Source organism: Squalius cephalus, assembly GCF_949319135.1.
Source record: "Squalius cephalus genome assembly, chromosome: 9".
In the NCBI taxonomy this organism is placed as follows: domain Eukaryota; kingdom Metazoa; phylum Chordata; class Actinopteri; order Cypriniformes; family Leuciscidae; genus Squalius; species Squalius cephalus.
In genome coordinates, this window is record NC_137130.1 from 21,637,735 (window position 1) to 21,699,218 (window position 61,484).

At 37.0% G+C, this 61,484-nt stretch overlaps 3 protein-coding genes and 1 long non-coding RNA gene across 5 annotated transcripts in view; 2 read left to right on the top strand and 2 right to left on the bottom strand.

Moving 5' to 3' along the window:
* Nucleotides 1–484, top strand: part of LOC307164728 — an 8,591-nt gene extending 8,107 nt beyond the window's left edge. Inside the window, exon 4 of the long non-coding RNA XR_013822328.1 lies at nucleotides 1–484. This exon is cut by the window's left edge and continues 985 nt beyond it. This is a non-coding gene — a long non-coding RNA (uncharacterized lncRNA).
* A 10,074-nt stretch (nucleotides 485–10,558) lies between these two features.
* wdr3 (WD repeat domain 3) lies at nucleotides 10,559–25,425 on the bottom strand. Its single transcript, XM_079881549.1, has 27 exons — nucleotides 25,333–25,425; nucleotides 24,087–24,273; nucleotides 23,784–23,993; nucleotides 23,586–23,704; nucleotides 19,893–19,971; nucleotides 19,578–19,673; nucleotides 19,342–19,437; nucleotides 19,113–19,214; nucleotides 17,753–17,850; nucleotides 17,540–17,644; nucleotides 17,225–17,455; nucleotides 17,047–17,140; nucleotides 16,243–16,344; nucleotides 16,030–16,115; nucleotides 15,801–15,939; nucleotides 14,576–14,632; nucleotides 14,374–14,474; nucleotides 13,992–14,103; nucleotides 13,578–13,712; nucleotides 12,472–12,522; nucleotides 12,329–12,394; nucleotides 12,150–12,242; nucleotides 11,935–11,985; nucleotides 11,523–11,566; nucleotides 11,192–11,320; nucleotides 10,958–11,051; nucleotides 10,559–10,868 (listed from the first exon to the last, which is right to left on the bottom strand). The coding sequence occupies exons 2-27, from the start codon at nucleotides 24,258–24,260 to the stop codon at nucleotides 10,713–10,715; spliced, it is 2,820 nt and encodes a 939-aa protein (XP_079737675.1). The 5' UTR covers nucleotides 24,261–24,273; nucleotides 25,333–25,425; the 3' UTR covers nucleotides 10,559–10,712.
* Nucleotides 25,426–25,814: 389 nt separating this feature from the next.
* Nucleotides 25,815–48,103, top strand: gdap2 (ganglioside induced differentiation associated protein 2). Its single transcript, XM_079882071.1, has 14 exons — nucleotides 25,815–26,047; nucleotides 26,947–27,171; nucleotides 28,571–28,710; nucleotides 28,891–29,044; nucleotides 29,567–29,655; nucleotides 29,774–29,850; nucleotides 30,129–30,288; nucleotides 34,292–34,442; nucleotides 34,990–35,066; nucleotides 37,122–37,198; nucleotides 37,945–38,084; nucleotides 39,573–39,627; nucleotides 40,730–40,873; nucleotides 46,861–48,103. Exons 2-14 carry the CDS (start codon nucleotides 26,975–26,977, stop codon nucleotides 46,900–46,902), a joined length of 1,503 nt encoding a protein of 500 aa, XP_079738197.1. The 5' UTR covers nucleotides 25,815–26,047; nucleotides 26,947–26,974; the 3' UTR covers nucleotides 46,903–48,103.
* A 6,853-nt stretch (nucleotides 48,104–54,956) lies between these two features.
* Nucleotides 54,957–60,642, bottom strand: tent5c (terminal nucleotidyltransferase 5C). Of its 2 annotated transcripts, none has more exons than XM_079882486.1 (3): nucleotides 60,601–60,642; nucleotides 60,290–60,417; nucleotides 54,957–58,809 (listed from the first exon to the last, which is right to left on the bottom strand). In XM_079882486.1, exon 3 carries the CDS (start codon nucleotides 58,795–58,797, stop codon nucleotides 57,628–57,630), a length of 1,170 nt encoding a protein of 389 aa, XP_079738612.1. In that variant the 5' UTR covers nucleotides 58,798–58,809; nucleotides 60,290–60,417; nucleotides 60,601–60,642; the 3' UTR covers nucleotides 54,957–57,627. The 2 variants fall into 2 exon arrangements, with proteins under 2 accessions (XP_079738612.1, XP_079738613.1); XM_079882487.1 differs by having other exon boundaries at nucleotides 60,286–60,417.
* Nucleotides 60,643–61,484: the final 842 nt, after the last annotated feature.

Below are 61,484 nucleotides of genomic sequence, written 5' to 3' on the forward strand. Positions count from 1 at the left end.
AATAAAATTGGCTCAAGTGTGATCCTGGCTATGGCATCTTAGTCTTAGCATCTCTGATCTGACAAGTTATCAGCAAGACTTTGCCTGCCAGGCTAATAAACATTACACTGGGATCTGTACATCGCATGCTAATACCAGCTGAAAGGGTTTTGCACTTGGAAATAAGTTTATCAGCAATTTGTAATAAAGTTGTTTGCTACTGCTTTACATTTTGCTAAATTAATTGGTTCAGTGGCATATTTCAGTGGCAAAAATGTCATAACAATATGAATTTGGAAAATGTTTAAATGCATTGATCATTTCATCTTAAAATTTCTTGTGGTATAAGATTAAAGTAAAAAGTCATTTAAAAAAGAAATCTGATATTTTTAGAGACTTAAATTTGTTTGCATGTTGGTTGGACCACATGACTTTGATCTGGCAGACAATTTTTTTTTCAAATATTAATAAGCAGTGAAACATCTTTTTAATAAAAGATAATTGTAATAAAAGATAAAAATCAAACTTAAGGTTTTCTTGTCAAGAAGTTTTTTTTGTTTTGTTATAATATCGGAACACTCCAACTCACCCTGACATGAATTGACCCAAGAAATATCTAAATTAATTTTAATTCTGAAATTACAAACATATCAATGCATGAACTGCGTATTTTTTAATATGATATAGGACAAAATAATAGATAGAACAAAAAACTGGTATAGTAAACAAAGTGTGACATATTAAGTTAAGAATAGAATGAAAGAGATGAAAATACATTAATGGCATGATCTTGATATCTAGAGTAGATCTTTTCTCACTAGTATCATATGACTGGACTCAGCTCCTTTGGTGTTTCTCTTTTTGGTTGGCATGGATGTGAGATTAGTTTCCAGCTGTCCTAGTGAACCTTATCGCACTTCAATATTCTGGTTTGTCAGAGAATGAAATAACTTTTCTGTCCCCGGAGGCAGAGTTAGAGCGGCTGGGACCACCTGACACTGGATCACCCCCATGGAATCCTGGGAATGGTGGTGTTCATTCTGTGGTGCCACACCACAGGAGATCTGGCATCCCTGAATTGTGTTTATTTGTTGGCACCCTGTCGTGAAAACCTTCCCATCAACTGCATATTAATCTTGTCAGCAAATCTCTAAAGGTCTTTTTTCCTTTGCATCCACACCTCTCCCAGCTCAAGCTTCTGATGAATTTATGGCCCTCTCCTCACCTCCTCACTCGCCTCAGCCTCGCTCCTGTTCTCCTCCAGTTTCTCTGCTCCTTTCTTTTCCGGTCCATATACATGTCCTCTACACACACGTGGATAAATATACAGGGATCTTTGGTGACATGTAGCCATCATAGAAGGTCACTAGGAGCTCCAGTGAAGAGAAACCTCTCAATCCCTCTGAGCACAGGCCCTTCTTTTGACTGAAGCAACGGCCACAACCATGATCTGACTGAATACTCCTACTAGAAAGTAATCACCACTGTAAACAGTTAAAAAAAATAATTGGTTTGAGTAGAGCAAACTTAAATTAAACATTAGTTCAGTCAAATGAACTTTTATGAGTATTTAGAACTTTCTTTTTCTTTTGAGTTCACAGAACTGACACATTTTAAGTAATCTGTATTGGTTCATTGTTTTGAGTTTTATGAACTTGTTTCTTTTAATTTAGACAAACTTTACTGAATTTTCTAAATTTAACTGAAGCTGGGCTGGGATTTGTATTTCCTAATGTGCTTTGCCACGACACTCATTCAGCAATTACTATGTTGATGCTATCAAACCATTGTGGTACCATTTAGCAAGTTAGCATTTATTGAATTAGTTAAAGCTAGCCAAGTTTCCACTACTAAAAATATTAAGTTGAGATGATCATTTTAAGTTAAATGTATGCATTATCTTATTAAAATATATTTCAAGTTGAGCAATTCAAATGTATGAGTTCAAAATAAAAAGCTGCAAGTTCTGCTTACTTAAACTTTGAATTTCTTAACTTAAAATGATGAAAAGTCTGCAGATTCATTTAAGATTTGATTTGATAATATTTGGTAATGGACATTTGGCCATTGTGTTTCCTTTTTTTTAAATAATACATTTAATATAATATAAATATATAAAATATGATATAATATAATATATATATAATATAATATATATATTATTATTATTATTATTATTATTATTATTTATTATTTATTTTTTTACTATTTTATTATTTTACTCTGTCAAAATCTGACCATAAGAGAACATAAAATTGAGGGCAAATTCTTGAATGTAAAGCATACCCATAAACCTCTTACAGTAGCTTCAAAACCTTTTGAAATCGGGTCAGTATATAAATTAGGACGTACACTAAAGGTGTCCAGTTCAACTCTGCACTTTTTCTGTTGCTTCCCATCCCATCAAATTATCAGGTGCTTAATATTTGTGTTTTACAGGCTTTAGGCTGAACATGTGTGTTGAGAATCAGGTTACAGGGGCAGTCTTGTGTTTTAGGGGTCCAGAGAGACCTTTAGTCAGAATGAGAGCCGAGCGTGTCCCCAGTACAGCGCAGTTACCACAAACACAAGACTGCCAGAGAAAACTCAAGTACAGCGCTGACATCATCATAACAACAGCTAATCCTTGTTTTATTTTCAGAAAAGAGATCTTTGAATGATAAGCTTGAGTATTTGGTGTGTTTCTCTATGATGATGCAGAATTGACAATGACCATATATATATATATATATATATATATTCATATTTTCAGTCATAGCTAAAACAAATGATACATAAACACCTGCGGTGTAACGCACACCCTTTGGAACACTATAGTAACAGTCTGGGGAGTTAGTGTGTCATACTGAAGCCCAAATGTCAGGCAGGGACCAGGGTTACAGAAGACCTTTAATGCCTGCTCACCCTAGATCCAAGCAGCTTAGATTTACTGAGATGTTGAAACATGGGAAGAAGATCTGGGCCTATCGGAATACAGCAGACTGAGCGAAAGAGAGAGGGAAGAAGGATCTGTCACAGTAATGAAGCAGTCTACACTTCTTAAAAAAAAGAGGGTCAGGGTGCTTCAAAATGTCTGAGGTCATAACTCACACCAGTCTCTGAAAATAATAAAACGCAAGACTGAATTTATAACAACTTATAGATCCTAGTGCCGTATGTTTACATTCTTTGCTCTAGAAAACAGACACTGACTTTCAAAAAACTTGCAATTTCACATGATCATCATTCTAATAAGCTGATTTGCTGCTCAATAAACATTTCTTATTATTATGAATGTTGAAAACAATTGTGCTGTTTAATACTTTTGTGGAAACTTTTTTTTTTTTTCAGAATTCTTTGATGAATATGAAGTTCAAAATATCAGCATTTATTTGAAATGGAAACCTTTTTAACATTATAATGCCTTTACTGAGACTTTTGATTAATTTAATGTGTCTTTGCTAAATATAAAAATATGAATTTCTTTCAAAAATAATAACAAATCTTACAGACCCCGAACTGTTGAACACCAGTCTGCATCACCATGAACACAAAGAAGAGCTTTTATAATAAATATCAACACTCTCAGGACACTGTTCGGCCAGTCAGAGGAGGACTGGAACTAACAACTGTATAAATTCCATACTGGCACTGTGTAAGGGACTCAAGGGAAACAAAGCCTCCCTATCAGCTATCAGGACCTCAGCGAAGTGTGATCTTACATCCCTATGAGCATGAAGCTTCATAAGAGAGTGTGAGCCCCTTCAGTGTGGATGTATAAATATGAAACTGTATGCTGGTGTAATAATACGATTCGAAATGCATTTGAAATTAAATAGGTGCCACAATAAATATAAGACTCCATACTGTAAAATGTTCAATGATAGATTTAAACCATTTTCTGTTTTGTGGGGCATTGTAATAACGGCCATGGTGATGTAACTGAAGCGCACATAATATTTTATTGCCTAGAGAGATTTATGGCCCTGTGGCACTTTGGCCAGATAAAATGTAACTCAAGACACCAAAAAAAAAAACTTTTTCAGACTTCGCTCGCTTTTGTCGAACCTAAAAGATTTTCTTCTTCTCAACCAATTCTGGAGAAGATCTCTGGAGATCAGGTCTGGCTCTGTTTAGCCCGCGCTAAAAAGGTTATCTGTAGCGTACGAAGGTGCTAAGCAGAGATCTTTCAGTGCGATCGCGCCTCGGGGAGCGTCTGTATGTGTGTGCGTTCCGCTTGTTTGTGCAGAACTTCAGATGGGGATCACTCTTAATGGTTTTATTGAATTAATCACATGAGTGGGAGACCAAGCTTGGCCAGAGGCTGCAGGAGGCCCGGCGTCCTGCCCGTCTCGGTGATGGCAGCCCATCGGAATGGCTTGTTGCTCCGCACACAGAGAGCGGGGGCCACTCTTTAACTTAATTAAACGCTAATATGAAGCAGTCAGTGCGTCTGCCTTTGTTGTACGGGGGTGTTGGGACGGATCTGGGCCTCTTAGTGTGTGCTGAAGCTGCTGAGATGTTATTAGTGCAGGATTACACCAAACCCCCAGGCTCTCAGAAGGGAGATGGTGGTGGAGGGGGTCCTGTGATGTGGGACCGGTTGAGGTGTGATCACTGGCCAAAAGATTAGAGCGAGATCTACGTCTCAATCCTGTTGTGCTGACAGATGGAAGGGAAGCGGTGTGGAACCTTGAAGGCTCTCTGGTATAGGATGGTGGCAACGCTCCTTGACTTATTTTTTGTGCTGTGGTGAATGAAATATGAGAAAAATGAAACATTTTAGGCGAGCCGATGTGTTTATATCTCTTGTTATACCTTCACATCAGAAATGTGGGATCTTTAGTGCTAATTTGAGAAGGTTTTATTGCTTAGTATATAAAAATGAAGGCATATGTTTGATGATTGACAGGTCACTCTGCGGTATGGGTGGTCTTTGCGGAGCTAGCGTGGGGGGAGGGATGGTTATGACAGCTTGCATGCCTTCAAGACATTTTTATTTTGTCCTCCTTTAAAAAAGAAAAACTTAAAAAGGGATTGACCATACCCATGTCAGGCATGAATATCGCATCCCCGAAGGCATTTCTGACATGTGGGGCTCCGAGTCCACATGTTCCCAGTAAAAAGAAAAACCATATAGTCTCTAATGAATACAACCTTTCACTGACTTTTTTTGGTGTATAATTCTCTTTTTACGGCTCATTTTTGACTTGGTTTACTTTCAATTCTTCACAGACTGCAGAAATATATCAAGTCTCAATGCCAGAGGAACTTCACAGACGTACTTTAAAAGGCTCTCAAAGTCCAACTGATGTGAGCCTCACAAATACAACAATCTAAATACAGATTCTTAGCTGTGATCGCTGTTGTCCTCGCACACACACCGTCTGGTGGTCTTAGACGTCCATCGCGCAGGGATGTTTACATACCAGACCCTGGTGACCTTTACAAACATCCATTAATTGGAGATAATCACATCTGTTTCCAAAAGAGAGAAACAGCATACAAAATCTAAGCAGAGCAGTGGACAAAACAAAGAGATCCCTAGGACAGGAGATCCCATCATCCCCACTGATCCTCTGCTCGAAATCACGGATGTTGGATTTTCCTACCCACACCTGTTGCCAGACAGCTGAACCCAATGATATGCAGAGAAGGCCGGGGCTAGTTGTCACATGTACTCCAGTAAGAGTTTCTCATGGTAGGTTTGTTTCTGAGGGGCAGTTTCTGTATAGACACAAAACTTAAAGGCTTGCCTATTAAGATTTACCTTTTGAATACTAAGAAAGTTGTCATAATTGTCAACCTAATAGAGGTTCTCAACCTTTTTGACTCCAAGGCCCTACATTGTCCACAACAATATTCGAAGGACCCATGACTTTTCCAGTTGTTCTTGATTTACTGGACAAGTATTAGGGATAATGATTTTCAAAAATATGTTTTACTCACATTTTTTCTGTTTTTTGAGGGGGAGAGTTAACATAAGAAAGATCATAAGATGTCAGATCCCTTTGAGATGATTGGGGCGACCCGAGATAGAATCCCGGATTGTGATCCTTTGTGATCCCACACCGCTCTCACTTTTGCACTGTAAAACGTGATCAGTTGACTTAACTTAAAAAAAGTGAGGAAACCTGTTATACTTAAATTATTAAGTAATAAACTTCATGCGTAATTGAACATAATTGTTGTGTAGAATTCTACATAACAATTATGTTCAATTACGCATGAAGTTTATTTATAATTTTAAGGCAATGGGTTTCCTCACTTTTTACAGCATGCCTATTTCGATAACAGCAAAAATGCCAAAAAAGGAGAAACATCTTGATTTTTAGTTGTCTAGTTTAGTTTGTCTTATTTTAACCACTTGTAAGTCATTATGATGACCCCTTGGAAGTTTGCTGAGGCCCCCTGGTTGAGAACCTCTGTAGGCTATTCATGAAACAACAAATAGAAGGGAAATACATTTTGGCCAATTAATAATATTAAAACAAATTTGATCAAAATGGTTTTGAAATAGAAACCGCCATATAAATCTCACTGCTAAAATAACTAAAAAATGTGTGACAACTAGCCCCAATCTCCTTTTTGTTATACTTCAAAAATGCAGTATGTAGACTATAAATTTTCTGTAGACATGTCTTAAAAACCAAAGCAAGCACAACGGGTGAATAACACATGGGTGTGACAGCCTCTGTTGCATTCAACCATTTTATATTAGTTGGAACGTGGGAAGAAAGTCGGGTCCTTTTTCACCATGTGTCGGTTTGCGCGTCCGCTGTGTGTGCATCTATGACTGAAGTTACATTGACATCTGAAACAACATTTACTCACATCCAGATCACTTCAGCTTCCTCTGACTAGCTCCAGCTACTCCTGAATATTTGGATAAGATTGACATTCATAGTGTGTGATACCTGACTTGAAGAGATTAAATAAGCTATTACCATGAGTAAGACCACTACTGTGCTTTTCAAAGTTAGTTAATCTGTATATTTTTCTTTTGAAAGCACATAATCACTATGAACCAATCGATTTTTTTAGCAAAGCAGTGATCATTGTCAATATGTATGGGACGGAAAACTTTTACCGTCAAACGGAAGGTCACTTTGCTTGTGTAATGCAGATTTATGGCTGGATATATTTAGATAATAATGTAGGCTAGATCAAACCTTTGACAAACATGTCAAGGACGTTTTTCATTCATCACCCCTACTATGCATCGTAAATCTGAAAGATGTGTGCCATTAAAAGTGTTTTGGGAACAAATCTTGACATTGTGTCCATAATTGATTTGTATTTATTTTCCTTGTTTAATTGGACAAATTAACTGCATTCCTCTGCCACAGTATAGGAGCATTATTGTTGGGGCAGGATAAACAGACGGTGGTCCAGAACGGATTGTAAAAGACTAGGATAAACAGTGAACACTGAGGAAAGGATTGAATGTCTGTTTATAGGGAGTATTATGAAGTGCATGACTCTGAAATGACTAATTACATCAGCTGTGTGGATTTCTGGGGAGAGCTCTTAAAACTGTCTCTCGCTCTGTGGGTTCATGGTTGTAATGGGGTTCACATAGCATAGCAATGGGGCGCTTTCAAAAGCTCAATCGGTCTCCACACCTTTGGCGAATCAATGTGTAGTGGCTCAGAAAGGAGAACAAACAGGACCATCTGACACAAACCATTCAGAAACTGGATCTTGGTTGTTTTATCTCAATTAAATACACTGGACCACAGGTCAACTGTTGTTGCTTGAAATCATTTTCATAGGAGTGAATTCAGTGGTGACTGTTTGAATTGACTTTCAACATTGAGATGTGCATGCCAGCTGGGACTGATAGAAGAAAAATGTGAGAGAATGAATAAAATATGAGTAAGGTAAACAGACAGAGAAATATGTGTAAGCAATTCACTGCACTGTTCTGTTTGCACCAGTTTGCTCTAGCAAAATGGAGGTTGATAATCAGATTTATGGTGATCTATCTACATATTTTTTTACTTTCACTAAAATGTTTGCAATTAATTACAAGTGATAAACCAGTTAATTTTGCTAACTATTTAACACGATTCTAAGAAGCCAAACAGAATTGAGCACAAACATTATAACACCAAGTATTGCTCAATGAGCAGTGATGTAACATACAATTTTTGTGTTGATGTAAAAAACAAACAAAAAAAAAACACTTCCATCTACCCACTCAGTAAAACAATATCTCTTATCTTGAGATTTGTGAGAAAACATTGAGATGGAAAGTCACTTTTTTTTCTTTTTTTTGTCAGAAAAACGTTTTTGGAAAAGCAATGCTGCCACCCAGTGGTCATTCAAGTTATAGTAATTAATAAAACACAAAACATTTTAATGCTAGCATTAGCCCAGTGGCTCCCAATCTTTTTTCCTTGAAGCACTGATTACTGGAAGGTTACCAGCCAAACACACGTACACGTCTCATACTTATTTTCCTTCTTTCCCCCTCTCTTCCCACTCAGCAATTACTGATCATACTGTGGATGTTTTTTCCCTAAACCATAAATCCCACTACTATGTTGCCCTGCTCTTTTGTCCAATATCAAATGTCATGGTTATCTCTAATGTTTTTGTACATTTACACTGTTATTGTTTATTTATGTTGTACTGTTTGTAATGTTTACATATAAAGAGATATACTGTATATCAAGAGATATAGCCAACCTGTACATCAGAATGACTCAAAACAGTCACCCACTCATTTAAAAAAACAAAAAAACTTTGAGTTACAATTACAGTCATTATTTTTTATTAAGGAGTGATACAATCACTGATCTCCAGTCAAAGTAATAAAGAGGAAAAATATGTTATGAGGTGAAAAGGGGGCAGTAGATGCTTTAAATCAGCCAGATGACTCAAGGATTGGGGAATTGTGGAGATGTCAGGAACATTTCATACACACTCTTTCCATGCTGTGGATGTTATGAGCGCTCTGTTATTGCTATGAAAAATATCAACCACAATATAAAATAAAATTATTTCTGGACTCAACTGTAGAAATTGGTTCAGGCCTAGACCACTATTATTCTGTTGTGCTTACAACTAAAGCAGGAGGTTGAAAGGTTATGAGTTCAGACATCTGAGAGAGGGCCTGATGTCTCCAACATGCTAAATATTGAGTCATTATCAGTGATGGCCATGTTTAAATTAATTTGCTTTTCCATAAAAACACGGCTGTGTTTGATTAGTATGTCCTCTTCGATGAGGATTAACACAGAACGTGTTCTCAGGCGTTTAACTTTAAACTTTTTCTGAGGAATTTTTAATATTGGTAGGTGTGACATTTATAGCTTTGAGACCCAGACCGGTCCCATAAAATGCTGCAAGCCTTTTTACGGCTTTATAAATATACACTTCATTTGCTTTTTTCATTACTGTTAGATTGAACAAGTCTGAAAAATTGTGCCTTGAGGGATTTGTTTCATTATTTCCAAGACACTGATGATTAGGATGTTAACACACAGCAGGAACGCGAGGTGTGAGAGGTGGGTGAAAATCGCTGTTAAGACCGAGGAGCACTAAATAAGAGTGAAATTTGTTGCTGAAACCAGCGCCATCAGTTTCCAGGTGGTGAATTATGAATCCCACATACATATGAGCGCTTGTAACTGTAAATTTAGGCCAGGTTATGAGCTCAGTAAAGTCAGTGTGGATCTCCCACCAGCTAAAAAAAACAAAACATCACAGCCTAGCCAATACAGAAAGATTGAACTAATTTAATTATTTCTTCACTATTGACAGCTCTTGTGTTTTTATAGGCTTGCAGTGATCAGTGAGTGAGAATCTATCTTGATGACTCACTTCCTTATCTTTTCCACCATATTAAGCATAACAGAAAACATATGGCCATTAATGTTGGGTGAATCAGATTATTAATCTGGGATAGTGGGTAATGTGGAGCACCTAAAACTATATACCCATCACGATACAAAATGTTTACCAAAAATGTCCCAGAATACCCTAATTTAATCTTGACCTCAACAAGTGCATTCATATAAGGAACTATCATGATTCATATGCGGTCCTTGCCTTTGAAACACGTCCTTTATGAAATGAACTGAATGCCAGTGCATTATATCATGTGCATGAAAGATTTCACAATAAAACAGCAGTGAAACGCCTCCTATTGTTCTGTAGCTTCTCCTTGCTGGCCTCCCAGTAAGAAACCTCTCTTTAGTCCGACTCCTTACATGGATTTTTATTTTTATTTTTTTTATTGAGCTTTTTTGGTTACACTTTATTTAAAGTGTCCATGTTACAGTGTAATTATATACTTAAGTAAAGTAATAATAATAATTAACTATGCTCATTTACTATAGTAACTACATATAACGTGCAATAGGGACACTGTAAAATAACTGTTACAGGTTAATCTTGTTTTTTGTTATTATCCTGTAAAAACATCTAAAATCCTTAAACCAGGTTACATTTACAATGCTGTTGTTACATTTACAAACATGTTTTCATAGAATGTGTTGTGTTTTTCTTGTTTTAAGCATTTCATAGCTAATGTAACAAAAATACGTTTTCTTAATTTGGATTTTTTAAAGAACACAACAGCCTCTGTGAATTAATTTGCGGAGAAATTCAACTTTATAGACTTTAGTTAGGCAGGTACAAATGACACATGAACTTATAAAAACATTAGCATGATGTTTCTTCAGGATTGTAAAAGCACAAAGCAATGGAGTCTGTTATAACAGTTGAAAAACGATGGTTTTGTTTCATGTGATTGTAAGAACGGCTCTTTCACGTTTCCTCCTCTTTCTCCTCTTCTCTATAAAACGCTCTGTGGCATCAGCAAAGAACATCACGTCCTCTTTGCTCTCCATCTCACGCTGCAGGAACTGAAGACCGGCGCTGTTGAAACCCAGGACATCCTGAAAACACGGACAAGCAAGAACACACATGCTAACACAATCTGAGAGGTGTCAGGGTACTGTTCACTGGCACTGAAAGCAGGACTCACCCTGATCTCTCGCACTCTAGAGATCGTGTTGGCCCGTAACTCGTCAATGACTGACAGCAGCATCTGATTACTGGTGATCTGACCAAAATTTACTCTAGGATAATGGTAAATGAGAGAACTGTTAGTCAGGAGCAAAATCACATGGGCCTAGGAAAAATGTTAATTGAGAGGACAAATCAACTTGAATAAATGTAAATGAAATTTAAATAAACAGTAATATCTACAGATGAGTACCTGAGCAGGAAGAAGAGGCAGCGGCACACTAGCTCCACCTCCAGGCCCTGCTGTACGTAACCGTTGAAGAGCTGCAGCAGGTCCGGGACATAGGGAAACGGCAGCACCAGCAGAGACAACTCCAGCTCACTATCAACACAGAGAGAGAGAGAGAGAGAGAGAGAGAGAGAGAGAGAGAGAGAGAGAGAGAGAGAGAGAGAGAGAGAGAGAGAGAGAGAGAGAGAGAGAGAATAACAGACTGACCCATAAAACATAACGGTACATAACAGATGGAAAAATGCATGTGTTTTGCGTTAGAGTGCTTTTGACTGGGCTGATGAAGACCTCTTACCTGGACCGAACCTTCTTCATCACTTCCAGAACATATCGAGAGGGCTGCAGATATAAACGGAAATCATGGAAAATATGAAATATGAGTGATGAATCTTGCATTTTAAGAACATTTTCAATTTAAAAATACATACTATGATGTATTATTAAAAAGAATCCACTGATATCAAAATCATGTTGTTAAAATGATGTTATGGTCAATAACCGATAAATTTATAATATTAAAATTAAAAAAGTAAAACATCTAATTTTATTTGCTGCAAGTGAATTCAGACATCACAACATCAAACAGTGTTATCCGAGATATATACCTTTAAAAACAATAATATCGACTATTATCAAAATGTATGCATATATATTTTGCACCTCTTATTATTAACCAAATATGACAACCAAACAAAACACACACTCACAGAGATATTTCCAAAAGCCACAAGGATGGGGTTCATTTTAGGGGGTGGTAACTGCAAAAAAGCAACAAAGTGCATCATTAGATTAACATCCATATTTTATGATACTTTCAAGTTCCAGTCTTAATTATGTGCAGAATAAAAGAGAACTTATATCCAATATTTAGTTTAATCTCTTAATGGAATCGGAGTGTGCTTTTCTCTAGAAAACATCATACCTCCCTCCCTGCTGCTTCACAAGCGTCTCTGTGCTCCTCCAGCTTTTTACTTTCCTCTCTATAGAGCTCAACGGCCTCCATTATTCGCTCAGCCTATAGAAACAGAACACGAGTGTCATTTCTCCATTACTGTATTTAAAGGAGAGCAGCTCTTTATATGTACAGTTCTGCAGACTCACAGCTTTCACTGTCTCGATGGTCTTCTTCCCAGCAGGCTCTGCTTCTCCTTTAGTCTCTCCAGGAACCTGCGAGATACACAAGGAAACACTGAGACCCGGCAGACACTTAGGAGACATAACTGATCTCTAGGAGAACCACTTACCACGGGTTCACCACCTTTAGCCAACGACTCCTCATATTCTGCTTCCCTCTCCTGAGGAGAAAAATAGTAGACAAGTCAGCTAATATATTCTAATGTTATGTACAGAGTTTATTTTTTTACAGATGTACTTTTAAATGCTGATATACTTGGGTTTTTGGGAGAATGAAAATACCAATAAAGTTTCTTCTGCTGTGCAGTAACCATACAATTGTTTTAGAAGAACCAGTCAGCATTTTACAGCATTATAGGTGCACCCCCTCTGTAAAAGCGGCTCCAAATTATATTTTAAATACTACATATATCTATAAATTAGCATGTAGCAATATCTATTTTTAAAAATCTAGTGATCTACACCAAGTTTGGGTCTTTAGTCTCTTATCCTCACCAAAGCTGCATTTATTTGATCAAAAAAAATTAAAATACAGTACAAACAGTAATAATATGAAATATTATTAGTTTAAAACAACTTTCTATTTTAATATATTTTAAAATGTAATTTATTCCTGTGATGCAAAGCTGAATTTTCAGTAGCAGTTACTCCAGTCTAATATGCTGATTTGGTGCTCAAGAGTCCTTTCTTATTATGTTGAAAACAATGCTTAATATTTTTGAAATTTTTGATGAATAGAAAGTTCAAAAGAACAAAGTTTATTTGAAATAGAAATCTTTTGTAACATTATAAACATCTTTACTGTAATTTTTTGAGCAATTTAATGCATCCTTGCTGATTTAACAAATCATCAATTTCTGTCCGAAAAATCTTACTGACTCATTTAAAAATGCTAATTCAATTTTTAGGTCTTGATGGACCCAAGTCAAAAGATAATATTATTCTTCACAAATGAATAATACATCTGGAATCAAATTATGTAACCCTAAAGTTATAAACAAGATTAAAATCAGTAAAACATAAAAAATATAACTTGCTTGAAGTTTTTGTAAAATAGCTGAAAATATTTTGCACACTTATGAAAAGCCACTGCATATCAGAAGCATTCTATATTAATGCACTTGAAGCTGACAGAAGTCTACCAGAGCTGTGAAGGTAGATCTTAAGATCATTATTTAATTCAGTGTGACATTTTGCTGAAAAACCAAGCACTTACCATTTCCTTCTCCTCCTCCAGGATGATGGGCTCCCTCGTTCTCTCCCACAGCCTGATGGACTTATCATGAGATGAGGAGACGATGTGGTCTCCATTGGGGCTGATGGCCAAGCACCAGACCTCACGATGATGACCCTGAGGAACATATACAGGGGGTCACGGGTATGAGAGGCTCCGTAATAATACAACAGTTCCAATACATCTTTGTCTGTGATTACATTGATTAGGGCTTAAGCAAAAGCAGACTGCGGCTTACGTAATGCAATCAGCCTCTGCTGCATATTGAGCGGACTCTTATTATAACTCTAATCCTTTCAATATAACAGCTACTTCCACCTCAGCGACCTTTGGAAAACTCATTTCGGCTATGGAAAAATGCCTATTGAACGCCGTCCAACTATCAGAGAAGGTCACCTCCAATGTCTGGATGTGCTCAAACTTGTCAGCGTCCCACTGCTTGATCCTTCTGTCCTTTCCCGCGGTGAAGAACAGATGGGTTTTAGGGACAAACTGAAGAAACATGACACTATAGAAGAAAAAAACAACAGGGAAAAAACAGTGGATGACAAATAATGACCATCTGGGCTGATGTCATCCTGAGACTACAGCTCACAATCGCTGGAGAGTCGTCAACAGCATAGGTAGGTGACACCTGACCGAACACTGAAATCACTGTACTTGTCATCAACCGGTATCATAACTTTCACTAATATAACTGAAAACCGTATAGGTAATGTGACAGGGAACAGACTGTGCCAGCAATGTGTCACTATACGAGCTGCAGAGTTTTTATTACCTGTCGTCATGTGCAAACATAGAGCGATGACAGTCTCCGAAATCCAAACCCCAGATCTTCACGTTTCTGTCTGCTGAGCCAGTGGCTATTAAAGCGCTGTCCTGCAAAACACGCACAGCAAGCCACAAACAACATTTGAGCACAATTACGCCATCCGTCAAAATGACTTGCGGGATGTGTAGTGTTAAGTCAGTCCACTCACATGAGAAATGTCCAGGCACAGAACGGGCAGCTTGTGTCCATACAGCGACAGGAAGAACTAGAAGAAGTTGAGACAGAGGGCAAATATCTTATTAAGCACAGCTCACATCCTTTCACTGTCTCGCTGTCCCGTTGTTTTGGTTAGAGTTGCTGAACAGTATGCATAATTACATCATATTACATTAGTGGCCTTTGGTTAGTTTATATTGTGCTGACATTTCTAAGACACTGTGGCCCCATTTAGCGGTTGGTATTATGAGTGTAGAATTGGAATTCAATTGCCTTTACTGAAAATAAAAGTTGAATTGAATTGACAGGAAGTGGAATTTACTGAATTGCAATTTCACAGGTAATGACAATGACATGTCCTGACTCTGAAATTAAAATCATTTTACTAAATATTTTATTTATGAGATATAAATTCAAATGAAAAGACATTTTCTGCCACGAGTATAAGCATAGATGAATGAGGTAGTGGGTATAAAGCAATCATTTACTTTGAAAAAACAATACAGAAAAGTTTTTAGAAAATAATTGCTATATTAATAATTATTTTATAGAAGAGTGTAATATAATAAATAAATAAATATTAAATAAAATTGTATCTATCCATCTGTTAATTTATCTATTCTTCCATCTATCCGTCCATCCATTTATCCATCAGGCCTATAAAAGCTTTTAAAATACGTTTTAAAACCATCAACATTCAGTGATGCATCATTGAGAGCACAAACACATGAACTGAGATCAGTTAATGCAGGTGCTTAAATAAAATTACAATCAAATGCCAAGCATTCGACTTGAAGCATCTCCTATTCTCGTGTTTTAGGAGATTGAAATTTAACTATATTTTGGAGGAATTTTTTTTTTCCACCACTTGATCAAAATGACATAGTGGGTGATGTAAGAGGCCATCAAATCAGAGACCCTTTCGTCCATGTAATCCAATCACAAGTAGCTCTGGAAATGCATTTGAGACATACAGTATGTTGTTACTAGGTGTAAATGGCAGTCTATCTCAGCTAACGTGGTGAGATCCCCCGAGGTGGATGTTAATATAGTGTCAGTATCTTTACTGGTGGTGAAATGTAATCCCACAGTAAATGTAATTCAAGTTTAACAGCAGTCTTTTGTTGGATACCATTCAATTGTACGAATTTAACACAAGAGATGCCACGTTTTGCTGTGAAGTATTGTAATGCTATACCGGTGTTCTTGTGGTTTACCTTTAGTGTGTCCGTGTAAAAGATCTTGACCGTACAGTCGAGAAGAGAGACAGCCAGCAGTCTCTGGTCAGGACTGTAGCGCACACACAGCACGTCCTCATCTAACTGCAGGGTGCGCGTATGCTTCACCGTCAGTTTCCTGTGGATTACACAAAGCAATAATATATTAAAGCCAAGAAGAGAAACTTGGACGAGAGCTGTGATTTGTGATCACAGATAATAAACTCACTTGCTCATTCCTGAGTCCTGATCCTTTATGAGCTCAAAGTCCCAGAATTTCACAGTCTTGTCAGCACCCCCAGTTACAATCCCTCTCTGTATAAACACACACAAACCAATTGAAAAAAGCAGAATATGTTCACATAAAGCTGAAATCCTCAGGAAGTCACTGTGGTGTTTAATAGGGATTAGAAGTTAGTCCATTGAGAGATCGATATTATACCTGGTCTGGAGAGAGACACATGGACCAAAGAGCTCCATCATGAGCGTCAGTCGTCTCTAGAAGGCTTCCTGAAGCCAGGTCGAAAATCTGAATCTTCCCGCTCTGACAGAAGACAAATAAGGAAGAAAAAAGGAATAAGCCACACAAGAAAAATTACAAATTACAAAAGAACTAGTTTTTGTAATAAAGGTCAGTATATACTGACTAAATGTTTTGCAGCAGAAAATTCAGGATCTTGTCTTAAAGGAATAGAAAATAACTAATTGTTTAAACTATAAAACATTGCTTCCGACCAACTGTCATGCGTGCGTTCGCTTGTCAGTGACAATGACTTCCAACCTGGCACAATGTTTTTACATACCAAGTTTGTTACTGATAAAATAAAATAACTACATTAAAATAATAAAATAAAATAAAAACATTAACTAATATTAAACAAACAAATAGAACAAAATATTAATATATATCAAAAATTGGCCAAAATAACGGTTGAATAAGTGTGTAAAGATATACAGTTAAAAACTAGTTTAATATCAGTGTTCCTCACAAAACAAAGCTAGGATACGGCTTCTGAAAACTTGTAATGTAGGGCACAAGTCGTATGAAATACTTTACAGGGTTTTTTTTGTGTGCTTTTTTTTTTGGAACTTTTTTGTAAGAAAAAGAGCAGCTCAGATAGTCTGCAAAACATCTCCTTTTGTGTTCCACAGAAGTTATGTCATGCAGGTTTGTAATGAAGTTTTAATGTAATGACAGAATTGTAACTTTCATTGATTGGCGTTAGTGAAGTAAATAGTTAAATACCTTCGTTCCTAAGATAATCTGTCTGTCTCCAGGAACAAATAACGAGCAGAGAGCATATTCACATCCCATGGTACGAATGACCTGTAAGGTGGACCTGACAGAAGAAGATACTTCTGGTTAAGATTTTTGTCAAAATCTATAAACCTATGCAAAAATGTAAAATATTTGACTTCATCACCTGTTCCACACTTTGACGGTCTCTCCAGAGGCGGAGAGGACGGCTATGTTATCTGAGCTGAAGGCCAGCGTTCTGACATCTGTACGATGACCACTCAGTGTGAGCCGAGAGGTTTTGGTGCCAGTAGGACTCTTCTCTTTGGTCTTAAGCGTATATGTCTCCACTGTGTTATTCTGCAGAAGAAGAGCAACCTTCATCTCTCCATTAGGAACCATAAGACAGTCCATTGATCTGCAGATGAAAAAAACATTACTATTATTACTTTATAACACGTACAAAGTGCAACTATGCTTGCATCTAGGAGTACTCTCTGACCTGATCTTGGAAGACGCTTTTATGTTTGCCAGTTTTTGGATCTCATCACTCAACTTTCTCTCCACTACAGGCTTAGGTACATCCTCTTCTTCTTCTTCTTGAGAGCTGCAGAACATAACAGTTAATCAAAATACTATTCTTTAATTATTGGTAATGTATTAGGCAGAACTGAAGAAGAACTCAGTGACACCTTCACATTTCAGTCTCACATACTTTGCTTTTTTCTTGGCTTTCTTTAGTTTTCTCTCCATTTTTTTCTTGACCTGCTCCTCTGTTAGTACAGTAAAGACTTCAAGTGTAGCATCCAGGCCCTGTTGAGATTTAAAAAAAAGTTATCATATGATACAGACTCAGGCCTTTATACAGGCCAATACATTTTCATTTTAAAAATCTTTTTCTCTCCATTTTGGTCCTCCGCCCACACTGAGACGACGTTTTATTCCTGCAAAAACAGAGCTTTTTGGAAACACTTTCCCAAGTGGATAAATTTGAAAATGCCGTTTTCTTATTGTAGTGTGGACTGTGAAAATATTAGGAGGTATTTGAAAACAATGAGGCATGTTTAGTCATGTGACGCATATTGAACCGATATATGTGCCTATTATGTGCTAATCACTTTCACACTGTTGCTAAAGGTGTTACTTTGTACACTCTTCATATCACAGTCCTGCAAAGATGACAGAAAATTTACTCGCAATTGCTGTCCTGCAGCAAAACAAGTGTTTTAGACCAAACATATAATGGTGAATGGTGAGATATTGGCTAAATAAAATGATCCTGCCTGAAGAATAGCGTGTTTATGTCTGCTCTGTCTGTATCATCTCAGTGAGCTTTTATGAGGGTTTACGCATGAGCTATAAGGCAAAATTAGCGTTTGATGTTTCAGTGTGGATGAGAAACTTTTGGAAAATGCTTGAAAATGCTAGTGTGGACAGAGAGCATTTTGGAACAAAAACGCCGTTATAAAATGTATCCGGATTAATGTAGACGTAGCCTCAATTCCTCATCGCTGAATATCTGTAAAGCTTTCCTACCTATAAACTACTCATACTCTGAAGAAGTTAAGCTACATTGCAAGCTGCTAACAAAACAGCAAACTAGATCTTCATATCTATCTTGATAATATCTCCATCTATAAATATAACACTACAAGATGTTAATTTAATTTTACGAATAGCTGTTATTATCTGGCACATAAATAATAAGCAACTCAATTAGGGTTATAGCAACAACTTAAATAGGTGAATTTACACTATAAACTAGAAACACCCTAATCTACAGCAGAATTAAAACATTTCTCCACAAAAAAAGACGCAAATGCTGCACAGGGCCCTGTGCGCAGAGACTCAAATGAGTCACTGAAATATATTATGAATAGATTTATTTACGCACAATCCAAACAAGCATATTCACTAAAATAATCAAGACATCCCAGCACTACATATGAATCTGTGAATAACTTCTGTTTAAAAAAACTGATTCATGTGAGAGTTTGAATAGAACTAGAACTATAGAATGTAAATGTTTGCCTAATTATTGCGTAGCTGTGAAATTTACTATGAAATATACTTACATGGCATGCTAGCACATTAGCCTTGGCATCTGTGACCAAGGATACAACCCTGTCTCTGGCTTCCCTCAGAATAGAACCGACTTTCTTACAGCTGACTATCCGCTGTAGACAGAAAGCAGATATTTGGTAAACATATGAAAGAAACCCTTTTAAACTATGTCATGTCAAGTCACTGGCATCCACTGAATACATGAACTGAATAGAAGAAACGGGATAGAAGAAATATTACTTCTTCTGGCTCTTCATCAAGTCCTTCCTCATCTTCCTCCTCATCCATAAGAGGAGTTCTGACTTTCTTTTCCTGTGGTTCCCCCACTTCTTTACACTGTGAAGACACTTTTGATGTTATTCAGAATGCATTAAAATTAGATCAGAGTCAATTCTCTACACCAGACAAAAGATCACATTCAAGACTGTAATTCAGCCTACATACACTGTAACCCAGCATGAGTGATATCTCTTTACCTCTTCGATGTACTGAATGTCCCAGGCTCTGAGCTCACTGTCAGCAGACCCTGTAAGCAACCTATTCTCCTGATTCAACAGGACCATTCCCCAAACCTACAGAGATCGGACAAGGTTGCACTGTATTACAACACTAACAGACAGTGTTGGAGATTTATTCTCCAAAAGTGAAGTAAGAAAACACCTTATGAGCAATTACACCGGTTTTATGTCCCTATAGGATTCCAAAGCGGCTAAAAGGTTAATTTAGTGTGTTGTGTTAATTATTTCAGAAATATTGAGAAAGTCTCAACAGTGTACAGTGATCTTAATTACCTCACTGCGATGTCCCACCATGGTCTTGAAACAATGCTGTGTGTCCAAGTCCCACCACTTTACAAAACTGTCCTTGGAGCTAAGGAAACATGACACACACACAGAATCAGATCAGGAGCTACACCAGCTCATTACTGCGTCTCTGCCCTGAGACCGATCCAGACACTTTAGTAACAATCATTCATTCAGCATGAAGTAGTCTCAGAAAACAAAGCAGTAGGCTATTAAAATGTTTATTTTCCAGAAAATAGTTGCACCGGGTCAAAATTGTTGAGGGGGGAAAAAAAACACAGATAAGTTAAATCAACATATAAGTAAGCAATAAGGTACTATTAGATAAGGTACAGTAGATAAAATGCTATGTCTACTGTAAATGCAGGTACACTCGTTTACTCGATCTCTCACAATACCCTACTCTATCCACCTTATTCCTGATGAGGTTACTGTGTTTTGAATTATGGATGGCACTTCCGGTTTGGGGAACTTCCATTCAAAAACACTGAAACGAATCATTTCTAATCATAAGGTTGCCCTATAAATAAAGCTGATCCGTCAGTTTGACTCAATGAGCTATCAGTTTTCTTTCATGTTTTATTTAAGAATAACATGAGAATAACGTAACACTCCAGGGCTCCAAACTGCGACTAAAATGGTCGCATTTGCGACCAAAAATATTTATTTGCGAGTGAAATTTCTGCCAAGGTCGCCATTGGCGACAATACAAATTTACTCCCTTTGATTGTAAAATTTGCATCCTACGTGCATGTTTTATAACCAGTAGCCTATCGTAGGGGTGTGCGATATGACGATTTTTGATCATGGACGATTAAAATGTCTCCACGATCTGCTTTTGAAGAAATATCGTAGAATCGTGCATTCTAGTTGCTGTTCTGGCGCCTCTGTCCCAACATACTGAACAACGCGACGTATATTCACATGAAATGTTAACGCAGCGGAACGGGACACTGCAGTTCACAAAAGTTATTAATTTGCATGTGCTTTAATGCCTTGTCGGTTAAACATTTAATTCGCGTGCTGATGCGCTGTTCTAACGTGTGCGTTTCTCAGCGCGTACATGTGAAGCTCACATGCACTAAAAGCCTGTCTACCAGCGCCTGGATACTGGACTAAGTTATCTTTCGAGTCTTATTGTGCTAATACTGTTAAATACACACAAGGTTTACATAAACAAAGTCGGTTATGTCTAAAGTGAAAGCAAACTTGAGAAAATTGAGAGAAAATCTGCTTGTCAATTGCGTGTACATTAGACGTGTCGCGCTCAGCTCTTAAAGAGACAGTAGCAATAGTAAACACGCTGCCGCTTGTCCTTAAAGGGATAGTTCACCCAAAAATAAAAATTATCTCATTATTTACGCACTCTAATGTTGTTCCAAAACTGTATTAATTTCCTTCTAATATTTTCTAATATTAATAATTTGAAGAATGTGGGTAACCAAACAGTAGCTGGTCCCCATTGACTTCCAACGGAGAAAAATATACTATGGAAGTCACTAGGGACATCAACTGTTTGGTTACCCACATTCGTCCAAATAACTTTTATTTTCAACAGAAGAAAAAAAAAATATTCAAGTTTAAAACAACTTGAGAGAGTAAATTATGACAATTTGAATTTTTAGAACTATCCCTTTAATGTTAATGAAACAACAAAATGCAAAGAGAAAATTACTCACTGCTCTTGACTGATAACTTTAATAGTAGCTTTGATAAGTATCAATTTATAATTTATACAGTGAAGTCTATGTTTTGTTTTATTTTCATATTTGTTAATTTAATTACTTTCTTCAATGCTACTGTTAAATACACCTACTGTAGCTGAAAACAAAACAGTCTTTATTTCATTTGTATATTAAGTTGTGTATGTGTAATGTTTATCTTTGATCTGAATATTTAATAACAAAGAAAATAATGACTACATTTTTTATCTTCGCCCCTTTCTGCCATTCTTTTTTATTTTATATTTTGTTACCTAAGGCTTTGTGTTTAAAATATGGACATTAGTTTGGCTGTAATGCTCAGTCACAAAATAGTAAAACCAACATAAAAAAGAATCGTGATAAAATCGTGAATTGTGATTTTCCTGAAAAAAATCGTGATATGATATTTTTGCCATATCGCCCACCCCTAGCCTATCGCTTCATTTGTTTTGTTAACGTCATGAAATGAGATGCTTTGCGTGAACGTTTCACTGAGTGAAAGCGCCAAAATATGAACTTATGAAATAGTTCATAAGTCGGAAGTGACATTCAGTTACCAAATAAGCTCCAGTTCCCAGAACATTCACAAGATGAAAATGCTGAAACTGTAAGAAGAGGAGAGACATGCACACAACAGGGTGACTAAAAGTAAGTGCATTGTTATGTGGCTCTTAAAAAAAAAATTTGGCGCCTGTTTTTTTCCCCTATAGGAGCCATTGGCTCCTTAATTGATTTTTTTGTTTGGAGCCCTGCACTCGGTATTTTAACGTGACATGTTATAACAAGAATATCTATGGCAAGAGCTCTTTTCAGTCACTGCATTCTTTTCCACATGATAATTTTCTTTTTTCCTTTTGCATTCCGCTGTAATAGTATGAAAAAGGTCAACATATACTGCACATTTGTGGTCTGTTCTCCCGATTTAATTTATGATATATCCCATTAATAATTCACTGGAATGCACAAAGAATCTCTTTTTTTCTCCCCAAATCCTCACGTCTCTTTCCAGGTTTGTTTTCACAGGTAAATACAATTTATTATCTGTCAAAATGACTGAAATCACTTTGAAATACTATCATGTAATGCTGAAGTAATTAAAAAAAAAATGTTTTTTATTAAGGCAACGTATGTTACATAATACAGATTACCACAGTGATATTTAACATCCTATTTTGCTGTGGAAAGATTCACGCTTTCGGGGTTATTCATGGTCTGTTGAAAGTACCTTGTTGATGCTTTTACACTTTAAATGTCCTTTTAATTTTCAATGGTTGAAGGATGAGTAGAATAATGTAATGTCATTGTACACAGTTTAAAAATATATATTATTGCGTCAATAGAGCTAGTCACGGAAGTTACACCCATAATTCGCGCAAAGCGGCATGGGGCGTAGGAATAATGTGGGTAAGCTTCAATGAACAATATCAATGAGAACATATGTTTACGTTGCTAAGAGTGGTTGCTAGGGGTGTTGTGTAGCGTACATCGAAACGTTGGGTGAAGCGGTCATAGCCGTCTTTTATCGTGAATAAAACACAGCTATTGACCAATCAGAATCAAGGACTGGAACTAACCGTTTTATAAGCCATATTTTGTTATTACATTTAAGAATAATGTAAAATATTGGTATATAAAACAAAACATTTACAAATATTATAAACACCATAAATGTTTTTAGTTCCCCTCACTCCACAACAAATCCTTTAAATTTCACAGTATTTATTTTGAAATGTAGTGATATAAGTATATATTCATTATAAAAAACTTTTATTATAAATGCAAAGCATTACATTCACTAATCTGAAACTATAGGTGTGTGTGAATTGGTAAATGTGCTATAGCTCTGTTTTGCAGGTCAAGGTTAATTGATATAATAATATATATAACATTCATGTCCATCACACATTAATATAAAGTTGCAAGTATTTTCAAGTGTTGAATTCATTCAAATGAAATGTAAAGGCTGATTATGATTTACCTTGTAATCAGCAGATTTTTGTTCTCCAAGAACAAAACTTGTGTGACTGCATCTTTGTGTCCTTTGAGTCTGTACAGACCGCACTCATTGATGATATCCCACACAATCACATCTGTGTCCTGCAACACAACAACATAGAAAATGACTTTAGTTCATGCAAAAATGTATATGGTCAACAACCAAAAATTGTAGTCTTACTCTTGAGCCGGTGACAAGACGAGCACCCAGTGCATCATATTTAATGACTGAGACAGCTGATTTGTGTCCACTGAAGGAGATGTTGCTTTCACCGTTCAGCAGACTAAAGATGCGCACACCTCCATCCTCATAACCCACCGCTATGTGGACACCATCAGGAGAGGGACACAAGTACGTCACCTCATGCTTTTTACCTTCAAGTATAAGAACCTGAGAAATTAAAGGGGAGAGAGGGTGAGTACAACATTCAGAAGTTTATATAAACTGATAAGTCAATGTACTAACTGATCTTTTAAAACATACCTTCTCAGCTTTGCGGACATCCCATATGAAGACATGTTCACAGGCTCCCACAGCGACATATCGACCTTTCTCACCCCCCTTGAGGGTCACAAACACGATGTTGGCCTTCTGACTGCCAATCACCCCGAATACAGCACTCGCCACATAGCGCAAGTACTGCTTAGTTAAACCCATGGCAGACCAGAGGCTGTAGACACAAAATAACAGTAGGGGATTCGGGTGAGATTGGTCACTACCTTAATCTAGCAAACTGTGCACAATTTGTCATGAAACACATAGAAAAGGTCCGTCATACTGCAGCTGCATATCAAATTAAAATTTCTACATGGCAGGATAAATTAGTTTTATATCAAAGCAAATACAATTCATAATTGTTTGCTAATGTACGTGATGAATCAGTAATGTATAAATGTAATAAATCTGTAACATATAAAAACATTTACATTATTTGTCTCAATATTAGCCAAGCCATGGATTTTCCCCCAAAATGGTAGGCCTAGTATGTGTATCAGATGCTTCTCCTCCAAATACTATTATATTAAGCTTGTTGAACAATTGTATTATTATATTGAACTTGTGGTGGCCAAAATAAATGTTTAGATTTCTATGTTGTAATAACATAGCAAATAATTGCTAAGCGAGCTCATTGTTTATGCCTAAAATGAATACATGTTAACTGACTGCATGAGTTATATTATCTTTTAACAGTTTGAAATACGGACGTTACTTGGACACAGTCACCTCTGATAACTAATCATCCTAAATTGTAATGTAAAAACATGCATTTTCTGGCTTTGAACCCGCGTATTGTGAAAAGCGCCATACAAATAATTATACATTTATATGAAATTGAAATGTTCAATGAAACGGCTTACCCATAACATGGGGAAAGTGCCCCTTCACTACTTTAATTAAATCATATTTTTCATCTCGATGGCAGCATACATTAGTTTGTCCTTATATCAACAGAGCTTGTTCAATGGTTTGGATCTTCGGCTGCACCAAATGGCTCATGCGCCATCAAAAAGCTGGGATTGCCAGTTATAAAGTAAATTAATTACACTAATAATCTATAAACTGAAGAAAGCTTAAAAGTGAGCAACTAAACTGAAACACCACGTTTTCATGCGACGACGAACACAGTCGACAACGTGAACCACATGCAGTTCGTTCAATATATGCAGATATTCTATGCTGATATTAGAAAGTTACAAAATAAGCCACTGTGTATATAAAATGTACTTACATGCTATATCAATTAGATGTCCTTTATGAAAATATTACTTCTGTGGATGTGGAGAACATGCTTCCAGTCGCAAGTGTGACATCCAGTAAAGACAAAAGCGATAGATTACCGAGCAGAACTACGATGTCACTTCACAAAATGTTTCAGGAATTTACGTTTTTATGGACATTTATGTCATACTAAAATATATTCATAAATTAAATAAGTTCTAATCATTATTTCCACACCTTATGTGTTTTATTTGTTTAATGTTCTTCTTATGAATTATGTGCACATTATCGATTACTTCGGTCTGTGAAGTCATGTTGCAGTCCATGAGGCGTACCAATGTGATTATAATAAAAAAATAAAAATAAAAATTGTTTATTCATTATACTTTATTATGCTTATTTTCATTTTGCGATGACAGTAGAACGTCGCTTAAAAGTAGATTAAAATCTATGATACAGTCTTGCGTTTTCTATCCCTGCTGCAATCCCGGAAGTGATGAATTTTGTCCTCGTGAATCAGCTGATCAGGAAACTCGCTGAATGTTGCAAACACGATGTGTTAACCACAAGCAGCTAAAATCACATTTTAACAATGGTCTATTTAAAAGCGGAAGCACAAGAGGATGACAGTGGTCACCAGCACAGTCTTTAACGGATTCATTTGAGCTAACGTGGTTTTGTTTTTGCAGTAGGCAGGACTGAGCAGCTTCACCAGTGGACATCTGGTAGGTATCTTGTCATTGTGATTAATAATGGTGGTTGTAATTTGTTGCATTTTCATCAAGTCGATATGGTTAGAATTAGTATGAGGTGTTGTTCCCCCTTTCTATCCTCCTTAAAGCAATATTGTGCTGCGTGGTTTGTATGTGCTTATTGCAATCGAGTTGAGACTTTTATATATTTGAACACCTAGCTTTGTTGTTGTCGATGGAATCTAATTTGGGGACTCGACCTTAACACATGCAGCTCATTTCTGTTGAATGTCTTATCTGTTCCTGGATTCCTGTCTGTCTTCACTGATAGAGCCTCTCTTTGTGCTTGAAACGTTCATAAACACTACACTTCTCTCACTGCAGCTGCTACACCAGGCACAGAAATTATTGCTGACTACTTTTCCAACTTCCCAGTAGCAGGAAGATTGAAAGGGCATTTCTTTTAAACATTGTGACTCTGTAATTTGGAAGAAAATTGCAATATCTTAAGTTCTTTGTAATGCTGAGTCAATGAGTGTTAAAAACTGGAATGTTTATCTAGGTTTGAAAAACACAACACTTTCACTGTAGCAGCTTGTGGTGCTCAGGAGGCCAGGGCCCACTAGGGGGCCTCAGCAAACTTCTGAGATGACTTAAAATGATTTAAATGGGTTATTTTAAAATAGCCAAACTAAAACGAAATGCTTACAAATTCTACATAACATTTAATGAGCTTTTAACTTAACCTAAAGTAAATTTTAGATCACATGTGATTTCACAGCTTTTCTGTGCATGGAATTTAATGAAGTCAGTCATTGCAACCACCCACTAACATGTTTAAACTGATGCTGACATCTGTATGAATTATTATTAAAATGGCCCAGGTCACACTACAGTCTCTTAATGTGTAAATGCTTCTCTGTGTCTTTCAGTTTCCAAATTTGTCAGTGAAGCAACATCATGGATCCCTTGGGAGCTCGTTCCCAGTTTGTGGAGGTCCAGAGCCTCTACACGTGGGACCAGTCTCAGGGAGTCCAAGATGAGGTGGATGGAGAAAACCACTTAAGGGAGGAGGAAGACAAGCTGACAAATCATGTCAACTCCTTAACGTCCCCTTTCCCCTTCAGACAAGACATCAACAGCAAGATTGTACTATTGTGAGTGTACTTTACACTGCTATTGATATTCCTCACACCTTGTGTTTTTCCCAGATTCTCCACAAACCTCTGCAGTTATTGCTTAATAGTTGTTTTTTTGTCTGTGATTTCAGCCTTAGCCCTGAAAGCCAAAGCATCAAACTCTTTTCTATTGTTGTCTTAGTTTAATAGTTTAATAATTGAATAATTTAGAGCTACCCCTTTTTTTCTCCACCCACTGTGCTCTTTGCATTTGTTATTTGCACCAGATCTTTACTGCTTTAGTCATTCCCTCGTGCACACAAATCCCCTTTATAGCTCAAGTCACATGCGACCATCTGAGAAGTCCTTCTTGCTGTGCTGTCTGACCGATGTAGCTGTGTTAGGTCAGGATCAAATTCATAGTTTCTCTTTTTTAAGAAAGGGGAATTTTTTTTGCATGTAACTTCTCTATGAAGTCTATGAAACAGTCCTTCTGGAAGTTCAGGCAGGAAAAGAATTCAGCAGTGCACATTGTTTTGTGCTTGCAGGGTTTGTTCATAGTGACTTTATCCTTTCATTCTTTGGATTTCCATGCAACTGTAAAGCATTATTTTTGTTGTTGTTTGTTCATTTTTCTATTGAAAACAAAATGGTACAATAATAACACTTAGTAACGTTATACAAAACAATGTTATTTATCAGTGTTGTTAGTATTATTTATACCCTTTTTGAGCTTTTACTTTTAATTTTAAAGTTTTTTTTTTTTTGATAATTTGTCATTTTTAGTTGTTCAGTTTTTTTTTATAACTTTAGTACTTAAACATTAACTTGTTTCAGTTAGTTTCCAGGGTAACATTTCTACTTTCTAATTTCTTTCCCCGGTTTCACAGATAAGGCTTAAGTCTAGTCCCAGACTAAAATGCATGTTTGAGCTGTTTTATTTGAAAACAACTTGCACTGACAAATCTTAAAATATGTCAGTACCATTGTTTTGTCTCAAGATGTACACCAGTAATGTTTTTTTTCCTAAGGCACGTTTATAAAAGCTACTTAAATGTCCTAATTAAACTAATGACTAATCCCAGCTTAATCTAAGCTCTATTTGTGAAACCGGGCTTAAATTGATTTTTTTTTTTTTAAATTTCAAAGTCTCTACATTTTTTTTCATTTAATTTCAGCTCTATTTCAGTAACCAAAAATTATTTTTAATGGTTTTAGAGTAGTTTACATTATATAACAAAACTGTTTTCTTAATGCTATATATATATATATATATATATATATATATATATATATATATATATATATATATATATATATATATATATATATATATATGCGCTATATTTGTACTCATCAATTTTTCTCACCTTAAATGATTTTCTGGATGTTCTTCTGTATGTGATATGTTGGGTTATATCATCCCCTCATTTTACAGTAATGGAGATGTGGCATTTTTAAACTGCACTGCAATCGTCAATACCAGCAATGAGACCCTAACAGACAAGAACCCTGTATCAGACAGTATCCACAGATATGCCGGACCTGAACTACGAGATGAACTACTCAAACTGAAAGGTAGAGGGCGCTACTTGTCTAGCAGATGAAGAACTGTTACATGTCATGCATCTAAATTTAATCTAACTATGATCTAAAACTTTTAATACTAAGTGCTGTTTGTTAAACAGTTTTGGGACAGATCTTATCTAATAATTTTTTTGGAGTGTAAATGATATGGCTGTGCTAATATTTGTCTAGGATGTCGGACCGGTGAGGCAAAAATGACAGAGGGTTTCAACTTGGCTGCTCGCTTTATCGTTCACACAGTTGGACCCAAATATAAAGCCAAGTACCGGACAGCTGCAGAGAGTTCTCTATACAGCTGTTACAGAAACGTCATGCAGTTCGCCAAGTAAGCTGGATCATAGCAACACAATGACTTTTTTGAGTCAAATGTCAGTCTGCTCACACAGACTGAATATTCTGACTTGATTATAATAAGTAAGTATGTTTAGTTTTCTGTCAGTCACTCTCTAAGATAAGCACTAAAACAGTTCAAATACAGTCATTTTAGGATAAGCTTATCTTGATTGGTGTAGCATTTCCCATGGCAATAAGGCGTTTATGAAAATTCAATACCTGATGATTAAAAGAATAAACCTTCTGTGCTTGTGGAAGGAAAGGAAATGATCTAAGATTTAGATTCCAGCTCTGAGTACGTAAGATTTGGGGATTTTGACCTCACCCTTGGGCTTTAGCTAAAGAAAAACGCCATTCATCTATTGTTTGGGAGATCATATAAATGTGTGTGTCAAGTTTAACAGAAGGTGTTGATGACAGTAATTTTTTACCAACTAACTGACTGATGTAAACCATGTATAATTGAAGTCAATATAACATATTTTTGTGTATGTTGATTGTGTTTCTGTCGCAGGGAACATGCCATGGTGTCTGTGGGTTTGTGTGTGGTCAGCACAGTCAAAAGGGCATATCCACTGGAGGACGCCACACATATAGCTTTAAGTAATTTACTTTTACTTGTCTTGTATCATATAAAGTACATACATCACATGTGAGTCCTTCCTAAAGAAATTCAGAAGGATCTTATTAAAATGTGTTTTCCCAACATTTATGTTTCCAGGGACTGTTCGTAGATTTCTAGAGAACCATGGTGAAAACATTGAGACAGTGGTGTTTGCTGTTTCGGATGTTGAGGAGGTGTGTGGCGTTTCATTTTCACTGTTACGCAACAGACTCCATCCTTTAATTCTCAACTGTGCTCTCTCATATTATTATGAAATTTTTATTTCAAGACCAACTTATGTTGTGTTTGTGGGTGAAACTGCTGTAAGCTGAGTGTGAACTACAGCATAATGCAGTAGAGTTTCATGTCCCTTTTCAACAGCTGCTAAATGAAAAAAAGTTCCTGCTTGTTTAGTATGTGCATGTATGATTGATTGACTCTGGATGTGTTTGTAATTGATTCTGTTTTCCAGCCAGTGTACAGGAAGTTAATGCCGTTGTATTACCCACGCTCAAAGAAAGAGGAGAGAATCGTTCTGCCTCTCCTCCCTGCCGACATTGGCAATTCTGAGGGGGAGCCCGTGGTCCTAGAGAGACAGATCCGCATTGCTGAAAAGCCTGGAAATCTAGAGGGTGAGCTCAAATAATTGTTCGATGTAACATATTTTTATATCTTTCAGATAAAATCTTTTTAATTTTTGAAAGAAGTCTCTTCTGCTCACCAAGGCTGTATTCATTTGATCAAAAGTAAAGTAAAAGTAATAATGTTATTTTACAATTTAAATGAACGTTTCTGTTTTAACATATTTTAAAATGTAATTTATTCCTCTGATGGAAAATCTGAATTTGCAGCAGCCATTAAGGGGTGGTCACACCACACTTTCCATTCCATTGACTTCCATTCATGTGTATGCCAATTACAAAGTTTGGTGAACTTTGACCTTCGAATTCAGATCACGTGAAGACGTGACCAATAAAAGATCGATTAAGCCAAGGCTCATCTCGGCTGAATAAAAAAAAACACACATTTTTGCAGTAAAGTACAGTAGATTGTATATTTTAATTCTTTTGATTTATTATTATTTGTTATGTTGAATTTATGTGATCATGGCTTTACTCGAGTCTTCAGTGTAACATGATCTTCCAGAAATAATTCTAATATGATGAATTGGTGCTCAAGAAACATTTCTTATTATCAATGTTGAAACCATTAATATTAACATGTAATATTTTTGTGGAAACGGTGTTAAATGTTTTCAGTATTCTTTAAATGGAAAGTTTAAAAGAACAGCATTTGTTTGAAATACTAGAAATATTTTGTAATATTATACATTTCTTTACTCTAAATGTCTGTAATGGAAATGTCTCTATAATACTGTCACTTCCAGTATTATATTGCATCCTTAATAAAAGTATGTATTTATTATTATTATTAATAAATAATAATAATCAGCATTAACTTTAATGCTTTTTTTACATCTTGGCCAGGGGACTACAGATGAAAAATAGCCTTTTGGCTAATTCTGGCTTTTTTTAACCATGTTTGTTCATGTGTTTTATGAAATTGCACTGTCCCCTCTTAAATAAACCAATAAAAAAAAATAAAAAAATAAAAAAAATATTATCTTACTGACCCAAACTTTTAAATGGTTGTGTATATTTCTTCAGATTACCAAACAACCAGTAGGAATACATTTTTGCCAAAAAGTTTGGAGAATATTCATCTGGACGACATGCATTTCTCAGAAACACTGTGTAATGTAAAGGAGTTTTTTTTTTTTTTTTTAAGCTGTTGCACAGAATATATTCTGCAGTAATTTATTTAATTTGCAGCATGGAAAAACAATTGTCTCGTAATAGTGTGATAGATTAATGATTATAGGCAGCATGCAGCAGATACAGCTGTTGAATGAGACATTTTTTCCTTCCTGGCTATTCATCTTGTTCTGTTGTGGGTGTTTCATGAGTTCAGATCAGCTGGAACAGCCTCTTTGTCCCACAACAGGTGCTCTGACTACAGCAGAATCTTCTGCTTTCTGACAGGCCCAGTGTTGATACAGCTACAGTCAAGTGTGTGCGTGTATAGGCACCAATGTTAACATGCCTATATGAGAATGAGTGTATGTTTGTCTTGCTTGCCATAGCACTCCGAACACAAGTGTATATTTATTTGTTAGTGGGAGATTAAACATGTATATTTGTTGGCTTGCCATTATTTCAAGCCTATATCATGTGGACTGTGAGGCAGCTGTGTCAAGGTGATCAAGTCTCACTAGAGCTGTTGATCCAACTCAAACAGGCCACATAAGCCAGGTCCCATGTCAATAAACACTGCACTTTCCTGCCTGTCTTAGAATGCTTTAAACCAGGACATGGAAAGGCAGCCTAAGGTCTGTTAGCTTTTTCTAAGTTCATTTAATATTCTGCTTTATCAGTCTCGCTACTATATGTTTGCTTGAGCTACTCAGAATGACAACAAGTTCTAATCTGAACAAACATGATCGCTTAACCAAACTTACCTCTGCATACTGAAGTGGCACAACAGCTTCCAGACTTCCTTGTTAATATGAAGTTTAGGGTGAATTGAGTACCTTCTGTGACACTGTCCCATCACAAGTGCCAACTTGATGAAAAGTTTCAAAGTGCTATTGCTCAGCTAGACATTAAGTCCAACACTAAACTCTCACCACTGTTTCAGGCTTGTTGGGTTGCTCAAACCAACAGAAACAGAGCAATGTTTTTAAAGGTCCACTGTGTTTACACTTTATTTTAAAAACCTGATTCATTTATCTTCTGTATTAAAATTTTTGAATGATAACTGTTTTCCCAGACACTCAACCTACAAAGCTGTTGGTTTAATGTCTCTTGCATCACTCCATATTCTCTTATTCGCACATAACACAAGAGGTATAATGCTTACTTAGCTGGTCATTATAGCAAAATAAATCCCACATGGTGATCAGGAACCTGACCCAATCATTAAGCCCCTTACTCGACATACTTGGGAATGGAATACCACAAGGTTCGGTGTTGGGCCCTTTCTAAGGCAGATTATGTGCAATACAGAAAGTTTAGTATGCTACTAAACTTTGTCACATCTGCTTTATCATGATTTATTTTATAAATGTCCTGTTACTTATTGCTATCTTGGGTTGGGCCAAAACTCTGCTAAGTTTTTTTTTTTTACGAGGATAAGAAGTGTTTGTTCTTATACAGTCTTTCTGAAATACATTAAAGGACACATTTTTAATGTTTGTAACCCAGCTTTGCCGCACCCTTTCACTGATCTGGCTGATCTCTTCAAACTCTTGTCCTCATACATGCCCTTTCATCATTGTGATGCAGGTCTGCTTGTCATTCTTAGAGTAATATTAAAGACAGCAGGTGACTTGGCCTTCACTAACGCAGCCCAGCTCTTATGGATTAGTCTATGAAGCCATGTAGAGGTCTCAAAGCATGCCTCAAACCACCACACACTTCCCTAATCTGCCTTCTCCAGTTTTTCTTTTTCTGCCCAATTCCCTTAATGCCTATTTAATTTTTTCTGTCTTTATGCTTTCTGTTATTCATGTTCTTATTACCCTAGCAAAAAGCTGTGCTGTATACCACGGAGCAGTGATGGTTTCAGATGGCAATGCCATGATATTTATTGCTTGCTCCATTTACCATGGTGTTTACACTATAGTCCAGTTTTCTAATTTTCTAGAAAAAACTTTCATCTTCCTTTCCTTCATTTGCTGTGCTATGGATATATTTCTATATAATTGTTTACAATTTCCTTTTTTGATTAGATCATTGTCTGTCACAAAGTTGAATGTCACATTGCAGTGACGTGCTCCTGAAATCCAAATAAATTTCAGCTAGAAGCCAGCATTGGTGCTCTCTGGTTCAGTGAGGCAGATGATAAAAATATGCTGTATTACAAAAACTAAATCTTATTCTTTCCTTCAACATACTGTAATGATTCTTCTGGCCAAAGATAATCTTCAGGAGACATCTGTGTCTAATAAGTCCTGATAATGTCTCACTGTAGGTTTGCTAGCAGCTTACTGTTTGGCTGTGATCCTCTTATTTGCCTGTTAGTGTCTATACCATTCTGTCAAATATATTTCTTTCATTTCTGGCTAAAGAAATAAAGACTGACATGTGACCATGGGGTTGAGCTGAGGAAATAAGAAAAGTTTAGTTTGTTTTCAGACTGGATTTTCTTTTCAAGTCTGTTCAGATATGTCTAAGGTTGGCCCATATTGGAGATTTGGCATACACATGTAAACAAGAATAACAGATGAGGATTATTTTTATGTTTTGCCTGGCTGTGCATCACACACACCATTGGCCTTCCCAGCTCTAATTGAGGGTGGGAGGCCATTCTGGTGCAATGTTCCACATTGTAGTACTCATTGAACCTGGTAATGTTCATTCCAAGTGTGTGAGATTTTTTTTTTGTGTGTGTGTGTGTGTGTGTGTGTGTGTGTGTGTGTGTGTGTGTGTGTGTTTATCACAGCAAATGCATTTGTGTTTCAGCACACTTTTATGGCGCATTGGTTTTGCTTTTCTTTGAATATCCAGAAATTTGCGTTGTGCATGAATACATGGTAATAAGTTCATAATACTGATATTAATAAATTTTCTGCAGATGACTCCGGGGATGATTCACTAGAATCCGACCTGGGGCTGGTAGGAAGTCATGCATTTGCTCGTATGGAAGGGGATGTGGATAAGCAGCGTAAACTCATCCTTCAGGGCCAAATTTCAGAAGCAGCTCAGCAGAAACAGCACCAAAGGAAGTAAGATGTCTTGTTGTCGCATTATAATGTTGCCTTTTACAACAACATATTTAACAAAACCCCTTACAAATATTGACCATATTAGGTTCTATGAAAATACTGTAGTTATTAACAGTACTTTATAGAAGTAGGGGTGGGCGGTATGACGTGTTAAACATTTAAGATACATTTTTTTTCAATGCAAAAAACCCTGATATAAAATTATTCAAAATGTGATTGGTCATACTACCCACCCCTAGTAAGAAGCTTTTAAAAGCCTTCCTGTCATCATGTTTAATTACTTTTTTAATGAGTCACCACAGTTTTTCTGTACTACCCACGGTGAAACTTTGGTTATCATGGCAAATGTTTGAGACACTGAAAGCTTGGCAGAACCAACAGCATCCTAAAAACTGTCAGCCATGTTTAGCTATATATACAAACTAAGGAAGCATTTATGTTTAATTAGACATATTTACATTAGAGAACTATATACTCGGATGTTTGTTATTTGTACATCACTGCAAATTACCTAGATGTGACGTCTTAGTTTTGGGTGTCTTTACAGCTATAACCGCTGGCTTTGCAGAGCTCGTGCAGAGGACCTCTCAGACATAGCAGCATTAAAGGCACTATATCAGACCGGTCAGTCTTTCTCTCTTTGAGTGTCTTGTGTTTTAATAATGTGTGTTTTAATTGTAAAGCTGTCAATTTAACACAATACATTCAATTAAATGAATAAATAACATTGATAAATCAACTAATTTAATCATGCCCTCTGACCCATACGTACATTTCATAATAAGGAATTTTCTCAAAAGCAAAGCATGTTTTTTATTATTTTGTAATTCATGCAAGGTTTTAAAAGGTGCATTTTTGAGTTTCTTAAAATTAAACATTTAGTTAAAGCTGCAGTCCGTAGTTTTTCCTCTTTGTCGCCATCTCTGTTCAAAATCTGCAATTGCAGTTATTCGCGGAATTATCAACTTTACGTGCTCGACAGCGCGGATGAATCCAATGTTTTGAGGAGAATGTGCGGCTGACAGTCACCGCGCTGGTGTGGATACTGGCATTCGCAATCACAGATTCTACTTTTTAGAAGTATGACCAAAATAATAATTTTCACCGGAAAATGTCATCTGAACAAGTAATTAACATCCACTTTTGTTCTGACCAAATAAGAAAAAAAAAAGCATTGCAGCAGTAAATCGCACTGATTAAATCTAACGATCGCTCGTCAAATCACGTCAAACCGTGCAAATGATACTTTGCTCTCAAATTGTTAATGTTATCAACATCAGCGTGACCACATTTAATGCCCTTCCGATATTCATCCTTGTTTTCGCATGGGCCCGGTTGCAGTCTCTTTTTTTTCTGTTGCCACTCTGAAGTCTTTCGCGTTTTACAACGGGTGAATCTCCTGTTGTCACTGGTGATTGTTGTTTGAACCTTTCTGGATCCCCCATCAAATTGCTAAGTTTAATTATATCAAGTGCTGTGAGAAAAGGCTATAAATCTCCATCTCCAACATCCTCACACGCAACATAGCCTACTAGCCGAGACTCCTTCTTTATGTACACACTAGAGACGTAATGACGCAGACATGCTCGAATTTCCCGCAGAAATCCACCAGTACCACTGGAATTAAAAACATTATTACAAGCTTACCGTTTTGAATCGAGCTAAGGCAAGCAGATAGTTTCAAACACTGGCTGGTTATGTACTTGTTCAATTTATTTTGGATAATTTTTAACCCAAAAAGGTTACGGACTGCAGCTTTAAATGGCATATCAATTAATTTGATTAAATATTTAATCGTTTTACAGGCCTAGTTCATGTATGTCGGTGTTATTGTAGTAGTATGGTCTTTGTTTGGTCACATGTTCTCTTTGTGTTGCTGTATCTCTGTATATCTTTATGCACGTGGACTTTGTGTTCTCTCCATCTGTGTTTGCACTCTGGGCAGGAAACCTTTGTTCTGCCTCATTGAGCTCAACATCAGGGGTTCTGTAATCCATTTCTCTCGTTTCACAATTTCAGGATAAAAAAATAACCACCAAAGTAACGGTTTCTGTGTTGATAAATATTCATCATCATCTATTTTTGTTGCTTACCTCAGATAGTGTCAAAGCTGACTTTCTGAGTTCAGAACTTCATGTGAAGTTTACCACAGACTGTACGCATTCTGTTTGTCTTGTTAAATTAAATCTTAAATTTCTTCTTTTAAACTGCAGAGCAATACTTTTTATAGAACTGAATATCTAAATCACACTGACTTACTTGCCCAAAGGGGGGCAGACTTTCTCCAGCTGTACACCTAAACATGCATGTTCACTGTGTCATGTGAGGATGGACTATAATAAAACATCTGGCTATGCACATCCTGATGTTTCTCATAATAAAATGCAAAACATTGATTTCAATATATACATAACTCTTTTAGTTCTGCAGGATGAGTTCGTTAAACAGGGTGAGGGTGAAATGTCTAACGCATTTCTTCAGATATGCTGCATATGAGAATGCTGTCAGCAGAGGGAACAAACTAGGAAGCTGTGTCCCTCCTGACCATCTGCCCAGCCTTTGAGGCTCATTTAGGGTTAGAGGGTTAGGGACTCAGACACGTTTTACAATGGCTGTGAGGAAACATCCTTTTATAATATAGCTCTGTCATGAATCATGATGCACTTTTCTCATTTTCAGGTATTGATATGTGTGGTAGAACGGTCATGGTTATTGTCGGCAGGAATATTCCAGTTACACTTATTGATATGGAGAAGGTAAAAGAGAAAATGATCATATTTTGATTTTAATTTAAGACTTATTTTTTCCCGGTTTAATTTAAGATTGTCTAATTAAATATTTACTACACTATAAATGCAGATGTGAAAAATTAGACTGCACATTTTAAAATGTTTATTTAAAGGATTAGTTCAAAAATATATATTTTAAATCCTGTCATTTTTTTTACTCACACTTATATCAGACCTGTATGATTCTTCTTTTCTTTTTCTGTGGAACACAAAATGAGAAATTGAAATGTCATGTAGTTGAGTTAATGTTGACTGCATTTTCGAATGAACTATTACTTAAAGTAAATCTTGTGAACATGGAATTTTTGTTGCTAAATCTGACATAATTATTGTAACAGTTTTTTACATTTGGCATTCCAAATTATATTGTGGCAGTTTCTCTGCATTGATATGCTCTGTTTATACTATGGACACTACATACATAACCATATTTTGCAGAAAAAAGTGAGCTAAATTTGACAAAAAGCCAGAAATTAGCTAAATCTAAGAAAACCACCTCCTGAGGATTTACTCATTTGTAAATACGGTGTTAAAAATAGATAGAATATAATTTGAAAAAGAAAAATGCTGAAAGATTTCTGTTGTGGTTAAGATCAGGGTGTGGATTAGGGTTAGGTTATAGCCTAATATTTATAACTATATAAACTATATAAAGACAATGGAAGTCTACGCAACCCATTTACATAGGGTGTTAACGTGTGTGTTTGTGTTAGGCTTTGCTGTATTTCATCCACGTGATGGACCATATCACAGTGAAGGAGTATGTGATGGTGTATTTCCACACACTCACCGGTGAACACAACCACCTGGACACGGACTTTCTCAAGAAGCTCTATGACATTGTGGATGCCAAGTAAGAGTTATTTCTGTTCCATTTGAGATACTACAAACCACCCACGTTTCCTGCTCTCTACGAACTTAAAAAGTTTTTGAGATGACTTGACCCAGTTTTTGGCTGAGGTATTCTTTCAAACCATAACTCACAGACTCCCATGGAAAAGCGAATCACAGTTTCATATAAATACTGGCTTGGTGACTTTGTTTTTATGAGCATCTTTTATGCCAGACAGTACTGTCTCCTCATACCCCAAAACACCACATATGTTGTGGTAATCATAAGGGAATGTCTATATCTTGGGCTTCCTGTTCGATGAATGTCATGAAGATTTATACACAGACGCTCAACCCTTTTGTTGGTTATTACCAGCTTGGAAAGAAGTTCGAAGTAAATCCACACAACGCTGAGTCATGTTTTCTCTGTTTTATCTGCTGTTTCTCTGAATTATCACTCTAATTGGGTGCTCAAATGTGTCTGAGTTGATTGGTTTCACTAAGGAAAGTGAAATAATATTCCTTTTGCTCAGAGCACTTTGGGAAATTTTGAGGGGGATTCTGGTTATCAAGGTTAGAGCACTGAGAGCGATTGCAATGACTTTGCCACCTTGTAAATCTGAGGTCTCAATGTTCTCCTCTCACCCATCGAATGAGCATGGATGTAGCACCACGGAATGGCGATTGTTCTTTTAGTCGAACAGACCTCATGATTGCGGTTTTCCTGGCTTAGCAGAGGAGTTTGAGTCTTTGTTGAAAGTCAAAACTGTGGGAGGTGATTGGTAGGTCAGGCATTCGTCATTTATTTGGGGGGACACTCTCAGCATGCAGGCAGAGGAAACCACAGTCTTGAAATAAAAAGCAGAAGTGCTCTCCAACTCCAGTCCCTCACACTTTCCGTACATGGTGGAGATCAACGTGACTCATAACTCTGAGATCCAGGCCAGTTTGACTTGTCATTTATAATGAGGTATCAGCAGAGCAGAGCAGATCATCATTGTATTCTTTATATTTACAAGATATTGGTCTAAGAAAGTGTTTTACAGTCATAATTCATGAGCAAGAGTGATGAGGTTCTGTAAGCAATCACGGCCATATTTATAGCTGAGCTAGTCGGTGATGCTATCACTCCCTGTGACCCCCTGCTCATGGGCTTTAGACTGGGTGGGCCATGTCCATCGTGGGAAAGGGGAAAGGTTGACAGACACGTCCCTCGCGCTTTTCGAACACCCCTCCGATTTTGGCTGTCCATATCTCTATTCATCTGTGTGTTTTGGACAACGGCGTGCGGCTTGGACGTGGCTGCCCCGCTGGACTTGATTCACCAACTTTTGCTCCTTCCTAAAAAATGCACTTTAGCTCTCTTTCTAATGGGTTTATTGTTTTTGTTAAGGCAAAAATCGTTTCAAAGCTCAGTGCGCCAGAGGAATTCACTATTTGTGTAGTAATAAATAATTGATTGGATGTGTTGATAATGTTTCTAAAACCAGGGTTTCCTTTGTGTTTTCAGGTTTAAGAAAAACCTAAGGGCCTTCTACTTCGTTCACCCGACGTTCCGCTCCAAGGTAATTGTAATCAATTCATCAACTTGGATGTAAGTCCATTAAAGGCAGCACTAGATGTTCATCTCATTTTGAGCTTTTCTTTCCAAGCTTGTACTGGCCTATGGTCTGATTCACAGCGGTCAACTCCACATGTTTTGCATTGACTAAGAAAGACTGTGTATGCGCCTGTGTGTAACTGAATCTGTTGAAAAGCGTTTTTGAGACCACATTGAGATTCATGATGTGTCTGCACTAAGTGTTCCATAGTGTTCCACAGAACCTATTCAGGTAATTGAAGTGCTTATGATGCACGTTGATTCTGCCAGGCTTTGCTTTCATTTGTGAAATTATTCAACAATTATGCTTTGTGCACTCCAAATGTAGAGGAACCTCGGCAATTAAGTGTCAAATAACTGTTTCATTTAAAATGCATCCATTTCAGTCAGAGAATGCTCAAGCCTTGAAACAATCCCAGGTGTGAAATGTGTTCAAGCCTTATGGATGAGTCATTGGAGTAAATGCTGAAAACACAGACTACAGCAACAGCTTTAGGAGCTGCAGATTTTGCACTTAGCAATTCAACGTAATTTTTTTGCACAACTTCACTAATTTTGTAATTGTCCATTTTAAAATGGTGTATTGTCTGCCATTTTCCTGTAGAGTTACATTTGAGGACAAATGTATGAGGTGAATAAATTATTATAAATTATATTTGTTACAAAAGATTTGCATTTCAAATAAATGCTGTTCTTTTGAACTTTCTATTCATCAGTGAATCAAAGAATACAGAAATTAAAGAATGTAAAATTGTAATTTATTTTTTTTACAATTTTACTCTTACTGTTTTTTTTATTACAGCCTTGGTGAGCAAAACTTTCTCTATACACACTATCTATATATATATATATATATATATATATATATATATATATATATATATATATATATATATATGTTCATATAAGTTTGACCTCCTGAGACTGACAATTAACCTTTTTGCAGGTTAAGCAACACTTTTAATTGCCCATTTGTTACAAAAGAATAAGGGGAAAAAGTGTCCTATTTTGTACCCTTTAGTTCCATCTCTGTCCATCTAAGGCTTTTATTTTGTGATTCCCATTAGGTCTCAACGTGGTTCTTCACGACTTTTAGTGTATCAGGTCTTAAAGAGAAAGTCCATCACATAGAGAACCTGCAGCAGCTCTTCACCTGCATCCTTCCTGAGCAGATTGACATCCCTCCTTTTGTCATGGAGTATGACACACGGGTGAGTATTCAGTTCTTTCACACACACCTCAGTCTGATCCTCAAAAACCTTTACCAGACTACAATTGTCCATTGAGGATTAACAGTTACTTAGAAAAAGACTTGTGTACATAATCTATCTGATCTTTACTTTCTCTATTTAATCTGTATTCAATTCTGTCAACATTTATTCACAACAATGTTAAACTGCGTTTATGTTCCAAGTCTTCTGAAGCTATATAATAGCTTTGTGTGAGGAACAGACTGAAATTTAATTATGTTTGAGACCCATCTGCATGTTGGTAGCTTATGAAACGAACAGTGGCACGCTCCTTCCATCCGTAGTGCTAAGGTCTACTCCTTGGGCAAGAGTGATTAACCCTTAAGCATCCCATACTAGGGTAACAGTTGTATATACATCGTATTGTAATTAGATCAGTTATTTTTATCGGTATCCACAGAAGGCGTTGGCTAAAGGTCAATCAAGTCTAATAATAACAGAATTATGTCTTACTGTTTTTGAATCTCTAACAAATGATCACTCAGCACTAGATCTGCATGATTAATCGTTAAAAGAGTGTTATCTCGATTCAAACACCTACGTGATCCTAATCCTAAATGATTTGGCTCTATTAAACCTTAAACCTAAGCCAGTATGATCACAGCGGAACATTCAAATCTGTGTTAACGCTGCCACTGATCCAGAGAGAGTAGTTGTCATGTATAGGTATGAAACAGCTTCTCAAAAAGTCATCAGCTTTCTCTGTCAACTCAAGCTTTGATACTGAGTTCATGGAGCGCATGCACATGAAAGTGTGACATCAGTAGCGAACAGCTAATCACATCCCTTTAAACAGAGAAAGTAGCTGGGGGAGTGACTTTATTGCATCAGAGATGTGTAACTTTGCTCACAGCTAATTTGTCCAATTTCAGTTTGAGATCTCTTACCCAGAACATAACCTGGCCCGGAGCAGGTTAGCCGTGGACTTTAAGTTACAATGGTGATGAACACCGATAAAAGCCGAGCCACTTTCATGTTACCTACAGTGGGGGAAATAATTATTTGATCCCCTGCTGATTTTGTAAGTTCACCCACTTACAAAGAAATGAAGGGTCTATAATTTTTATGGTAGGTTAATTTTAATGGATAGAGACATATCAGCCAAAACATCCAGAAAAAACACATTATATAAAGGTTAGAAATTGATTTGCATTTCAGTGAGTGAAATCAGTATTTGGACAGTATCAATTGTAGGTCAGCTGTATAGTTAAGTAAATGTTAAACTGGTTTTAAAGTCAGTTGTCCTTTTAAGTTCTGTTTATTGTGGAAGGTTTCGTAACTATATCAACCCCTTCTCCATTGCCGCATTTTGCCAGAAATTCAAAATTACTTTGTATAAACACTTGGGTAAGGGTGACGGATAAGACGTTTGTTGCAACGCTATTAAAGAAATCCCTTGCCTCAGGCATTTTAGTCAGACTACTTAAGAGGTATCATGCAACCGGGTCCAGAACTTTAACCCTCGTCCTCTCCTCCCGTAACTGTAACAAATCCTTCCCTTGCAGCCGGGTCAAAATTACCCGAAGCCCTAAAATTATACATTTATTGTTAATGTGTTCAAATCTAAACACTTCGTATCTGTGCGCAGTCTGCATTGTGACTGTCGATTTTAAATTGAAATCATAAAAAAAAACCATGAAAACCCTTAGAACACAAAAAACTTTGTTTTTTATTTCTTTTCAGCATACATACACTAAGCCAAATAGGACATTCTAGAATCACACACAACCACTACGTTCCTCATGCCAGAGTCTGGAAAAATAGCCAAGGAAGCTGACATGGCGCTAAAACACTTACCAACCAACCATATCTTTTAAAGTATCGTTTAATCTGGTTCATGAAACCAGTCTGAATTATGTGTTCATGAATTGGAGTGAAATTTGCAGTGCCCATTGCTTGTTGAAGAGGGACTAGTATAATCCTTGGTAAATTATTTTTATTATTTAGGGTCACCTATTCCTTTAAGATAAAATGCTTTTCATAAAATGGCGTTTTTGATTAAAGTCTCTGGCAACTTTTGCAGAGAACCGGCTCTTCTCTGTAATACAAATTCTCCCCACAGTCTCACATCAACAATCATCCAGGGATCATGTGTTTCTATTTGAGAAAATGCATGTATAACCTCATGAAGGCTTCTTCATTTCTGTGTTTGCACTGTCTGTTTTTGCATTTCAAGTCAAATACATTTTTAATAGTACTAGTACAATGAAGTTCTTGCTTGAATGCTTTTCCACAGACTATATACAAATCAAATACAATATCCAATACTACTAAATACAGTGAGCTAATAAAAGTCAGTCCAAAGTCAAAAAGGTTCTGATGCATTTAAACACATCTTTAGGAAAATTTTTCAGCTTAAACATGGTAATTGAAATGCACAACTTGTGACCCATTTTAGGCGCAATTTTACGCAAATTCTTTAAACAAGTTTCCCTGTATGACATGTTCTTTAAATGCAGCCTTTAGCACAGTTTTATTTTTGCTCAAGCTGCTATATAAAAATATTTACTTTTTTTAAGGCCTTAATGAGGTCCTTTTTGTTTTGAAATGGATTGCGTTTGGCTTGTGGAAAGGAGATGCTAAAATAAGTCCCTAAGTATGGGTGGAGGAAAGTCTTTCCCTTCAGACTGAAAGAGGCCTCAGCCATGAGGAACTCAGCCGTCTGCGTGCTTTGCTGCCGCTCGCTCCGACTCAAAGGAACACATCACATTTCATTTCTTAAGATTACTCTTCAACGTCTTATGTGGGATCGGGTTGCATATTTTAGGAAACGTGGAAACAAAAAAATCAGTTAGTTAACTCTGGAATATTGAGAAGACATATTATGTCAGTAGTCATTTGGCATTGCAAAATCTCATTACTATTATTACGTGTCGCTTAGCATGTTTTTCCCTCGACGTGAAAAACATTGTGGTCGGTTTTAAATTTTGCATTACCTTTGTTACCTCAGTTGAATCCAAGCAAATTGCTCACACTAATGTAATAAAAATATTTGCATGCACTGATTCGATCCATCTGGACTGGACTGGATTATTTAGTTGATTTTTCATCAAGTCATTCCTTAGCTCTTAGTTTTGCAGTTTCAACTACTCCACATCATTTTATTTTATATTTGATTTTACCACACAGATATCTCATTTAAAACTCTGTGACCCTAAGAGTAGAAATGCCATCTGAAAAACTAAATGATATATCACTGTATGGTCATATAAGATTTTTCCATTCTATATTTTAGATGTTGTTGTTTTTTTGTCCGTTTGTTTTGTTCCTGGGTTTAAAGGGCAGTGGATTAAAAGTAAATGAAAGCGAGAAGGAAGACACAAAGGTGAGGCAGCTGTGAAGAATCGATCATGCCACTAATGCGTTAAATGGATGGTCTTTCTCATGCCAGGTGCGTGTCGCCCTGTATTTATCCATTCGCTGAGCAAGAGTGCAGGCGCACAGACTTGATTAGGAAAAAATGTTTTCCTGCAGGCTGTGTGTGTATTTGATTTGCATGTCAGAAAGACATTTTGTACTTTTGCTTTAGTATGTTAATACAATCTCGATGACTCGATGGGGAGGGCTTTAATAAGTATGTCGGGTTTTTGAATGTCAATTCAAAGTTTAGATCTTCAGAAATCATCTGTATCCTCAAACACGGGATCCCTTAGATATGTAGCCCAATAGGGAATATTCCACATAATGTTTCTGTTGAAAGAAACTGTATTTCAGAGGAAAGCTTTAAAGCCTTCAGTTTTAATTGTAGACTCACTTGGATGCTGGGGTTTTTCTTATTTCTGGAAACTGTGACTTTGGAGACTTTCTAGTGGTTATTTTCTTTAGGGAATATTCATGGCCATTTTATGAATGAATATGTGGGTCATTAGAATGGATAAACTCATTTTCTCTTAATGCGTCTTATTTTATGCCAGTCTAGCGTGTGTTTTTAGTCTCCATGCCTTAGCCTTGGATTCACTCCTGGACTAGCTTGCTTAAGTGTTTCCTGTCATTCTTTGATTACCCAGGAAGTAAATGGGCAGGAGGGGAAATGGCAGAATGAGTAAGCTTTTAATGCCAATTTCACTCCGCTTTCTCTCTCTGCCCATATGAATAGATGCAGTGCCATGGAAAGTCCAGCCACAATCACCTCAAATAACCCAGTCAACTTTCCATAAAGCAGTGAAAGGCTCCTGAAGGGTTTTTATTTTGGACTCTCACCTCTTTTCTGTGTTGGGTAGTAGCGGGCCGTGTAATCTGGATTACATAATCAAATTGCAAAAAGTCTTGTAATTGTATCACAGTTATTTTTATGGATAGCATGATTGTATATTGATTATAATCAGACAACAACAATAAAATAGTTTGGTAACACTTAACAGTAAGTTTCCGTTTGTTAACTAGTTAACATGAATTAATAAATTCTTTAGAAATATTTTTCCTTGTTAATATTGTTCATGTTAAAGGGATGGTTCGGAGTAATTTCAACCTAGGGTCCTTTGCACCATGACCTCGAGCCAAACAACCATAAGCCATCAGGCAAGTGTTATTTAAATAAACTCCTGATGTACTTACAAACTTTCCAATGCCTCGTTTTACGAGTACAGAACCTATTTGTACTACTGTAGAAGTTTGGTACCATTCTGGGCATTATTAGTGTGGTAATTTAAGAGATACAACTTTGGATCCATTAGCGCCTGCACTAAGCCATTCGGCTGATATCTCTAAATAAGCTCTAACTTTAATAATGTTCGACCAAGGGAAAACAAGCTTCTGGAGGGGTGTTTGACTCGAGGTCATGGTGCAAAGGACCCTAGGATGAAATGACTTCAAACCATACCTTTAAATTTCATCATTTACTAATACATTGTGAAAATCAAAAATTTTGTCTGTTAATATTATTTAATAGATGAAGAAAGAAAATTCAGTCCACACACTGAAATTGCAGCTCCAAAGAGTTTAAAAGGCGCAACGTTTCGACCAGTCAGATCTTCTTCAGGCACGTGAAAATGAAGATCTGACTGGTCAGAATGTTGGAAAATAAACTCATTGGAGCTGCAATTTCAACTTAAATTGGTACATAAAGCACTTGAATATAATTTTTGCATGTTCTGATGAAACTCAGAAATTCTTTTTTAATTTTTAATTAATTTGAGGCTCTTTGTCATAGAATATGTTCAATGTGTCAAATTAAAATGTGTGTGATTTTTGAATAAGTAAAAAAATCTGATTTAATTACCTAAAAAAAAGTATAATGTGAAACATTAAGTTGCTTAATTTTATCTGCGTGAATTGTCAAAAGTACAAAATCAGATTTCAAAAGTGAGAGAAACCCTGAGCTGAGCGATTCTGGAGCTGGAAAAAACACAAACGCTCCAACTACCTCCTCATTTGAGCTAAAATCACACAACTGCTCTTTTTAAAAAAATTTTTTTAATTATGATTCATTTCCTGTGCTCTTTGCAGAATCTCATTTTGCATACATTTGACCTGAAGGCCTAAAGCACTTCTGCTAGATTGACCTCACAGCTTCAGGTTGTGAATCATCTGCTGTGCTGTGAGTCATACAGTAGAATTATTAATTCCCAGCACATCACTTTCCTGTGATTCCATGTGCTCTTTTGGCTATTGGAATCCTTACATGCACTCTTCTCCAGAATATCCACAGCCCTTACCAAATACTTGCATAAAGTATTTGCCTACTGGATATTTGTATATCTATGGTAAATGCAACCTCTTGGGTTTGATAGCGCAGCTAGATTTAAATATCATATTTGTGCCAACAGGCTCTCTAGGATGTAGGTGTGTCTTGAGCTTATGCTGTGTTAATAAGAAACCTCTCTCCGAATTTGCCTTTTGGCTTTTTGGAGCGCATCAGTGCCTCTCAGCCAGTCCTTGACCAAACGTAACCTTTACTACTGTTTATCTTTATTCGACTGTGCTCAAGAATATCCTCTCTGCTCTTCCAGATTAACAGCCCCTATTACTCGGCTCAGTCCTCAGGCCTGTGATGGTGGCCAGATAAACCCAGCACTGAGGAGTTCGACTGAACCAGCCTCTTTTCACCGGGCAGACACTCAACCCGATGAACCCGACTCTTGACGTGAACTCAAGATCGAGTGCGTCTCTGCCGTTCCTGACTTGCTACATTTTCTCAGTGACAGTGAGAGACCAATGATCGATAATGCTGTATAAACACAACCTTCTGTGAAACCTGCTGAACGTGCCACAGACTTGTACCAAACCTAAATGTAATTGAAGGAACCTCTGGCTTGACCGAAGCTGTTCTTGGACAAGGTATGGGTGTGTGTGGTGTGGAAGAAGAGACTGAATTTGACAAACGTACGAAACCAATATTTTGTACCAATGTGAAACACATACCAGTGCCTGCGTGAATAATGGCTGGAAATAGCAGAAACAATTCTGGTTTTAATTTCTCATGTCCCATCCAATCATTTGAAAGCTTCATAATTTGCCATCTTTAGTTGTGTAGTTTCAGTTCATTCCATGTCTGCACAGTCACCAGAAGGAGCGGCATTTTGCTTTTATCTTGAGTCTCTCTTTTTTTCAGTCGCACTTTTATGGCTATTAAATAAACTTCACTACAGATTCTTGAGCTTTGACTACAAGCAACTTGTCCTCTTGTGTGAACAGATGTGATGTCAGAAAGATTGCTTTGTGAAGCTCTACATCCAGGTTGGCCTGTTGAGATTTCAGTTACCCTATTAATAATAACAGTGCTTTTCTTCTGTTCCTGTCAATATGGTACATCAGTGTTCTGGTGGGTTCACCTTAGGTACACTAAAAACGCTAGTATTTGGTGAAGCTGATTTTCATGCATGACCAAAGGAATCTCGTAGCCTGAGAGCTGATCTCGAAGTAAAGCATTGTAAATAGGTATTTGTAGATACTGCAGACGCTGTCTGCTACTATTAACTCTGGTTTGTTTTAGTCAACCCTTACACAGCCCTCAGTGATTAATGTGCTAAATTTTGTACCGTTTTAAATGAAGTATGACGTATGAATCATGATTATGAAGAGAGCACTATTTGAATAAATGGAATATCAAAATGTGTTGTTATCATTCATTTTTGTATGGGTGTCTTTATTGAATTATTTTCTGTAAAATGCATGATCAGTGTATTTTTAGATTGAAAGATGAAGTATGAAAATGGGTTTCAAATAAAAACAGCCTTTTGTTTTCTAATGATGTCTCAACTGAAAGTGTTTTTCTTTGATGCTATAACTAGATTTATTTATTTTATTTCATGTAAAAAAAAGAGAGAGAGAGAGTGGTTAGTTTTATCATTTCTGTCAAATTGGGCTATTTTTAAAATAATTGCATAATCTCCCAGAATGCATCAGTTTAATAAAAAATCAAATTAATAAAAAAAGATCATAGCTATCATTTTATTAAACACATGGGGACTATAAGATTTCAGACTTGGTAACGTTTTTTAATAGAAATGATATTGTTAAAGCTCTTATTGTAACTACAGTTTGTGTATATTGGTTTAAGGCAAACAAAACTCTTACTTTGCAATTCCAAAGACTTGCATGGGATACAAAATAAATGTTGTGGTTTGAGGAGAAGCGGTGGTTTTGTCAGAAACCTTTATTCACATGCAACAGATATTAATACTAAATGTTTTTGATGCATGATGTCCACTATAACCTGGATGGATCTTTAAAAAACATTTCTAACCATTCAAGCCAGGACGTGATGTTACATCCAAACCAGCAGGGGAAATAATATTATTTTTATTTATGACAACATAAATTGAATATGACTGATGACAGTGAAGCACCTGGAGTGTTACTATAATGGGTTACTCTTTTAATATTCATTATATTCTTGTTTTGAACAACAACAACAACAACAAAAAAACTAACTCTATTACAGGATTTAATTACTACAAATTACTGCTACAACCTTGAGTCTGCGTGAAAACGTCACCTTTGCATATCTGGCCACGTCAGTTCCTTCCCCAATCTTGTGTCTGGTTTAGTGGACAGCCCTTCTCAAGTCCATCCATATATCCTCAGTCGGATTGGTCAAATAGCGCATTGTACGCTTCAGTCATGCTGTTTGTTTTTAATCATGTAAGCACTGCTGGTAAAGCAGCAGTCCAGCAGAGTGCCAGTGTCTCTCTCCGTGTGGCACATGTGGTGAGGAAAATGAGTAAGTCTTTAACAGCTCTCACCATGTCTGAGGGGGTCAACAAAGCTGCTCTGAACTGTAACACCTGGACAAGATTGCTTTGGCTTTATACTGTGACTCAGAATGAGTATGACAACAACATCAGGAATCAGCAGGGGTATCTGGGAAATGGAGACATGACACTGTGCTTCTCATCATCATTGGCTGGTTTGCAGCCTCACATGAGCTGTCCTTAAATAACCCTCCTTATAGCAGTCTTTTTGTAAAATGCATTATATTCATAAATTCAAGTAATTCAGCTAAACTCAGCAACAACAACAAAAAAAGAAACATCCCTTTTTCAGCATATTGTATTTCAAAGATAATTTTGTAACATCTAAATCAGCTTTACAGATCTTTTTTGGAAAGTGTTTTTCATGCTTGTGCAATGAACCATTAAACAATTATTGCACATGATGCATCTGTGGACCAGTCTGTGAGACACTTACAGTTTACACACACTATAACAGTAATGTTATGTCTCAGTTTTTTTTTTATCTTTTTATGCACATACAAATAAGATATTATAGACATAAAAGCAATTGAAAGTGAGTTTAGATTTATTCTACATTCTGTTCACAGTGTTTTTCAATCATCAGTTGTTTTGGAAGCCTGCCTAAAATGATAAAGTTAAAATTTAAAAAGATTTCATTACTCCTCTTTATGTCGTTTAAAACCTGTATGACTTGCTTGCTTCTGTGATGAAAAAAGCTGTTATGAAGAATGTTGACCCATTGACTTCAATTGTATTTTTTTGTCTATACACGGAAGTCAATGGGAACCATGGTTACCAACATTCTTCAAAATATCTTCTTTTATGTCCTGCCGAATAAAGCCCCATGGGTTTGGGAAGACATGAGGACAGATTTTTTTTTAGTTTTGGGTGAACTATCCATTTAAATAGCATAGCTCTTTGAATGTAAATTATGATCTCATGGTTCTTTTCTTTATCACAATGTTTGCTGACGTCCAAATTTATTAATGCACCAACAAAAGCGCTGCGATCCAGATTTAAATCCAGATCAGGTTTAAGCAGAATGAAATGAAACTGATTGATTGCCCTTATAGGCAGCAGCAGAGTAATTAATATAGTGAATGAACATAGATCAGATGCTAGGTCTGTTTGTTTTATCAGTGCTGGAACTGAAAATATATCATTGATTAGCGCAGAGCATCTGCTTATTGTACTGCTCTTGTCCTGCTGTCGAAGAGGGCAGGAGCGGGTCACTGCTGCGAGTTTCACTGCTGCTCAGTGGGGGACAGCAGTACACATTTAAGCCTACTACATTTCTGGTTTGTTGCCTCATAATGTAGCGTATTACATTGTTTATCCACACGGATCCATTTATTGTAGAGTTCTGACTATAAATGTTTCTGGGAAAAGACTGGTCACGCAAGGAACGTTTTGGCGCGAAGATGTTTATTTGAAATGCGAGAGCAATATGAGGAAACTTCATGAAAGTGATGATGACAAAACAAAACAGTAAGTCATTTTTACTGACTGACATTTATAAGGGGTCTAAGGTTGTAACAGCACAAAAGCGAAGCGAAAGTGATTTTCTTTTCTTTTCTTCCCATGCCTGCAACACGATGAAGAGCTCATCCAGTTCATAAGTCTGCAGGAAGTGGCTGCATGCAGGAATCTGTCGAGTATTTTATCAGTAGACCTAACTGTATTTAGTTGACAGAAATAGGCTTTATGTTTAATGTTAAAGCAAATTATACATTTAGTATTTTTTGGTTTACAATCAACAGATGCATTCTTTCAACTTTTCTCAAATTTTATCTTTTTTTTTCCCTCTCATAGTCAAGGGCCAATTTTGTTCCGACTATAACCTCATAAACACTGCATGTAGGAGAGACCAGGGTCAGTTGTCACACTTTTAATCCAGTGAATAGCCTGATATATTTTTAAGTTTATTTTTGAAAGTCAGTTTAGGCACATAGGCTATCTTGAAGTCTTGACAGCAAAATATTTCCACTGTTAATGCCAAGGGAAAAAATATAAAGGTTAGGCTACTGACCATATGGTAAGTTATCACTGACTGAACTAATAAAAAGCCTATAAATGGCTTTTCAGCAAAACACAAACAAAATTAATGACCAATTCATGAAGCAGCACAAATATAAAAGTTAACAAAAAGCATTATATATACAAAAAAATTACATTTTAAAATGTTTAGTTTGTAAACAGTTAACAAATTTTAGAACAATGTTTGAAAGCAACATTAATCCACTGGTCATTTGCATTTGACAAAACTAGCCCTGGTCTCCCCTATAATATACAAAAATTGCAGAAGATTAAGAAGTTTATTATTATAGACTATTATTAGTAGATAATGTCACACAGTTGTCAATTTCACAATGTACTTTCACATTATAAAAATTGTCTTCCTGAAGACAATCACATGAAACAGATGCAAAGTCAGTCTTGCTCAGTTAGTCTTGAAGACAGCTTGGATGTTGTGACACAGCAGAGACGGAGAGCGTGTGGGGATCTTGAGGTTGCGGCTCAGGTTCCTGAACACCATCAAACCAGGGGGAGGTGCAAAGGAACTTACTGAGGTGTAATATGATTGTTTCTGAGATGTAATATGATTGTTTCTGAGAAATGCTACACACACAAGGTCAAATACCCAGCTTTAGTTAAGTTTACTCCCCCTTACCCCACCACACCCCACCCCACCCCACCCCACGTCTCTCATTCTCTCTGTTTCAGCCACAAGAACATCTGGCATCCCTCCCTCCATCTCTCACCTGTTTCTCAGGACCTTGAGTTCCTATAAATGGCACCTCTTGAAAGATGTTGATGCAGGCAGTTAGTGTTTGAGCAGCCTGCCCATTTCCTGGCCAGGAAAGACAGTTTGCTTAAGCTGCTTGATTTCTCAGAGGATTGATAAGTTTGCTGCTTGCACCAAAAGTATCACGCTGAACCCCCGTGAACCTCTACAGCTTTACAGGAGTGCCATGGGAATCTTTTTTACAGATACAGCTCAACCTATCATCACAAAGAGGATGTCAAACACACACTAATGTGTTTATCTTTTGTTTTAACTGCCCCTGACACAATAGTTGTGACCATCACAAACATTACATATGAACTACATACGATTTATAATCTGGGAAACAGACATTTTCATTGTTCCACATACAAATGATAGAACTATTATCTTCCTTTTGCCTCTAAAATGCAGTCTGTCCTGAAAACAACTCTCAACTTAGCAGTTTGATTAATAACTTTGTGGGAGCAAAGTCTCAGTATTCATCTTTTATAGTCTTGTATAACATTTAGGACTAATTAAAAGTTGATCTGACAATAGGCATAAAAGTTATGGAGAAACACATGCTCTCCCCAGCATAACAGAAACATATTTCATACAACACAAAAACGCTGTTCTCTGCACAGTCGAATGCCCCTTATGCAGAAAGACTGATTATTTAAAGCAGGGAACTTTCTCTCGGCCATATGCCTCTCATAAATGATAGTACTGAAGAGAATGGAGAGGGAGGATTCTCTAGATATTGTACCGTACCGTTGTAAAGATTGTGCTGTGTGCTGTGCTTTCATTGTTTCCCTCTACATGTTTCTATCAGCACTGTTCCAGAAATCAGTCATTGTTGGCCAGCCATTTTCACTCATTATTGTTTTCCCAGTGGCCTCCAGTAACAGAACATTGGAACTTTGGCTGCGTCCAAAATCGCACACTCTCCTCAGTATAGGTAGGCCTACTTATTTTGAATAAGTACTCCACAACCGCTAAAAAAAGTATGTTCTATATAGTATGAATGCAATCTGGACATACTACATTTGCTATGCTCTCATCATCATGTGATATACCAGCATCAGTTACGTCTCGCCGGAAATAGTAGGTCATCCGCATACGTTTTGCCTACTCTTTTATGAGTACTGTGAATTCAGACATGGTTCTTTTGTCATATACTGTGTTGCACCTACTATATATTTGGGAAGTATGCGATTTTAGATGCAGCCTAACAAATTATTATACAATTCTTAATTAAATGCCATTAGAATGCCTAATAAATACTAAAAGCAAAGCACTTATCAGTATGCTTGTTGAAGCGTAACGCAAGAGAAGAAACCGGTTAGGGAATTTCACTACACACCTAGATAAGTTTTAACAAAGCTCAAAACCCTCGTGCTACATTTTTGTCAAGTTTCTTGTTAACCACTACAAATCTCAAGGTAAATGGAGACATGTTAAAGAATAGGAGGTAAGCATGACTTTTCTAAGTATCATTTAGCACATAATGTATAAGAAAAAGTGCAACCAAACCTTTTAATTTTTAGCCCGCTGTGACTGATATAGATCAGGACTATGTATATCAGCCACAGAGAGCAGCTCCAGCCTGCAGCAGAGACTGCTGATTCATACTTGTGCTTTTAAGGGCAGTGGAGCAACACAGCAGAGATGAACACCACATGGGCCAAAGAGCCCTTAGGAATAAACACCTCAGTGAACACTGATCATTCAAACACTTGAAACTATCAGTCTCCACCATTACGAGAAAACACTGTAATAAAGTGTCCCTCCATCTCAAACAGCAAATCCAAGTAAAATTTACTTAGTTTTTAGATGCATATTTCACATATGGAATTAAGTTTAATCTACTTAACCAAGTTAAGTAAAATGAACAAAGGACATAAGCCATTTTAACTTTTAGTTTAAGTGTATACTTTACACTATACTGTATTAAATTACTTAGATGTTCTGACAACTTACCTACAAGATAAGTAATGTGGTACCCACTCGAACACAGATCTCACAATACTTGGTACACAATAACAATCATATCCGTTGGATCATTTGATGAATAGAGAAGAAAATGAACTCCAGATGTCACAAGAAAAGCATGTTGCTAAACCTAACAACAAAAGCAATGATAAAACAGTGTAAATACAGCTGGGAAACAGTGAAAAACTCTACCTTATTATTCATGCCCCAGTGCATGATGTGAACACCAGTATCAGAAAGTTGAGCTTAAATTGAATACTAATATAGAGTTTACTTAGTTCAGATAAGCATTTAAAAAACTTATTCAGGTAGACTTTACATTTGTAGAACGCTGTAGAATTTTATAGAAAACATTTTACTTTCAAAGAAAAGAGCATGAGAAAGAATGGGCTTTCAATACTTTATTTTTTTTCCCATTGATACACATTTTCCTTATTCTCAATTCCATCCAAAGGAAAATTATAGTGAGGTAAAAGTGCTTTGAAACAAAATGGCATAATGAATCTACATCATTAAATCACCACGCCGACATCAGAGAGCCGACATAACTACTTCAAAATAATAGTGCGACTTCTTCCATTTTTCACTTTTTTTAAACTCACAATCATTAGCATCTTTACAGACAAACAAGACAAATAAAACACAAAAAAAGTAAACAAAATGTGCTGAAATCCACAACTCCACTTGCAACATTGCAAAAGGGCTTCAAAAAGGCCTCAATCATCAAGACTTGCACTTTAGACAAGCATATCCAAATCCAATAAACCTCCCCTGCACACACAGAGTTACAGAAGCATTCAGAGCGGTTACAAAAGCTCCAACACCTTTGTCTAATGAATAAAGGTTAACACTGGGGAATATGGAATTACAGCAGACAGAGGGGACAAAAGAAAATAAGAACGATATGAATTCAATACACACAAAAGCATGTTTTCCCATTTTCAACACTCCCTTTCCATGAAACACACTTTACGCAGACTTCAAACAGGAAATGAACCAAGCCTCATCACACCATGCCTTATCTAAGTGAAGTGCATCTGCACAAGATAAAGATTTAAAAAAAAAAAAATAAAAAAAAAATAAAAATAAAAAAAAACCTAAACAAATGCCATGTTTCTTTTTTTTTTTTGTGTGTGTGACTGTAATACACATGATCAATAAAGGACAGATTAAGGTGATAATTATGTTGGCCAACAACTACAGATCATACAAGTGCCCTTTATACATCCAAAGAAAAAAAAAAAAAAAAAAACGAGGGGGAAACCAGTTCTGAAACAGAAGTACTTGTTCCTGGTGCACTGACATTTTACTTAATATCTCAGTTGTAAGACAAAGCATTTCAAACAGTTCAACTTTTACTTTCGCTGAACAGTTGTTGCCATCAAGACTGTAGCCCTTTATGTCCCTGAGACGGCAAAAAAAAAAAAAAAAAACACCTTATAGCTTGTGTTCACAGGGCTTGAGTATGACAAGGCCTGTAAAGTGCATTTATTGAAATGGGTATTTTAACAATTTGGCCTTAAGAGATTTTGAAAGCGCTGTGTAGTGCACAGTACTTGCTTTGGTTAGGAGGATGAGGAAAAGACATTAAAATTACAAAACAACTGGAATGACTAGACAACTACACTCAGAAAAAGCAGGGTGTGACATGACTTACGGTATATCTGGGACTAAATAAATAAATAAGAAACTTTGCATTCTTAGTTGTCCATGTCATTCATCCTCCTTCACCTTTAACCAAATTGTTTTGAAACCAGAGGATTGAGCTACAAGGTCTTTACTTGCATTTCGCATAAAGTCATAAGCTAAACCCAAATGGGTGACCACAAAAAAAGGCACATGTGCTGTGTTGCTGGTTCAAACATTGGTCCAAAGTCTGCATGTCCCAAAATTATACGATGGTGTAGGGGCCCAAAAAAAAAAAAAAAAAAAAAAATCATAAGAGTAAAATCCATTCCAGCTCAATACACTTTGGGGTGTGACCCACTGAAAGGGAGGCTGTGTGACCCTTCTCATTACCCTAGAAGTCTGTGACGGCTGATAAGAGAAGGAACGTGGCTCTCATGGTTATCTCGTGCTTGTACAAGCTGAAGCAGCAGGAGCTGAGGCGCGCGAGCAGAGACGAAGAGGGAACCTGAGGGGCAGGGGACAGCTGTCAGCCATTACGTAAGACCAGCTAGCGGAGTACTGGACTTCTCTGAATGGATGACTGTCGAAAGAGGAACTACACATGGGCATGATTGGTGGTGGTGGGGGGGGGGGGGGGGGCAATGGACAGTAATAGGCAGTCACAATTTAATACTGTCTAACTTACAAAAAGCATGGAATTGATTTTACCCAACTGACACTTGCAATGTTCCTTGAAGCCATTACGTCAAATTCACTGACAAAGGACCAAGACAGGAGACACTGAAGCCCAATAAAGATCAAGAGCAGCAACCCCAGCAAAATCGATTAGATCCAAACCTGGAAAGAAATCCACACCAATGTGTTTTTACATCCATTTGGCTGAGCATTGGTCTATCCCCCGGTTACAGCGGTGAACCCTCCCACACCTCAACTATCAGAAAAGGCCTTGTGACATACCAGCATTCACATATACAGTGTCATCTACAGTGACGCGAATCAGAAGCACAGGAAAGACATTCGCCCCACTAGAAATTCCATCCCATATGCTGTCCATTCAAGGCACATCCCGAGAGGGAAGGGATAATTTTAGAGCGCCGTGACACCATTTGGCTGGGCTGTTAGCTGGAGGTCTTGTTACACACGGCAATGCTAAGTCTGCTAATGGCTGCAAAAAGCTCAGGAGGATCCATCGTCCCAACAGTTGATCCTTGTATGGACAACCATGACCTCTCTGTCCCATTTAAACACGTACACAATGTTAATGAGATATGAAGGGAAGATTAAACCACTAGATCCAAGGAGCCTTATTAATCTAGTTCATTAAAAATGACTTTTTACTGCTCTCTCTAGCTGTGGGAAGAGGACAAATTCTCTTTGTACACGCTGAAACCGATTTCAATTTCTCACCCTGGATGTAACTAGCAAGACTGAACAATTTCTCCAAAATGTACAGTGGAACAAGTCATCTGTATGCATTCACACAGCAAACTGAAGCGCATTGCTATGAATACTTCAACATGATTCTGTTAACATTTCTATTCATGAGAACAAAAAGAACTTTAGCTGCCCACTAGTGTACCAAAAAAACAATCAAAATCTCCTGATAACTTGAGACCTAAAATACCTATTTCACCTGTGCTCACATTTTTCATCTTTTTCTCTCAATTTTATATAATTTTTTTTTCTCTGAATTTCTAAGAACATTTTTTATTTTTTTGGCCTTTATATTTTGTATCACAGGAAAAATATAATTTTGCCCCAATGTGCATTTCCTTCACTTTTAGGGTTACAATATATATTAAGGCACTGTGGGAATTGTTTCAACATGAAAAAAAAAAAAAAAAATGAATCTCTCAGAGCAAGGACAGCGACGAGAGCAAACAAATCTGAAACTTTAGAATATTAAGGTTAAAAAAAAGAAAAAAAGAAAAAGAAAAAAAAAAGTCTAATTCATTCGCTAAAATATATCACTTTGAATCAAAAACATCTTGGCACCTCTGCAGAGAAGGAATTAAAAGAAAGAAAAAAAGAAAAGGAAAGTAAACACTTGTCATTTTAAAGATCCTTTATGCCTACAGAGGGAAACATCCCTTATGGCCAAAAATCCAGCTTTTCTAGCCAACTCATGGATTTTGTTGAACAAGAATCATGTCTTAGTTACAAGGCAACCAAGTTGGAATGGACTGGTTACAAGAGGCCACATAGTAGTTGTTGAAGTTCAGGTCTCTGACGTACGGAGCCGGCTGGTAGTAACAGGTGACGTTGGACGCATCAGGTATGGCATTCTGCTCGGCGAGCACCCGAAACGCCGTCAGCGAGATGAGGTTGAGTGTCTGCCGCCTCTCGTGTCCCATGAGACACACGGTGCTCTCGTTCACAACCCGCCGCAGGATCATGAGGTAGTTGTACTTGTTCTTCTCCTCACCGACAAAGTGACTTTGCAGATAAGCCTCCAGTTTGCGCTGTTGCTCACCAATGTCGGGAAAGTCAATGAAGAAACGGGAGCACATATAGCGCTCCAGGGCCTTAAATTCGTCTTCGTCCGTAGGCCTGAAGTCCCTCACCAGGAGGTTGCAGTATTTGAGCAAACCACCTCCACGGATCTCCTCTGGCCGTTTGGTGGCAATCATCTTGTTCCTGAGGTGGTCCAGAGCCATGGCAAAGTCACCGTACACGCTCTCCCCGACCACGGTAGGGTGGAAGTGCTGAGACATGGCGTTTTCTGAGAAGTCATAGTACGACAGAACAGAGTCCAAAATGATCTGGAAGGAGTCCACGCTGAACTCGAACTGTCTCCGGATTGAATCCACAAACTTAAGTTCCACATTGCGGCCATTGTTATTGGACAGCGAGATGAGGGACCAGCGGTCCTGCTCAGTGTAGACTTTGACCAGCTTCTGGACGTAGGCCTCTTTCAGAGTCATAGGAGTGATCTTCTCTTTGTTTACCCCCTCGGGCAGAAAGTCTAACAAAGTGCTTAGAACCACATCTTTGATGAGCTGGAACTCCTCTTCCCGAGGAAGGTCTACCCTGAAGATGACGTCCAGGTCTTTGTAGCTCCAGCCAATGTCCTTTACCAGCACGTGGCTAGCAGTGGAGCCATTCAGACGCACATCTTTGACTGTAATGCCACTCAGCTCCAGACGGTTCCTCACCATCTGTACGATATCCTTTAGCCGGACCTCCAGGGTGGGAAAGTTGCCACGTCCGTGGACGGGCACAACCTCTGTCAGCACGTCGTTCAAACGGCACACTTGCTCCCAGGTAAGCACACTTTGCGACTCACTTTCGCTGCTGGATGAGGCAGAGGCCATGTTTGCCATCTATGCAGTTTCCTAGGACAAGTGCAAAAACAATTTCACTGATTTTCAATTTTCAAAAATCTCTTTATCTAGACAGTTAATATTTAGTTGGAATAATAAGCCCAAAGGGAAGTTAAGGAACATGCATATATATACATATATATAAAAAAATGAAGAGTTCAGACGCAAAAGCCTCTAAGTGCCATCTGAAATTTTATTCTAGATTCATCATTTTTGTCAAGCTCGTATGTTTAAGTTCAGTAATTTAACTTAAATGACAATGAAAATTACCCATTAATTGTCATTTAAGTGAAATTACTGAACTTAAATATACAAGCTTGATAAAAATGATCATTCTAGAATAAAATTTCAGATGGCACTTAGAGGCTTTTGTGTCTGAACTCTTCATATTATTATATATATATATATATATATATATATATATATATATATATATATATATATATATATATATATATGTACCATAGAATATAAAAATATATAAATGGTCTAACAGGTTCACTCTCATAACAGAAAAGCTAATAATGATTCTCAGGCTTTCCAGAAGGCCAAACGGACCTGAAGCATTTATAATGGGTGACACTCAGCTGCTCAACTAATTCATCATGATTCCATTTAAAAAAAAAAAAAAAAAAAAATGTATCCAAACAAATCCCAAAAGAGCATTAATAATTCATGCACACTGATTAACTTGACGAAATTTATGCTATTCATAAATTATGAATATGACTCTGACAGGGTTGAGCCAAACAACAAAGAATGTGAACAGTATTCCCATCGTAATTTTAAAACAATCAGAAAAATTCTCAAATATACAAAATGTAATCAAATAAAATTACAAAAATTGGTAGCCTTAAAAAAGAACACCAGTTTTTGTTATATGGTCCCTATAAGTTAGGATACAATAATGTAACAGTGTTTTGTCTTAATCTTTAAATATTTTTTTAATTCCCACTGATGTCTTCCGGGAATTGTATTCTGTTTGGTAACCACAATTGCCTTGAAAACAAAATGGTTTTAAAATGTACATGTTTCTCCATTTTGTTTTATGTTGGAATAATATAAGAAAATGCCCGCTTGATTCCTTTTGGATTGATTCCAACTTACAAGAGGGAAATTACAAGATGTTTTGATACATGGCACTCAGCACGCGAACTCACGACAATATAAACTTTAGTCAGAACTACATGCAACGTAAGCAAGTAAAACATGCGTGCTAACTTACAATGTTCGAAATACAGTGCATACTTGAAAGATTCAAAACGAGCTATTTACTCAAGAGTATGATGAATAAATGAAAACCAATCGTTTGATACAAAGCGCACGTGAGATCGAAAGATCCACAATGTGCGCGAGGTCAGCGTTCAAACCAACCAAACCAATATACCTGCAATTAATCTGAAAGTAAAGTAAAGTAAATCTTCCGACTGCATCCAAATCACTCAGATCCAACGCGCTTATGAAGTATAAATATAAAAAACGTCGCACCTACTGTTCTCAAGAAATCCACCTGAAGTTCTCAGCAACGTGGTCGGCACAAAGTAGTGGATGTCAAATCAGGTTTATTAGCAGCAGCAGCTCCATCCATCTGTTCAGTCGTCAAACGCCAGAGCTTCAGTTCTGAAGAGCACACACATGCGCGCTCTCTTATAACTGCCTACAAAACAACCTGACTCTCCGCACCTCCACTGCGCACTATTTTTTTTCTGAAGCCATGCCATCATCACGTGGGTCAAACATACAAATATTTATTTTCTATAACAATCAAATAATCAAATAAATAACAATCTGCATTGAACTTACCAGTACTCCAGTGCCGAGCTCCGCACTACAAGGCATCAATGGACTAAGGCTCTATATGGAATTCAAAAACATACGGCGTTCTATTCGCTTGTATCAATGCGCCAGCCGAAGCCTGTGATTGGCTGAAGAGTTTTTTTTTGTTGCCAGGCGACCACAGGCACATGTCGAATTTGACGTCCGGTTTTGGCAGAGTAGCTCAGGCCTGTGTAGCAAGTAGGCTAGTACACATTTGACAGTAACATGAGGTTTAGGGTTTGATCAAATAATTCAAATAGTTGTTTTCCACAGGTGCCTTAGATAAGCTGGGCTGTCAGGAATATTTAAAGCTCAACTACTTGTGAAAATTATAAAATAATTTGCTAATGTCTCATGAGACATGTTTTTGATAAATCTAGCTGACTTTTTTCTCTAAAACATAGAAATATTCAAGAATGTCGTCCGGTAGACTATAACCGGAAATATTCACATAGCCTATATAGTGTTTATAAATAACCTACTAGTTAGCCTAGGGCTAACCTAACCTATCCCTCACACACAACTGCTTATATTAGTAGAGTCAGTACCAGCAGAGTTACAAGCAAAGCCTTTATCATTTTGAGGACCATTTCAAAAGCATGTATGCACTATATTTGTGAGGACAATTTTTATAATTTGGCCCTTACAAACATAACCCACCCACACACATGCTCTTTTGTAGGTGGTGTTTTTCATAACTGTGAGAAAAGCAGACGCTAATTAATATTTGTCTTTGAAAAGCTGGATCTAAGTGACACTCCAACAGACAGACACTGAGTGGTCCATACAGAATGAGCCACATTGTGGTGAGTGTCAGTGAAATTGTGGATGGTGAGTTTGAGGGAGTAAAACAGAATAAGTGGGTGTAA

Coding starts and splice junctions, on each gene's coding strand:
- wdr3 (XM_079881549.1), bottom strand. CDS start 24,260: ATGGGTTTAACTAAGCAGTACTTGCGCTATGTGGCGAGTGCTGTATTC. Junction 17,456..17,539: donor AAAGCGTCTTCCAAGATCAG/GTCAGAGAGTAC, acceptor TTTCATCTGCAG/ATCAATGGACTGTCTTATGG. Junction 10,869..10,957: donor CTAGAGTGCGAGAGATCAGG/GTGAGTCCTGCT, acceptor CCGTGTTTTCAG/GATGTCCTGGGTTTCAACAG.
- gdap2 (XM_079882071.1), top strand. CDS start 26,975: ATGGATCCCTTGGGAGCTCGTTCCCAGTTTGTGGAGGTCCAGAGCCTC. Junction 29,656..29,773: donor CGCCACACATATAGCTTTAA/GTAATTTACTTT, acceptor TTATGTTTCCAG/GGACTGTTCGTAGATTTCTA. Junction 37,199..37,944: donor CACTTATTGATATGGAGAAG/GTAAAAGAGAAA, acceptor TGTTTGTGTTAG/GCTTTGCTGTATTTCATCCA.
- tent5c (XM_079882486.1), bottom strand. CDS start 58,797: ATGGCAAACATGGCCTCTGCCTCATCCAGCAGCGAAAGTGAGTCGCAA.